The sequence below is a fragment of the Podarcis cretensis genome, assembly GCF_951804945.1.
Source record: "Podarcis cretensis genome assembly, chromosome: 11".
Lineage (NCBI taxonomy): Eukaryota > Metazoa > Chordata > Lepidosauria > Squamata > Lacertidae > Podarcis > Podarcis cretensis.
In genome coordinates this window covers 23928540-24000628 of record NC_137180.1, presented here as the reverse complement: position 1 = coordinate 24000628, position 72089 = coordinate 23928540, and the positions used below count along the sequence as shown (strand labels likewise).

Here is a 72089-nt window from a genome sequence, read left to right as displayed (position 1 = left end):
GCGGGTTTGAAACAAGCAGTGCTGCAAATGCCTCACTCCATGTCACCCGGTGAGTGTTTAGGTGACAGATGGGCCTTGTGTCTACCCAGAAAGACTTTGGCCTCACCATTCCCCATCTCATCTCAATTTGCTTTTCATGCTCCCCCAATTTTAGGAAGCAGCTGTTAGGTGGTTGAAGTTGAAAGGCCCTTTGGGGTAGGCCAGGTGAGCCAATGTTCCCATCTGAAGCTTTATTTCATGCAAAAGGCAGCTTCCCATATTTCTCTGATCATTTGGGTTTGGACTAACGTTCACGGATTACTGTGCTGCGGTGGCCTGTAGCCACTGCGCTCTCCCCTCGACTGGCTTCTGAACCTCAGTGCCGGATGCCTGCCTGCTGCTTTGCCCAGTTTGGCTGGAGGCTTTTGCTGGTTTCTCAGAGAACTTGGCTTTGCCCTTGCTCTGCAGCACCAGCTCACAGCAGATTGTGGGTCTGATCGGGCAAGTGCTGTAGTGCCATTATGTTGCATATGCCTGATGCTTGGCACGCTCTGGGTGTTTTCGTTACTTTGTCCAAACATACAGTTGTGTTTTGTGCTGCCTCCTGACACATCCATTACAGAGAGAAGTGTGGACTGGCTCGAAGCTGAGGCAGGCCAGGGAATTTATTCAAGGTTCAGTTTCACAGAGTTGTCAGACATGTCATCGGAGGCAAGCATGCTGCTGCTTGCCAAATGGTGACTAATTCCAGCTTCCCTTGGAAGCTCTATCTGGGGCTGGTTTCATGCTGCACAGAAGATACTGAGCCCACTTATCGGGATGATTTAGAGGGGAGCGGGGGAAGAAGCAACCAGGTAAGCAGATGCCAGGCCTGTCATGAGGATGCGTATGTGCCCATCTCATTACTCATGGAGCCTAAGGGCTGAGAAGCTGCTTAAGACCACCCAGCAATTTTTACAACTGAACTGAGAACAGAACCAGGACCTTCTAGTCCATAGATCATGCCTTTAACTAAATGTGTTGCACCAGATAATCATTTTTCCTCCAGAGCCAATAACACAGTGGTGGAGAACATTTTTGGACCAGCAGGTTAGAGCTGTATCTTCCCCCATCCCGTGGGCCAGGGAATGCGCAAACATACTAGTGAATCAGCACCAAACAAGACTGAAGTCTCAGTTCAGCTGCTGTTGAACAAAGGGTTCAATCATGCTCTTTTCAGGGATTTGCTTTGCCAGCACGTTCCCCAGAAGGAATGGCCTTGGTGAAGGGTTGAAATCCTGTCCATCAACTGACATCACTTAGTGTCTCCAGCTGATTGACAGGTGGGTGTGGCCTGTGGGGAAAGGCCCATAGCCTAGAGAGATCCCCCCAGAGTCTCTAAGGCATCATCAAATTGTTTGTGCAGAAGTTTAGGCTGGAGAAATGACATGGCAGCCATTTCAAACAGAATTACAGGAAGGCCAAAAATACCTTGTGGCTGGGAATCTCCACTCTGAGATTTGGTTCTGGTCCTAGCAGCAGTTCCACTGTGTCCAGGGCATCTCCAGCTCAGGAGGACAAAAACAGAAATAGAAAGATGCTGTGGGAGGTTTGGGGGAGTAGCCATCATGTTGTTCCATTCTTCTCACATTGGAGTTGATCTGAATCAGGACCCTGGTCCCCGATTGCAGACTGGTGGAGGTGGTTCATCACATAACTGGCGTGGAGGGCCATTGCCAGGTGTGAAGTTAGGAGAACACGAGCCAGAACTGGTCTCTGCATTAGTCTAGCTTATGCTGGGAGCTGAAAAGACACAGATGGACTGTCTTGCTCTTGAATACAAGGCTGTAGCTTTGAGGATGCCCCCCCCAAAAAAAACTAATGAAGAGGCAAATTCTGTGGGAGTGTTAATTCTATGAACCTTTCCGTGGTGTCCTCAGATTGTATATATAAATATATATATCCTAATGGCTGGGGGAACACAGCCAGATAGGTGGGATATAGTAATAGTAATAGTAATAGTAATAGTAATAGTAATAATTAATGACACCACAGTCTCCATTGACTTTTATTCCAAGGAGCCTGAACCCTGGATAAGTACTGGAATCCCTGGAGTCTCTTGCTGCTTGGAAATTGTGGTGTGCACAACAATATAGATCATCTACAGAACACCTGAGAAAGCAATTAACATGAGTGCAAGCTGGGTCAAGCTCAAATTTGCTAAGGAAGGTCTTTGGACCTGAAGACTTTAGCTAATTAGTACAGAAATTAGTGCTGCCTTTTCATGCAACCCCTGTGTTTTGAACATTTGTGTTGTCTTACTTATTATAGCTTCAACATTTATAATAGGCTATATCCTGCAGCCCAACAGAAGAGTCCAGATACTCATTTTTAAATTACTTGAGCACGTTGAAGATAATACCAATTTTTATGTTTAAATGCAACTGTAAATCCACCTTCCAGCCGGACATACTCATGGGTACAAAGTGTTCTTAACTTCATTTACAGAAATGCTCCTGTTATGTTTTAGTTCTATAGTCGACAACTTTTTATGAGTACCTTAGATGTCAGACCATAGTCTGCTCCGTCACACCTATCTTGTAGCATTCCTATTGTGCAGTTGTTTCGACGTGTCGCAACCTTTTGGTTCACTCCATAATATATTATTGGAAGGGACCCAGAAATTCTGAGCTGTGAAGATCCAGTTCATATGAATCTGCCCTGTAGATTAGGGAGAGGATCTTCCTTGGTGAGTTTTCTGGGTGATGCTGAACCAGCCCTGCTATTACTTCTATATTCCTCCTCTCCATTTTTGGATGCTTTCCATACAGTTGCATCAAACTAGTTTTAACAAATTAAAGCATATCAACAGCATTTGTTCTAGCAAGCTTGACAAGGGAACATGTTTAAGTGAATGCACCATCTGTTTCTCCTGCCTTGCCATCTTAATGTTGTCATTTCTCTGTTCTCTTATACGTTACCTACATGCATGGCTGCACATTGTACATTAACAGGCAGCAATGTGAGCAGATGCTGTAATGTCGACGGCACGTATCAAAACGCAGCAGATCCGAGCCCGTTGTTCTGAGATTCCGATGTTCTTCGAACTATCATTATAGAATTATTCTGATAGATGATGTCATGTTTTGACTTAACTCCCATGTCACCTGGCATAATATAATAAGATCATAATATAAAGTGAAGATGAAAACAGCTCTGCTGGCAATGTAACAACAATAGCTGTTCCAAAATCAATTGTGACAATGAATGTTTTCAATAGTGCAATTGCAAAATTACAAAGCGGTACTGTTGGAGCTCATGGGCCGATAAAAAGGAGGAAGATGCAAAAAGGATTGTATTAACTGGATACATAATCTTACAGTTCTGTGGTTGCTAAATGCCTGGGTTCACTGGGATTTAATTAGAACTTATATGTTAAAACAGGATGTCAGACTTGTTTGTTCTAAGATACAGTATGTGTTAGACTCATGTATATTAGGCCAAACACCATGTGTATTTAAGCTGTGTGCTAGACCTTTCTAATCCTTTAATTGAGCCAAGTGTAAAAGCTAATTAACTCAGGCAATTTCCTTTTGAGGTGTTAGCCTGAGGATCAGGCCATCTTCAGGAGCTTGTAATAGTTGTGTTTTTAACAAACATATGGAGGACTTCCGGGTTAGCGCCTCCGGCAATGGAGGAATTCCTCTGATCGGGAGGAATTTGCTCTGTGGAATTCAGGGTCTGGCTGCCACGGCGAAGGCGGAGACCCACTAAAAATTGCAGGCGGGAGAAGCCTGTGAATGTGGGATTCGGCTGGCACTTTTTGCGCCTCCCCTACTCGTGGGGAGACCCGGTTTCGGGGATCCGGAGTGATGTGGGGTGAGCGGCGCGGTGCTTCGAATTGACTGCTTCTTTCACGGAGTGAAGCCGTATTGCTGTTGCCGGAGAGCGCTGACTTTTTCCTGTGGACAATTTGATTCTAAACAACTACCCGTGAGTAGAACGGAAAATTGGATTTTTAAACGTCTTAATTTGGCACCGAAACGGGGAGATTTCAAACAGGAAGTCCACCTTCCCCTTTTGTAAATAGATTGAAGCAAAGAATTTGCAAGCTAAAGTCTTGGAAAGTCCTATGTAAAGGATTAAACTTCCATCGGCTAAAATCATTAAACCCCCCTTGGAGGCAGGAGAAGAGGAGGAAAATTTTGGATTGTGTAAGCCTGCAGGAGAGAGTGAAGAAAGTTGGATCACCACCGCTCTGAACCTGGAAATGGACTGCTAAGGAAGCCTTTGAAACTGTTACAAGAGTTGGGCTGGTGGAATCTCCAGCTGCAAGAGAAAACCGTGAGATTGACCTTGGATTGCTTGAGAATGTCGACAGACGAAGCCTTAGTGATTGCACTATGCAAGATAAGTGAGTCATTGCAACAGCTCCACAAGAAGACGGATGTGATGAATATTAAAATTGATATTTTGGGACAAAAAGTGACTAATTTGGGACAAAAAGTGAACATCTACACAGAAACTATTCAGGAACCAATACAGGAATCTACTTTGACATGCCAAATGGTGGAGAAAGCGAGGGAGAAAGTTGTGGTTGTTGAACCTAAAGTAATACAAGTGGAGAGGGAGAGAGCCCCAGCCTTACAGAGGCAATTTGATGATTACAAGTTGTTGCCCTCTATGATTGAATTCAGAGAAAGTCAGATTGGAACCCTGCTTGGACTGGAGAAGGAAAGTTGGATAGATCACCTCATGCAGGGATTTACTGACCTTTGGGATCTGGACCTGGGTCAGGAGGAAATTGGAGTTGTGGGGACCTGCAGATTTGGAGGGACTTTGAAACACGTGCTAAAATATCTTTTGGATTTTAGTTTTAATCACGGAGATGTGGATGCCATGTCGAGAAGGAATAAAAACATTGTTAGGTTGGAGCTCCCCCGAGACCTACTCTTCAGCATCAAAGAAAGGAAATTAAGAACAAGATCAGCAGATGATAAAGTAAAGTGTATGTATAAATACGAAGGAGATTTGCAGAAGGGACCTGGAAAAGAGTTAAGAGCCTCGGACAGAAGATCACCAGGTTGATGGACTATATGGAATTGACAGAAATGACTGGCAGAATCCGAGACCAGGGAGAAGAGACGTGGAAGAAGATTGGAAAAAGTTTAAAGTTTATTTATAGAAATAGGGTAAAATTAATGAGTGTTAGAAAAATGTTGGAATGAAATTATATGGCCTTAGCAGAAGTGTTATAAGGAGTTAAGCATAAATAAGTATTATAGTATTAATGGAAATAAGGTTAAAATAAGTTAAGATATTTATATGACAGAAAATAGTGAAAGATGGAAAGGATCTGCTGAAACAATTAATAGAAGTGGAATACAAAAAGGGAGGTGAGAGGAAGTCGATGAAACAAGGGAATGAAAGATAAGGCATTGAAATGGTATGATGTATGTTTTTAAATTGTTTTTGTTTTGTTTTGTTTAGGTTAATGCGTTAATGTTGTGTGGTGTATTGTTTATGTATTGTATTGTATTGTTTTTTCTTTCTTTTGGTTTTTTTTTTCTTTTTTTCTCCTTTTCTTTTTCTTCTTGTTTGTAAGGTTTAAAAGTAATAAATATTTTTTTTTTAAAAAAAAAAAACCAAACACATATGGATTGAGCATAGGTTGCGACACAACTCCACATTCCTAGCCAGGTTTTGTCATAGTGATTTCGACTCTTGGCGACTTCTCACCCAGCAGGTATGGAAAGATGGCGAATGGGTCGATGGATTTGGCAGCCGTGGAGCCAAGGTCTTGCAGGTGGGCCCTGCTGTGAGAAATCAGGTAAGAAGCCTTTCTTATCAAGCAGACAAACATACACACTTCAGACCCCACCCACTTCTTCCTTCTCTTTCATATCATTCTGTAATTCTGTGGCATCTTGTTGCTGCTTCAGGCAGCCCTGCTGCCTGTTATTATTTCTGCTATAATTATGCAGTCTGCTCTGTCTTTACCTGACATTGCCTTGCCCGCCCGCCCCTATGCAATTCTCAAACTGACACTGGTGGAGGTGCAATAATAGATCCACCAGACAAGGGTCTGGTGTGTGAAGAATTGGATGCACCTAGCCTACGGATGGCATTCATCTCCAAATCCCCAAGGTTTTTAAATTGGTCTCGCCAACATTTAAAAGAGAGGAGTGGCATTGAGCCCTCTGGCATGCTAAAGATACTGAGGAGTTAATTGGTGACGACTGGTGGCAGGATTTGGCAAGCATTCTTGTACCTTGCAAGAAAATTTCAGAGGGTGGTGATGGGTGGTAAGGTAAAGGTAAGGGTAACGGACCCCTGGATGGTTAAGTCCAGTCAAAGGCTGTGTTTGTGGTGCTCATCTCGCTTTCAGGCCAAGGGAGCCAGCATTTGTCCACAGACAGCTTTCCGGGTCATGTGGCTAGCATGACTAAACCGCTTCTGGTGCAATGGGACACAGAGCACATGGAAATGCCATTTACCTTCCTGCCACAGTGGTACCTATTTATCTACTTGCACTGGTGTGCTTTCAAACTCCTAGGTTAGCAGGAGCTGGGACAGAACAATGGAAGCTCACTCCTTCATGGGGATTCGGACCGCCGACCTTCTGATTGGCAACGATACGGTACGATAAGGTTAAGATCAATAAGGTCTTCAAGAACCATATTGTCAGGAAAGCAGTTTTTAAAGTCTGGACAAAATACAAAGACTTATTGGAAAACAAAACTCCGAGGTGGCTTTCACCTCTGGAAGCTAAGGCCCGAAAAAGACCCAATATGGAGGCCAAATGGCCAAAATATTGGGAAATATTAGAAAAAGATGGAGACAATTGGAAATTGCAGAGTTTGGAGAAAATGAAGGATAAAGTGCGAGACTGGTTACACTACGCTCAGATTAAAGAAGTTTTTAAAAATGATAAAAAGCTAGGGTTCCAGGTGGAGAAATCGAAGTTGGAAACAGAACTGTTAGAGCCTAAGACTAAGGTATTATCAAGAATGTATAACTTGCTGCTGAAATGGAATACACAAGACGAAATGGTTAAATCGGTTATGATAAAGTGGGCTCAGGATATTGGGCATAATATTATGTTTGAGGACTGGGAAAGGTTGTGGACCACTGGGATGAACTTCACTGCATGTAATGCTCTGAAGGAAAATGTAATGAAAATGATATATAGATGGTACATGACCCCAGTTAAACTTGCCAAAATATACCATTTGTCTGATAATAAATGTTGGAAATGTAAAGAACATGAAGGAACATTCTTTCACCTCTGGTGGACTTGCCCTAGAGTGAAGGCCTTTTGGGAAATGATATATAATGAGTTGAAAAAGGTATTTAAGTATACCTTCACTAAGAAACCAGAGGCCTTCCTTCTGGGCATTGTCGGCCAGAAGGTGTTAAAGAAGGACCGAACATTTTTTATGTATGCAACAACGGCAGCAAGGATACTCATCGCCAAGAGCTGGAAAACTCAAGATCTACCTACACTGGAAGAGTGGCAGATGCAGCTGATGGACTATATGCAACTGGCCGAGATGACTGGCAGAATCCGAGACCTGGGAGAAGAGAGGGTTGAAGAAGACTGGAAGAAATTCAAGATTTATCTACAAAAGTATTGTAATTTGGTTGAAGGCTAAGAAGGATGCTAGATCATAAATAATTGCCTACCACTGAATTAGATTTGAAATTGACGATAAGTGAGATTGAGGGAAATATAAAATTTGTGGAGAATAGATCAAACTAATTGAACAAATTTAAGAATATAAACAAGATGATAAATTGCTGGGAAAAATTTATAACGATGTAAGTGGGAGTGGGAGACGTGAGGGAGTCCAAAGAAGTTCTGGAAAATGTGTTATGATTCATGTTATATTGTTTATTATTTTTGCATTTTGTATTTAAAAAAAAAATCTTAATAAATATTTATTAAAAAAAAAAAATGATTGGCAAGCCCAAGAGGCTCAGTGGTTTAGACCACAGTGCCACCTGCCTGGTGGGTGGTAACCCATAAACAGGGAGCAACAAGGTGTATTGATGGTCACTGACTTAATAGAATCGTAGAGTCTGAAGGGGCCACAAGAACTTTCCCAGGCATCCGAAGAATGGTGCCCAACTCTCATGGAGCTGGTGTACTTGGTGATGGCTTTGGTGCCCTTGGAGATGGCATGCTTGGCCCAACTCCCCGGGCAGCAGGAGGAGCACGACGATCTGGATCTCACAGGAGGTGATGATTGAGCGCTTGTCTTTAAAAGGGAGTGAGGCAAATTCATAGAGGATAAATCTAGGAATAGCTGCTAGTCATGATGACTGTGTCCTAACCCCAGTGTGGGAGTGGTTTGCCTCTGAATACCAGTTTCTGGGATGTGCAAGCAGAGAGAGTGCTGTCTTGCTCATGTCCTGTTTGTATTTTCACTATGTTATAGGAATTCTAAGGCCTCCAGTATAGAATAAATGTTGATAATTGCACAAGGTAAACACACGTAAGTATATAAACCTCATGTCTAAAATAGTACAGGAGAGCAATGCAAAAGCCATCTTGGCTCTCCGAAAGACTATAAATATTTCCTCTGCTTCCATAATCCCCCTTGCCTCAGAACATCAGGAGAAGTTCCTGAAGGGATTCCTTTCCTATATCTATGAAACTCCTTTGTTATTCTCATTGTCTGCCCAGATGCTCTGCATTGAGGGATGTCTGCTGGCATCCTAATTGCCTTATCAGATGCTAATGTTTTCTGTAAACTGTGTCTGGAACTATGTAAAACTTGCTGAATCCTCAGGAACATCACACTTTGGCCTGCCTGAGTCACAATAACCCCGCCTTATGTGCGATGTAATTTCTGACTGTTTGCAGAGGGGATGTCCTCCTTCCAAAATGCAAACCCTTAAAAGAGATGTTTCTTCTTGGTTCTGGATCTCTCTTGCCTTTTTGCTAGGAGGGGAGGGAACTCTGTTGCAACAGAAAAATAAAGATCACTTCATCCTGCCCTCCATCCATTCATCTCTGACCGATCATGGACTTGGGAAACTCAGTCCCTTGGGGAGTTGGGCAGCAAAAGCCAACCGCCCCCATTTTTTTCTATATCAGAGAACAGAATGCCAGATGAGATGGGCCTTTGGTCTCATCCAGCAGGTCGGTTCTTAACAGTATCAAGGGCCGTTCAAAGATCCAATAAAACGCACAGACTCAAATCTCCCCTGTTGATTTTCTAGAGTATTTTGTTTTCCATGGCTGCACACAGGGGCTCAGAAATATATTCAGGTGTGTCTAAAGCTGAGCAGCAGCTAACTGCTGTCTATTCTAAGGGATCATTAGAATCGAATTAGAAAAATTGAATTAGAATTAGAAAATGGGATGAGAAATGGCTGGTGAATCAACAAGAAGTTAGTTTATTGATCAAGCTCTTGACAACAGTACATTTTGAGTATAAATGATTGCCACTAGAAGGAATAGAGTAAATGGGGTAATGCCAAATACAATTGTAAAGCAGTTATTAAATGGCTGAGTTTTTAAAATTAAATTATGCTAATATGAGGAGCATGGAACAATACCCTTTTAGAAAAATATTTCTTATAATCTTCACTTCATTGCAATCAATGGATGTTTTGCTTGAATGAACACCAACTCATTCTATTTAGTTTTTCAAACATTGGCTAGTTGCCACTGCACCATTTTTTTAGTGAGCTTGCCAGCCTTTTGTACTATATTTAAACTCCGTAGTGGTAACAGTGCATAGAGATAAATATGTTTGGCATAATGTGCCAGTGTATACATCAGCCACTAGTTTTGGAAATTGCTAAACTCAGAATATGCTTGCGTGGAATATAATATATTCATACTCGTTCACGCAATCACACAACCCCATTTGCTGAGTAAGGAATTGCCAAAACTGCCAGATTTATGAAGTAAAATCTTTAACATTAATGCCTTCAGAATATTGTGGTTTTTTTAAAAAAAAAAATTACAGTGGTATCTTGGGTTACATACGCTGCAGGTTACATATGCTTCAGGTTACAGACTCCACTAACCCAGAAATATTACCTAGGGTTAAGAACTTTGCTTCAGGATGAGAACAGAAATCATGCAGCAGCGGCGCAACAGCAGCAGGAGGCCCCATTAGCTAAAGTGGTGCTTCAGGTTAAGAACAGTTTCAGGTTAAGAACGGACCTCCGGAACGAATTAAGTACTTAACCTGAGGTACCACTGTATAAGATTTATGCAATGTCCTTCCTCACAAATGATCTCAGGGCAGATCACATTCAAACAAAATATGAATCAAGGAATGCAATATAATCAATCAATCAATCAAAGTCATTTCAAATTGATTTTCTTCCTATGAAAATAGGAAGACTCCTATGCTTTAATTTTTATTTCTTTTGTAAATCACTTAGATATTTTATTACAATCAAATAGCATATAAATGCTGTGGCAGAAAATGAATGAATGAATGAATGAATGAATGTTTGATTTGGTGTTTTTTTTAATCAATATCTCAACCTTGTTTACCATCAAATGTCCGGAGAAGAGATGGGCTCTCAGCTGGTGTTGGTCTACCATGCCCAGCAAAAGTTATTGCTCGATATCAGCCTTTTAGGGCCCTTTCGATAGTTTTTAGGGCCCTTAATCTGTTAAGCCTATTGTGTAGTGCAGGCATAGGCAAACTCCGGCCCTCCAGATGTTTGGGCCTACAATTCCCATCATCCCTGACCACTGGTCCTGTTAGCTAGGGATGATGGGGATTGTAGTCCCAAACATCTGGAGGACCGGAGTTTGTCTATGCTGGTATAGTGCATACAATATTTGCAGAGGTCTGGATCTCCTCACAGAAGGACATGTGGGAAAGGTTTCCCTCTCAGAAAAAGAGCAGGTCCTCTGAGGTGTACATGCAGAACCTTTATTATTCTCTCTCTCTTTCCTGTTGGTGTGGTGGCAGTGATGGTGGAAGGAATGTCCTTCTGCCAAAATGGCTTCTACCTTCTAGAGGAGTCTCCAGTCAGTTCAAGCTGCAAATCTGTAGTTTCCCTAGTAAATGAGACACTTGCCTATTTTGACAAGGCTATTAAGGCAGTTTCCAATAGTACTGCCTGTTTAAACTTCCTGTCATACAATAATATAATTGGGGAGGGGGACACAGGTGGTTCTGTGATCTAAACCACTGAGTCTCTTGGGCTTGCCGATCAGAAGCTTGGTGGTTCAAATCCCCACGATGGGGTGCAAAGCACACCAGTGCGAGTAGATAAATAGGTACCACTGTGGTGGGAAAGTAAACGGCGTTTCTATGCACTCTGGTTTCTGTCACGGTGTTCTGTTGCACCAGAAGCAGTTTAGTCATGCTGGCCACATGACCCGGAAAGCTGTCTGTGGACAAATGCCGACTCCCTTGGCCTGAAGCGAGATGAACGCCGCACCCCATAGTCACCTTTGACTGGACTTAGCCGTCCAGGGGTCCTTTACCTTTTTACCTAATATAATACATGTCAGACTTCTAGAACCTGGTGCCCTCCAGATGTTCTTGAACTCCCCCCAACTCCAGCTAGTATGGCCAGTGCTCAGAGATATTGCTGGTTGTACTCTGGCAGCATCTGAATGGCAACAGATTGGGAGCAGACTGATCTTTGAGCTGAAAAGCCAATTTAAAATAACAACATTCATATAGAACTTCATACCATCTCCCCTTCTTAGCTCAGTCTTAGTGTAAACGTGACCTAATTCCACCACGGAACAGAATAAGGTAAATTATTGTTTCGAAGTTATGGTTATTAATTAAGTTTTCTGATAATGAACATTTGTCAGCTGTCAAGCTGGAACATTTGCAAGCTTTCTTTTGGAATTAAGGTCAGGAGGTACTTTTTCCTTAATGAGAGTTGTCACTACTCTTTAATATAGATGGCATAAATGAAGTAACGATCTTGAGGCAGAATGATAGTTTGACAGAAATGTGTGCAGGATATCCTTGTCATAAATGGATACTATTTTGCATTGATTTTCAGCCATTCAAAAGATTTTTATTTTTAGTTTTTGCTTTGCTTTGTGCCAAGAGCTTTTGGTATTCTTCAGATATATATTTTTTAATCTCCTGAATGTCAACACTGCATTTGGGGAGGACACTAAACATGGACATGCCTCGTTCTCTGTCCAAGACTGGTGGGCAGTTATTCAGGAGATCTGGGATCTCCCAGTCTTTTTATTTTGACATTAAATACAGCTGTGGAGAGCTCTGAATTTTAACAGCAGGGCTCTTATTATGCTCTTACAGTCACAGAAGCCTCCACTGGATCAGAGAGCCTTCAATGAACAGCAGGACACCACTGAAGTCAGTTCATAATCCAGTATTTTAAAGCAAACAACACTAAAATGTTCAAACTGCAAATAATTTAACACACAGTTTGAAAGAGTGAGATTCTTAAAGACAGGAATAGCGAAACTAACCACCAGTGTGTACCATGAATAATAATTTCAGTTGTTTCAACCTTTTTTTAACGGCTAGGGTGGCCATTTGTCCTATTTACAGATGTCAGTCCTCTGCTTGAAAGGATGTCACTGGGCAGTCCTTTGTTTGGAGGAATCCTCTATTCCAGTGGTGGCCAAACTTGGCCCTCCAGCTGTTTTGGGACTACAATTCCCATCACCCCTGGCCACTGGTCCTGTTAGCTAGGGATGATGGGAGTTGTAGTCCAAAAACAGCTGGAGGGCCAAGTTTGGCCACCACTGCTCTGTTCAAAAGGCTGTCTGGTGCAAGTGTGGTTTAAAGGTAAAAGAGCTGTAGGAAGAGAGAACAGGTGCCCTGAATTGGAGCATCAGTAGTTAGCATCTGGGCAGTTGACTGAGCAGGTGCACAGCTCACTTCGTCACAGTTTTCTCCAGTATTGTGAGTTGCATTGTATTTTTGTTTATATTATAGTACTGAGTTCTAAACATGCGTCCATACATGCACATCAGCATATGCACATTTCACACATTTCTCATGTCCTTTCTTTATTAGTGGCATAACTACTCTGGACTATGAAAGAACTACTCAGGCTCGCATAGATCAAACTCATGCGCTTAAGGGAGATGTTAAAAAATAATAATAGCAAAAACTTTCCAGTTACTCTGTATGCAAATCTTATCCTATATAAGGAAATACTAAGGGCTGAGCTGCACATAGCAACTTACCTAGTGTGTCATAGAACTGTCTTTTACCTCTTTGGAAAGCTGTAAAACCTTCAGGTCTTTGCTCCCTAACTTCACAGAATGTGTTATTTAAGTGGGGTAATCACTTCCTAGGGAAAAAAATCTCAATTTACATATAGACCACAACTATCCCTCCAACAAGCATCAACCGATAGACACCTTGTACCAAGTACATATCAGAAAAGGTACCAGTCAAGTGGTCTCACACTTAAGGATAACACTAGCAGTAACACAGTGCCCACATATATAACTTACCTGGTGGTATGTGTGTGCTTTGAATGTATGGTGTCTACAAAGACTCAGACTATCCGCATCCACCAGCAGGTCTCTCAGGGGTGCAGAGACTTTCAACTTCATAGAAACAATTCGCATTATTCCAGTATGCTACAGCTGCCGCTAGATTATTAATTGCCCAAAATTGGAAAAATCAAAACACCCCAGCAATTAGAGATTGGCAAATAACGTTATTTGAATTTGTAGAACTTGCAAAAATGACACAAAAAATTAGAAACCAAAAGAATACAAAGTTTATTAGCGACTGGAATAAATTTATGACATACATTGAAGGGAATTATAAAAACCTAAAAACTATAGCAGGTTTGATATAGATCTTACGATGAGTAAATCATTAACAATTACCAGCTGCAGGAGAAATAAACTACTCATATTAAGAAGCCTGAAATCAGGAGGGATGGAGGTCAATAGGTGTGTAGAGGAATGATTTAAACATTCAAAGATATAAAGATACAAGTGTGAAGACAAAGAACTGTAACGGAAACTAATGTTATTTTTATGTTATGTTCAGATACTTATTTATTTATTTTTTCTTGTTTTTTGTAACTGTTGATTTGCTTTCCCTTTTGGTTATTTAAGTGAAACTTAATAAAAAGAAATTAAAAAAGAAAAAAAAGAAACAATTCGCATAACCACAGTGCTGTGGTTAAAATTACAGACTTCGCCTAGTGTTTTACATCTTTGATGACTGCTTTATGAAGGCTACTTGGGGACATGATTTGGTTTAGGATTGTGGAATTCTCTCCTGCTGGAGATACAATTGCCCCCCTTGGTATTGGCATGCTGTTTAAGGTGGTGGTTGTTCTTGTTGTTGTTGTTGTTGTTATACTTAGGGAAACTGAGGCACAAGGGCTGAACATATTTTGAGTCTTTGAGATGCTCACAGTTAGTTTATTTCAACATTAGGTTTTTTTATGACACTGTGGATCTATTGCATGATTTTATATTATATTACTGTGTACCATCCTGCAACCTTCAGATAAAGGGTGGTAATAATAATAATAATTATTATTATTATTATTATTATTATTAATAGTAGTAGTTTATTGATGGGAGAGTCAGGGGTTGGGTATTTAAAAGCTGCCTCCCCTTTCCTCCATAAATCAAGCACTGGTTAACAAACTGGCAACTAAGGGCAAGAATTGACTAATTTTGCATTTTCTTGATTACTGCCATTTAGACTGCCTTAATTTTAGCCTCGATACTGCTCGTAATGGACTTCCTGCCATTAAAAGCATCCTAAAATGGCATTGGATTTTTTTTGTGCTACAGCATCACAGTGTTGACTTGTGCTCCTAGTCTCTTATCGCTCAAACATTTCCCCCTTGACAACATTCCTTTTGATTTGCGCTGTGCATGGTACTACAAATTACATCTAACTAGTGCTGAATGGTCCTGGCTGCAAGGACTATTTAATTCCAGGTACTGAAACTACCATTTTTTAAAAAAAGAATGGATGTTTTAAATAAGGGTGCTAATCCAGTAAAGCTGTTCAATTAATTAACTGTCTTGCTTTTAACTGATTAACAGACACATGGTAGAAGAGGCAAAGGAAGCTGGAAAAACAAAGTCAGAGGGTCTAAGGGCTGCATCCTTGGCTGACCCCTGGGGTGCAGGGGGGTGGGGAGAAGGGTAAAAAACTGGGTAGGGGAAGGAGCTGAAACCAATTGGGCAATAGAAGGAGGAAGTAGGAAGAAAACCCTCCCTGAGAAATCTGCCCCTTCCCCAACCAGGGTGATGGACAGGAGAGAAGGTGGTGTCAAGATGAGAAAAACAGGTAGACAGTCCACTGCTGGCTTTGGCTGGCTCACTGCCAGCGTGTGACCACAGACAGATAACCTCCAAGGGAATTTGGTCCTCAACAGGAAAAAAAAAGAGAGAAAAGAATAAAGGTTCTGCATGTACACCTCAGAGGTCCTGTTCTTTTTCTGAGAGGGACATCCATTCCACATGTCCTCTTCCTCAATCTGTTGGGAGGAGATGCTCCAGAAGCAAACACTCAGAGCGACCAATGAGTGGACAAAGAGACTGTCCCCCTGAAGTTTAATGGATATAACTTTGTTTTCCTTTCCCCAAGCCATCAAGTTTAAAGATCCTGGCAGAAGGAAGGTGGCTGGAAGGCCATCAACTTTGGGGTAGCAGTGGTGGGATAATTTCTCAAGCCCTTGTGCTGCCTGTCAGATCTCCTGGCCAGTCACTGTCCACTGTTACCTACCCCTCTGGAAAGGAGGGTGGATACGGCTAACACATGAATTGACTGCCTGGTTCTACATATTTCACATCCTAATACCACATCCTGTCAACAGTTCTCTCCATCTGTGATCTAGCCCATAAGAAGAGGTTGTAGCTCTCTGGTGCAGCTCTCCTAAAGAATCGCTTAATGTTTGCACTGGAGAAGAAGAGGCTCAAGAGCTCTTTGCTTATGTCTCCATTTTGGAGAAAACGGTTGAGGGACATGGTGGCGCATGTAGAATGGAGGGGCTGGAACTCCTTGAGATCAGGGGTTATGTTGGGGCCCAAATGGGAAGACCTGGGGTATGGCTTCGTGCATTGAAGGAATTTCTTGCAACATACATTGTACTTTAATTTTCAAGTTTTGCTCCATCCAGTCATGCAGGTCTTGAGAACGGTAACGGCACATCCTGAATTTTGAATATATTAGTAGAAAAATTCTACTCCTGTGCAGTGAAGCTTATCTTCACTTTTACAGAGATCATCTCTACATTAACAGGTCACAGTTGACTACTGTTCTTCAATTTACAAGACAAAATGCTCAAGCACTGGGGTATTTAAAAAAAACCCCACAAAAAACCTCAGCAGGTTTTCCAATTTCAGAACCATCAAGCAGTTACCAACTTTCAGGCATTATTAATCATGGTTGTCACTGTAAGACACTATGAACTCCATCTATTTTCTTTTAATAAAGCACTTGGTGCTAAACATGTAACCTTAAGCAAATGGAAAGAACAAAATCAAGTTAAAGCATGATTTTCAACTATGGATTCAAATAATATTTCAGAGGTCCCAAGAGCTGTACTGTATTCAGAAGTCAGAGCAAAAAGCGTTCCCAAACGGACACTTGAGCAAGCGTGGTGTAGTGGTTAAGAGCGGTAGTCTTGTAATCTAGTGAACCGGGTTCGCTTCCCCGCTCCTCCACATGCATCTGCTGGGTGACCTTGGGCCAGTCACACTTCTCTGATGTCTCTCAGCCTCACTCACCTCACAGTGTTTGTTGTGGGGGAGGAAGGGAAAGGAGAATGTTAGCCGCTTTGAGACTCCTTAAGGGGAGTGAAAGGTGGGATATCAAGTCCAAACTCCTCCTCTTCTTCTTTGCATCTGCGCAGCCAATTTCCTCTTACATCACTGTATCATTTTGCAGTACAAAGTTCTACGGCCGAGGTGCAGAATCAGAAGCCCAAATGCAATTATCTCTGTCCCTCAAGATTGTTTCTAGGTCTTGCCCTCCCCAGGGATGCTCACTCTTCCTGCCCTCTCCTGAAATGCTTCTGCTTGGACTGACACATGTCCTTGAATTGGAGGTGTGAACCCAGAAGCTGCTCACCCAAATGCACTGGCTAGCTTCCTGGCAGCTGTGTCACTTTTGCTCACTGGAAGAGGGGAAGGGATGGAGAGGCAGCCCTGGGAGCCCTGCCCCAATGCCCACCAGTGAGCTTTTCATCTCAACTAATTTCAAGAGTCGGAGGAGAGTAGGTAGGAGTGGGTGGGTCTGTTTTATGGGGCAATCCAGTTTTCTCCCTGAAGAATTCTGCAAGTGGGGGCCTCCAAAAACTGAAAGTGAAATCTTCCTCTTAGTGCAAAAAAGGGGAAAGATTTCAAATAACTATTGTGATATGTGTAAATCAGTGGCTGGCTGTCGGCATACATCTGTCTCTAGAGACAATGGAGTGCGCTTCCGCAGGTGCAGTCAAACTGCTTGTGTTAGCAGCGCCTTTCTGGAGTGCAAGCCTGGGCAGCGTGTCTGGAGGTCTTAGACTGCCCAAACAAGACTTTCTTGGCTTCCCTGATGTGGTCCAAAGGGAAGCAGAGCAGCGTTGGTCATATAGTGGTGAGCATAGCTGCCTTCCAAAGGGAAGCAGAGCAATCCAGTTGGCACCAGCTGGGCTGCAGGAGCTGTAGGTGCCATCTAACTGCATTAGGGACTCCACTCTGGATTGCTGTAGGGTTTACTCCTTAGGCTGCCTGGGGGGTTTGGCGTTTTTGAGGAGGGGAGTCAGCTCCTCCCTGCTCCTCTCCCCCCCCCCAACACCTTGGCCAAGGGTTGCACACTGAGCTCCTGCAGGAACACAATGGCCTCAGAAAAATCTTCCCTCTGGTGGAGTCGGTTTGAAGTAAAAGGGGCAAATTGATGGAGACTGATACAACATGTTTATCTACCTATAGATCTTGTAATGGAAAATATATGGTAATTACGTTATGGAACTGCCAGCTAGAAATGTCAGGGGTGAATGGAGGTGGGGAATGAGAAGAGTAATTTGGTTATTATGGTATGAAGGTATTAGGTATGAAGAAGCACATACACACCCCAAAAGGGTCATTTTTTTAATATATCAAAGAGAAGGATTTTTAGCAAGCCCATTGATTTTGCTCCTCCACCTCCCCTGAAATGGTACCCCTAAGAAAGAAAATGGTAGGCGACAGGAACATAGGAGGCTGTGTTATTCTGAGTCTGGCTGTTGGCCCACCTAGCTCAGTTTGGCCTGCACTGACTGTCCATGTCTCTCCATGTTTTCAGAGAGGGGACTTTTCCAGCACTACTTGAAGATGCCCGTAGAAGATGACCTTCTGCATGCAAAGTGGGTGGTCTACAGCCTGTTTTCCTCTCTTTTAAAGGTACGTATAAAATTTCCAGACATCTGCTCTGCTATGAAAAACTGGCACTGTGGCAATTTTTGAACTATTATCTTGTTTTTTCCAGAGTCCTAAGCTGATAGCCTATTTTAAAGTTTTTATGAGCCCCGTGTGGATGATGATGAGCGCTCAGTAGGAGCACATAGCACAAGATTTGATTGGGACCCCAGTCTGGAAAACAGACCACTTTGACCCAAGGCACTTTGTAGGATGTTCGATTCAGCTTGGGTCTGCTTCATCCCCTCCCCCTTTACTATAGGGAAATTTAAGAATGGCTGCTGTAACTTTACCCCCTTCTGAAAGAAGCACTGCAAGTCCATACACATGCAATGCTTTTACGCCAGCACAGCTGCTGCCTGGCATACACAAAAGTAGTGTGGCAATGCTGGTTCAGGGTAAGAGAGAGTTTTAAGTATTATGTACTGTATGTGGGGGTGCCAATATGAGATTGTTGCATTTTCTTGACGGTTCACGTACAAAAGGTCAGGTGAAGCGTGACATTCACACTCTGCTGTTCCTATGTTGGGACAGTGCTTTGAATGTTTAAATGTAACAGCCATCATGACCATTGGATGTGCTGATGAGGGAAAAACAAATACAAGGCCTCAACAGCAGGATTCATAATCCAAAAGAATTTGAGAATCGAAGCTCACCAGCCTACCTTTTAATTAGGATACATGAGTTTGAAAACCGTGCCAACAAAGACTACAAATTTGGGTTAAGAAGTCATTGCCTTTCGACAGTTTTTCCTTTGTGCCAGCTGCTGAGAGGGGGTTGGGGAGCCAAGAGATGAGGCCAGTAACAGATGGTGGGGAAATAACCATCTCCAGCTCTGTTCTTTTTTTATTTCCAGTTTATACAAACAACTGGTGGAAAGTTTCTAACAGTGCGATCTACTCAGAAGCCCCATTGAGCCCAGTGAAGTTTACTCCCCAGGTTATAGGATTGAAGGCAACATACGGAAAACTTGGCAGAGCAACTTGAAAACTGCTCTGTGGGTGGGGGGAATAAGGTTCTCTTGTAACACTGTGGTCAGCTAGCGCGCAAGAGAGAGAAACAGATTGCCTGCTTAAAGTTCTGTCTGCATGAAATCCAATTCCAATGTGCAGAAAAATCTATTTATTGGAAGCCCCCTACAGGTATTCAAAGGACAATATTAGGCTCTCGGTTTATGTGGAGAGGATTATGTATTTTCACTTTTGCTTACCATTGAGTGCAATGCTGCTTTTAAAGTTCTATTCAATTGTTATAACTGAATATTGAATATTTGCAGTAAGGTGAATAAGATCATATATATATATATATATATATATATATATATATATTAAAAAGCTTTAAAGATTTGAGATTGTATCCTGCAAAAGCATTCAGCAAATATAGGTTGCTACAAGACCTTTGACAGTTAATTTACAACTCGTACTTTGTGGCATTGCAGTTGATCCTAATACAGTGGTACCTTGGGATGCGAACAGGATCCGTTCCAAAGCCCCGTTTGCATCCTGAATAGAATGTAAGACGCGACGGCATGTCTGCGCGTGCCGCATTTCGCTGCTTCTGTGCATACGCGACGACATTTTGAGTGTCTGCGCATGCGCAAGCGGCGAAACCCGGAAGTAACCCGGAAGTAACCCGAAAGCGCTCAACCTGAAGCACATTCAACCTGAGGTATGACTGTAAAGATATTGCCCTACTGTGGCTTTTGGACCAGCATGGTTCTTTTTATATGCTACCCATGTGTCTAGTGGCACAGAACCAACCACCAAATTGTCCCCGTACGTAAGATCTGAAGAGGCTCTTGCAAACTTGTCCCATTAACAAGACACATCATTGTTCGTTTTGTTTTTTTACTCATTTCTTCACATGCCCAAACAAAATGGATATTTAAAAGCACTTTATGGATTAACTGGATCATTCCTGACCACATTTTGCCTCCGAGACATAACACTTGGGAGATTTCACTGAAATAAATACATGACGTCATTGTAATGGGATATGTCATTCATACAGATTGTTTGACAAGAACCCCTGGATCTTGGATTCCTGCCCAGAGCACTAATCTTGAAGAGGTGGCTGGCAAGATGCAATGAAAACTGAAACAGGCCTCAAGTCTAACTCAAATCTCCTTGCCTTCCGAAATGTAAAGAGGTATGCAATGGTTACATTTGAAATAAGCGTTCTAAGTTCACTATATGGGTCTAGATTGGGCAAAAAACTTACTCTGATTTAGCTTGTAGCTGGGAATCAGGCCTAGAACCTATTGCAAGGTATGACTAGAAATTCATCTTTGGGAACAGAATCCAGGAAATGCCATCTTTATCTCACCAGGATGAAAGGAAAAGTATCTTAGCTTGTGCCCATTTTATGCTCCCTATTGTTAGCTTTGCAGTTAACAAGAGTTATGACTTATTATTTATTATTATTATTTATTGAATTTATATACCGCCCTATACCCAGAGGTCTCAGGGCGGTTCATATACTTAACAAGGTAGACATTTACTAGCTGTCTTGCTTTCCAACGAGGCTTGCTTTCAAATAGGTGTGCCCAGGATTGCAGTGATATTCTGCTGTATTATTAATAATAATAATTAGATTTATATACCACCCTTCATCATAAGATCTCAGGGCGGTTCACAGAATAAAGTACAGGATAAAAACAAGTAAATAAGTAAAACAAAACAGCAAAACAATAACCCCAACTCCCCACAGACACATTTAAAAGGCTGTAGAGTATTAATTAGCCAAAGACCTGGTTGAAGAGGAACGTTTTCTCCTGGTGCCTAAAAATGTATGATGAAGGTGCCAGTCAAACCTCTCTGGGGAGAGCATTCCACAAACGGGAAGCCACTAACAGAGAAGGCTGTTTCTTGTGTATCCTTGCACGGGTTGAGAGTGCTAAACAGAAAAAAGTCTCACGTCTCGATACAGTTTTGCAGTGCAGAAGCTTTGTGAGAAGAATGGCCAAAAGTTCTGGATTATGCTCAGTTAAATTATGCTCAATTAAAGTATGCATCTCTCCCCCCATAATATTTATTATGTTTCATACAAATACAACACATACTATAAAACCAATGAAACAAAAATAAAAGAGAAAAAAGAAATCAAACAAATATAACGAATAGTAACAAAAGATATAACAACAAACACATAGACAATAAAAATTAATTAATTAAACTTCCAACCTCATAAACATATTGCTTGACTTCCTCTAATCTCTTCCATCTGAATTTCCTTGTAACTAAATGTAGCAGTTTTCCAATATCATTATTCAGAAAACAATCTTCCGATTATAATCAAATTTCTTAACTTTTCTTAACATTCTATATCTCATTTATTTATTTAAATCCTAACTTAAACCTAGACCTATTTAGTACTTTCAAGTAACTTCTAATCTTTAATATTACAATATTTATTCAAATAGTCTTTAAATTTATTCCAATCTTCTTGGTATTCCTCTTCTTTCTGGTCACGGATTCTCCCAGTGAGATCGGCTAGCTCCATAAAGTCCATCATCTTCATTTGCCATTCTTCCACAGTTGGTAATTCTTGAGTTTTCCACTTTTTGGCTATTAAAATTCGAGCAGCAGTTGTGGCATACAAAAATACCTTTACATCTTTCTTGGGCAGTTCAGAACCTAATATTCCAAGGAGGAAGGCCTCTGGTTTCTTAAAGTATGCATCTTTTTTCAGGAAACATGTATTTCAGCATGAAAAATTTGATTTAAGATGTTATTTAAATTGGACTATTGGGCACCAAAAGCGTTCTTTATAATGAAGGTGATGAAGAGGAATGCTCAATTTGCCAAGGCAGATTGATTTAGATCCTTGGGGGGGGGGGGACAATCCACCCTGGAAAAAATGGGCATTCCCCTCATGTACCAGAGTGATAATGATGTTTCTTCTTGCCAAAGCCTCAGCCCAGGCATTTTTACCTAGTTTTGTAGAAGGGAGGAATGAAAGCATCTGTCTATTGCTAGGTGACTTGAGAACATAATTTCCTGTTCTTTAAACCTGACAAACTGGCTAGGTTGCATACAGCTTCAGCAATGTGGCGTGGGGGAGAGGAAGAGAGCAACAGTGCAAGGATGCTATGGGAGCTTAAATAATTAGTCCTACACCCTTTCCACACAGAGTCCAGCTGTTATTTCCCTTCTGTTCTAGAAACTGTGAGCTGACATTCTTTGTGGGTGAAGTGTGGAATTATTCTCTCCCCCCCATCCCTGCTATTTCTTACAGTGCTAAAGCACTGCTGCAAAATCTGTTCTTACAGGACAAGTGAAGAATATACTCTGACAACTGTTAAAAAAAATGTAGCTGTTAACAGATCATTCATGTATAAGCGCAAAATCTTTTTTCATATTATGGTAAATTAAATAAGAGCTGGGTAGAAGAACCCCGGGATCCGTCTGTTTCACAGTCTTTTACAGTAAAATAATACATCTGCAGACACTTCAGTGTTGGAGACTTGCATAATTTCCCCAGCCATCAATATCATGGGTTTTGGCTGTATTGTACAATGTATAAAGAGAACAGTTAGTGAGTGGATAGTGTGTAACCTGGCAGCTCACCCTAGTGCATACACAATTTTAAAATAATAAAAATATTAATAATGAAGTCAGCAGAAAATTTTGAAGACCAATGCATTGTACTGTAAGATAACCTTTAGCTTTGCAGGCAGTATGACCCCTTTATAACCTCGCAACCTGGCCACTAAAATTTGCCTATCTAAATTCCAACAACTGATATAAGGAAAGCACCCAGCTCCCACAGGTTTTCTATAGTCTGGATGATGTGCCCTCAGTTTCTACCACAGGCATGTCAAGTTGTGTCGGATTATGAACTCCATAAAGCTGCCCAACTATCAGTTATGGGTACTGGTTAGAGAAATGCTCACAAGCAATTATGAAATCACAGGGAAGTTGAGTTATTATGCTTTTTTATTTCCAGTGAAACCAAAGAATACTACTGCTGTGATCACAGAACGTCTTCACATTTGATGCAAATATGAAAGAGCTATGTACAAAGTAATCAAGTGGCACTATTTTTCAACAAAAAGATACAACCCAAGCCTCAATTTATATATAATGTAAAACAGGTTATATGCATAACATCTGTAAGCTCCAACTGCACTGCAGTTGCATTACCTTGAACACAAGTGCCACATTAATAATGATCATTCCTTAAGACAAATTTAATATAAGCATTAGACATTAGTTAACAGCGACATGTTTTACTGAGGAAAACTAGTGCAAGCTTTTAATCCTTTTAGTCTGATAATTCTAGCTCTAAACGGTTTCTAAACCATTTAGAAAGGTCATACATTCTCTTTCTAAACTAGTATACTTTAAAGTGTTTTTAATATATATTTATATTTATATATATATACTTACATATAAACCAATTTCACATTGTAATTAAACAGGAGAAATTTACAGTAAAATTTGATGGTTCAAACTCTCTTTTCAGATGTTGGTTTTATTGTGTTCCTGATGTACTGTGGACTGAAGGAGTAGAATCATGATCAGGCAGGAAGGTAACTGTGGGAATAGATGGCTCTGGAAGCAGAGGCGCCAGCACATGGCGGCATACAGGACACGTTCCGGACTAGATGAAAGAAAAGGCCATCGATCAGTTGCAAGGCAGCTACAAGAAGGCCAGGTACGCAAGAAGGCCAAAATACAATACCTCAAATAAACATAGATTTGCGGGTGTTAACCCTGAGTGAGCGAAGCAGCCAGTTTGCTAACCTAAGACCAGTCTTTGTGTACCTGGTTCTTAGGTGTCATGCCAATTTCAGAGGGATTTCTCTGGAATAAGCAAATTGGGAGACTGCCTTTGGTAGAGGTAGTGAAACATCAAACATAAAATGACGAAATGTGGTCTTACTTGTGTTCAATATTTTAATAAGGTTCCTATCACTAGATTTTTTTTTTGTTTAAAGTTCACTACTATGTGAAATAGGCAAAATTCATTTCAGAAAGCTAAATTCTAATAGTTTTTTGGCAGAAAGCCAATCTATATGCAACACTGCACTCACTACCCTCCCCTCTCCCCAGACTAGTGTCCTGATGAGGGCAGGTTAAGTTAACACTTGTTGCCCCAGCAAACGTTGAAATCTCAGGCATTTGTTAGGGTCAAACCACAAATATAATGTAGTCAAATTTTCCAATATAAAAGGCCTAAAACATTACTAAAACATTATCTCTAACTTGTGTTTCACTGTAATCAAACTTTATAGTAAAGCTGTGAAATTTGCAAATATTCCAGAAACTTTGGGGGTGATAGTCTGGGATCTACTCGTAGGTCTCTGAGTACAGTGGTGCCCCGCAAGACAAATGCCTCACAAGACGGAAAACTCGCTAGATGAAAGGGTTTTCCGTTTTGGAGGTGCTTCGCAAGACGAATTTCCCTATGGGCTTGCTTTGCAAGACGAAAATGTCTTGCGAGTTCCTGCAGGTGATTTTCCCTCCCCCCCCTTTTTCTAAGCCGCTAAGCCGCTTATCTGCTTAACCGCTAAGCCGCTAAAAGCTGCTAATAGCGCTAATCCGCTAAACCGTCAATGGGCTTGCTTCGCAAGACGAAGAGACTCGCGGAACGGATTCTTTTCGTCTTGCGAGGCACCACTGTAACTTGCTGTAGACCAGCAAGGACTGCTGATTCCCAACTGTTTAACAATAGCAAACACACCCACACCCACACCCTACTTTCCCACCTTAATTAGGCTGCTGAAAGAAAGCTAACCAGGAGTGAACTTGTGTGTGGAAGCACTGTTACTTAGGTTCAGTTCAGCTACTGAAAACAAATGCCTAGGATCGAATTGAACTGATCTTTATATTCTTTCAATACTAAGTTGTGGGATCAATCACCACCAGCAGAGCTTTTCTGCCTTTAAACACAAGAACAATTGGATCTCTAGTCAATGAAGCATTTAAAAAATAATTAACATGGCACTGAACATATTCATGTAAATAGACTGGATAAAACAATGCACTTGTAGTTAGACATTTAAATCTAACTTAAAAAAAGAGCATTATTATGACTGTATGTTTGTTTGGCATCTTCACAAAGTACAACTGAAAGCAAGTAGGAAAAAAGACATGTCCACCGAGTGTAGTCAATGTTTCACAGAAATTGCGAGTTTTAAAGGAATTTGTTACATTTCAATGCAAATACACACCTTTTGCAACCAAAGTGTTATGCAGGGCTTATGAAAGAAGTGATGACATGGAAGTTCTGTTACAATTTCTTCTTTGATATACTCACTGCAGCAGATAGCACAGCACTGCTCCTGACCTACAGCTTAGGGAAACAAAGTACATATCAGCCTGCACTTTCAAAACCTAGGAGATCTCAAAGATTAAGGTGGCACAATTAGAAATATAAGCCTTCTAAGCATAAAGCTTTTGAAACTGGCCTCTAGTTCTAATTGCAGGTCAGATACTGCCATGCTAAAGCTTGCAAAAGAAAAAAGAAAAAAACCACAGGCCACCATTATTTTAATCACAATTTGACCCGAGTTGTCTCATTTATGCTTACCATTGTGATCTTCTGTTATAATAATCTGTGGCAGACAGTCTATGCTCTCCTTACTAGCTGGTGGATGGGCCTGCTCAACATCAATTGCGAGGGACTCTAAATGTGCCAGAGCGGTCTAAAAAGATGCATAAGAAGCCATTTCTGTTATGCATAAGACAGATATAATTTATTCCTTAAAAAAAATCCATTTAAAAGGGTTGCATGAAGCTCAACAACTGTAGAAAAGGATGGGTACAAATTGACATGCTTCTACATTTCCCCTCAGAAATGCTAAATTGATATAATACGTATGAGAGATCTGGTTGTAAACATTAATCTCTAAGAATTAATTAAAGAATAAAATTTACTCCTTAATGAACATGAATCTATATTACTAAAGTGGATGAACCATCTGTCATCTTTACTTCAGCAGGGGAGAGCGGTCCATGCTTGATTGCCTTAGTAACAGCAGGGCCCTATCATGGATTAGTCTCTCATTTCAACCAATCACAGTTCTTAACAGTTCAATTTTCAGTTACAACAGTGGCTTGCATAGCTTAATGCTGCTATGGAGCAGGTTATTAAGTCATGCTTCTAAAACATACACTTCCCTCTTTGTGCCTTGCCCTAGGCAGCTACATCTTCCTTTGCCACAACTTTGCTATGCTGTCCTTCTCCCCAAAATGGACTGTCCATGGTGCTCAGGGGGGAAGCAGTGGTTACATGCAGTATAATCTCTTAGGAAAATGGAAACCAGATGCCATGTTCTGGTTTGCACATACATAATGAGCTGCAGATAGGTGATCAGGTGGTTCGATTAGGCTGCAGAATTAGGAACTTGCCTGTGGCGCCATATACTTTGAAGATGCCTTTGTTCAATATTACATCAAGATATTGTCTAAAAATTGAGAAACTCACCCACACAAGGGCTATTATTATTTAAACAAGATTTTGTATGTAAACCTCATTGGGTATGTGGCCAAGATAACCAAAACCCTTTTCCATAACCACAAGAATGCAGTACATTTTTGCTCTGGGGTCTAACTGCTTAGACTACATCCATATTTCCAATTAAGTTCTGATTGATTATGCATGGTCATTTTGGTGAACAGATGCCAAATTTCACCTTCAACACTGCGTCACAGTGCTTAGTGAAAAGGTCCATAAATTTACATTACTTCCCCAGAAAAATACTAGAATGCCATTATTATTCATCATTTACAAAGAACTTTGCAGTTCTTCAATAAAAAATACATCACAGGAATATCTAAATCTATGTATTCTTTTAATACATTAATATTTATTCCATTAGACTACTTGCTGTTGTTTTAACTTAATATATTTTAAAAGGGAAACTGTTAGAAATGTTCACTTACTCAGGAAATCAAAACAAATAGTACTTTGAATTTATATTGTGCATTTTGAGTGCTCAAAATGCTCCACATACATGTCTTCTGCACTCCCCACAACAGCTATGTAGGGCAGGCCAAGCTCTTTATATTGTAGATATGGGGCTGAGAGGATAGTGTGTGGCCCACAGCTTCTTAGTGAGTTAAAGGCCAACCAAATAAGCTTTTGGAGCAACACCTCTAGTGTTATGTTAAGCATACAACTCTAGTATTCAGATTTGTGCCAAACATGGTTTGGTTATTTGTTCTCAGGAAGATTAACAACTGCAGCAATGGACCTATGTTGTGCTTTCATAAACCTGTTGGCCACTTAAGGTAAGCTGTACTAAAAACTGCTTGATACAGGTTTTAAGAAGCTTTAAACACTTCTCTTGATGAAATTTTTCCGCAAAACACATTTGCAACCACATTCATTTGTGCATCTGCCTTTTTGCTTTTGGGTGTTTCTATGGCTGCTATTGACCCCCCCCCCTTTGCATTATTGAATGGGTATCACCGAGTTTGGTGCACAAGTGTCGTGAATCACAAGTGTTTCTGAAACCTAGGGCAGCTGACAATTGCGTCCTAGAAGAGAACAAGTAATTGAGACAAATTCTGCTGTTGTAGCAAAACTACTATTCTGCTTGTAGTTGTGCAAATATCTGATAGAACTTCATACCATTAATCCACCAGGCAATACAAATATTTCTCAGTAACATCATTCTCTACCTACTTTTCTTACTATTAATTATTATTATTATTAGCAGCTGCCTCTGCTTGTAGCAGAGTTCAGAATTTTCAAAATTGAAAAGGTTGTCAAAATATGAGAATTATGAACTATTCTAACTAATTTAACCTTAGAGAAGAGCCTGTCTGTTATATTTCCTCTGATTTCATGTTTATCTTTTCTAACTCCAACTTCACTGCACAAAATTCCACTGTTTTCAAAGAATGCGCAAAAGATGTAATGAGATGTTGTGACCTTCCACCTTGACCTACAGGGGATGTTCTCCCCCAGCCTTTCCACTAGCAAGCCAACACAGAAAGGTTATTCACAATGAGAATAACGTATTGCAAACAGTAAAAAAAATGCAGATCCAGCTGCTTGGAGATAATCTTTGCAGTAAGGCTGCCATCTTAAAGAAGGAATAAAACAATTCAATGTTAAGTTATAATAAACATTTGCTTACTTTTCTCTTTATGGTTGCCATCAATTTTGATTTTAATTCATTTTTATAATGTTTTATAATGTCATACTGTTTTAATGTTGTTAGCCGCCCTGAGCCCGGCTTCGGCTGGGGAGGGCGGGATATAAATAAAATTTATTATTTATTATTATTATTATTATTATTATTATTATTATTATTATTATTATTTATAACTGCTTTGCAACACAATTTCAGTATTTAGTTTAAGTCAGTGGTTCCCCAACTTTTTTCCCTATGGACCACTTGAAAATTGCTGAAGTTCTTGACAGACCACTTAAATCATTTTTCTGTCCATTGTAGCAACTGTAATTCCACAGAATTCAAATCATAATACAATAAAATAAAATGAAATGAAATGAATGAATGAATGAATGAATGAATGAATGAATGCACAATACAAATCAATACAAATATTCAGTGTGATGGATGTGACGTCTCCCATCTTCAACCACAGATTCATATATTTGCCACAGACTATCTGAATGAAGTTTGTGATCTCCTGATATAGGACATGCATCACACACTTTCAACATAAAACACATCAGCAGGGCACCAGAACTATATTTAACTTAGATAAAAGTTCTGTTGATGAGGGTAGAATACACCCAATACCATTTCTAGATAACATAGGAATGTAAGAAGTATTCAAAAGTATTCAAAGAAGCTAAATAAATATAAGTAAATAAATAAATCCACAGCCAAAACTGCCACAAAATGACAAGTACCAATTATGGTATGGCATCAACATTTTACATTGTGCCTTTTCCAGGAAATTAGACTACCTGCGACTCCAAATCTTACATGCAAAGGCTCTTGTGCACTGTAATGTTCTTGGAAAGGTCACTGAATCTTACAGGAAGGCAATGACTCACTGAATCAGAAGAAAATAGAAAATAAAAATGCTGGCGCTCTGCCATATTAAGTACATCATCTACATAGATGGAATGGAGGCAATCAGAAATTACAAGTACCTGTGGACACTGGTAAGTCATTTATATGAACATGCTTGTTATTTGAATAGATTCACATTCCCCCACCCCGCACCTTGGATAAAAAGCCCGCAGGAGCCGCGCATCCTTTAAAGAGCGTGCCGCTCTTGGGGGCTTTTCCCCGAGGAGGGAGAGGGGACTGACTGGCAGCGTCAGTCCCTTCTCCCTCCTTGTAGAAAACCCTGCAGGAGCTGCGCGCTCCTTAAAGGGTGTGCGGCATCTGTGGGCTTTGGCGGGAGGTGGGGAATGCTCCCAGAGCTTGTCGGGGCTGACGGGGGAAGGCCGGGCTTTCCCCTCCAGCTCCAAGAAGCTCTGGGAGAAGCGGACAGGCTGTGTGCAGCCTGTCTGCTTCTCTTTGGGGCTGGAGGGGGAAACTCGGGCTTCCTCCGCCAGCCCCGACAAGCTCCTGAGCAGCTCTGGGGTAGCCAGATGAAGGCTCCCTGCTGCCCTGAGGAGGCTTCGCGGGCTACCCCAGAAGCCAGAACAGCTAGAGAGAGTGAGGCGCAGCGCTCCCTCTAGCTGTTTTAGCTTCTGCCTTGCCCTGCGGAGGCTTCACGCGACTATCCCTGGCTTTTGCCCGTCAGTGATGGGCTGCCCTCCTCCCTCCTCAGGAAAAAGCCCCCAAGAGCCACACACACACTCCACACAGCTTGCGAAAGGGAGCGCTGAGCAGAGCCTGGGATGCATACAAGCTCTGCTCAGCACTCCCTTTAAATAATATTTTTTTTCTTGAATTCCCCCTCTAAAAACTAGATGGGCCTTATGGAGCGAAAAATACGGTAGTTTAGTGATGAAGAGGAGTAAAGCATTTTTTTAAAATGTGTACCCCCAAACTAAGGTAGCTAAGGAGTGAAATTTCAAAACATTTCAGTTCCTATGTAAACGAATGGCTGTTTCTGGTGCAGTTATTTTAGCTATAATGTTAAATTCTTACACAGCTCCTCTCTGATAAAGAAATACTAAGCATGTTATTTAAATGCAGCACATAGAAAAGGAATCTTTGTTTAAAGGTGTTGAAATAAATATATTAACAAAGGAATAAAACATTCAACTGAAACAGTTGACTAGTATATTTTTGCCACTTGAAAACAACTTCTCCAAGCTACTCAAGAGTACAGTGTTTTAAAGGAATTCACCTAAATGTTGATAACACAATGCTCAAAGTCAGTTCTGAATTTCCCTCTTAGAACAAAGTTCAAGAAACTGAACTATCTTCTAAAAAGAGTTGTTAGAATCACAAACTTTTCTCTTTTTATAGGATATGAAATAAGACATTGAAAGAAATACACAGAAGTCTCTGGTAAAAGGACAAATGGCTTGTTTTTAAATCAAATAAAATGGAGAACTCATTTATTAATAAGGAATCACACAACTTATTTTTATACACATGAAATCCTGTGAGACCAAAGCAAGACAGAACACATGCATATACTACCCACACACATACATAGGCACACAATCTCTCTTTTTTTCTGTGTAAAAAGTTACTGACGTGTACTTTGAAATGTATAATTTATTCAACTGAAGTTGGGAATGCAACTTTCATTTATGATACTGTAATAACAATTACATATTAAAATATCACTATCCTATTTTTAAAGAATATTAAGTATATTTATTTAAAACTATTGTTGATTTCTGCGGTCCCTCAACATGTAATAAAGATTGTATGTGTAAACAAAAAAAGGTTTGCCATTATTCTATGAAAGAAAATATCAAAAATGTCTAAGGAAATGAGTACCAGCATGTGATACCTTAGGGCAACTGCCAGGGTCCACCACAACTGCTGCCAAGTTCTTGCTACCAATGCTACCAATAAGCCTGTCCCAGGTAGCATGCTGGTAGCAACACCAACAAGGGACTTGTCATACTTCCCTGAGCTTACTGGTGCCCTGATGTTTAGGAAAGCTAGTGCAGTACAGTGGTTAGTATTAGAGACAAAGTTCAAATCCATAAATAAATATTTTCTGTAATCTACGGGTGTGGCTGTCTCTCATCCCTCAATGTAAGTTATGCTTCAAAAAGTTCGTAGAAACTGAAGGTCTTAACTCCAAGAAATTAGTTTTCTCCTAGCCAGTATTATATATAACTGGCTGAAGTTCATCCCATTTTACTAAATGGAAAACCTACATCTCGACAGCTTTTCCAATTATGCATTCAGAAGTCAAAGTGCTTGCCCCCCACTTCAGACATTAGCCAGAAAAATGTGTTTTCCATTTATTCATGAACTCAACAGGGAAAGCACAGAACTATCTAGCATCTTGGGGCAGGAGAAGAAAAGGTGGGGAAAGCAGGGGGGAAAAGGATGTACAGGATAATTTCAGCAGTGACAGGCACAATGATTTATTTATTTGAATATTCAGCAGACCTGAGCCAAAAAGCTCAGGACTGGTCCATATGCAACCTTGATACTCTTTGCTCTACCCTCTACCATTTCATTTCTCCAGTAGTTGACCACATGTCCAAATTCTGAATCTACATTTTTGGAAACCTCAATCTGCATTATTCATTTAGACCACTAAACACTGCTATTTTAATAACACAACAACATACAACTCAGGCAATTCCTAATTTAATTTTACTGAGAGAATCCAAAAGGCAACTGACAAAAATGTCAATAAAGTGGCATTAATAGCAGAGCATGCAGACCTAATTGCAGGAAATCCAGGAAACATGTGACTATATTACAGATTAGTATTATATGCATTACAATTATATGTATTATATGCTCCCTATGCTGTTCAAGGGGTTGTGACAGAATTCTCTAGTTCATACATATCCAAAATACTTTCCCAGGCTATAATGGAAAAGATCCAAGAAACTATCAGGTTCACAATTGTTACAACAGGTGGCTGAAATATTGTTAGCCCAAATAAATAGAACTGGGTTTAGTTTTGGGAGGAGGACTTTTCAACCTTACTTGTTCACTAAAAAGCAGAGGTTCATTACGTTAAAATTCCAAGTGTTCAATGACCTCTATGATCTCTAAGCTTGGATCTAAATTACTTGTGATCATATGGCCTGTTTCGGTACTTATCCCAATAATATATAGTTATTTCAAAAACTAACTTAGGAAATAGCTGAATTTACCCACATACGAAAGCCTGAAACTGATCTCCTACATAATACTGAACTTAAATACAGAACAAACTAGAGAAACTGTTATACTGAAGAGCAGGTGGCAAAAATTGATACCAAGGGCTATCTCTGTATACTCTGACAATACTTTGGTAATATATCTACACTCCACCCCAAGGCCACCAACCCTTCCCCTTCCCCTACAACAGGTGAGGCAGGGACCTTGTGACATGATGCTGACCTCCAGAGGTGTCCCGAATGCTTGCAAAGCACAATGCAACTGCATGGAAATCTTTCACCTTCCTTTCCAGCTCCTAAATCAGGGAGAGCCCTTGCCCTTCTCTATGTTCTATAGAAGAACTACACCTCTTTCCAAAGTAGCAATAACAAACAGCTTGGACCAGCTTGGCTTTAAAAGCATACAAACAAACAAAAACTTAACTTAAAGCAGAAACCAATGAGTGGTTTGGATCAGATGTCACAGTACTGCTGAACCTGGGGGAGGTGGCCAGTCCCTTAAATGGGAGACTAATGGCAGCCATGTGTAAGATGCTATACAATATATTTTTTTAAAAAAAAAACCTTGGCTGGATCTAGACACGTCAAAGAAGTGATTCAGTTAAACACATCGTAAACTCATACAGGGAAATCTGGTAGGGAAAGACAGGACTCCACGGCACCATCTGGTGCCAAAGTGTTATATTGCATATACAACACATATAAAATGCTTTTTCTTTACCAACCTAGCTGAGTCCCTTGACTTAAACCAGGGGGCGTATATAAACACATTCCCATGCTACAAGGATGAATGAACAAAACTGAAATAACTGAGACATCCATCCAGCAACATATACATTATAAATAGAAATATTGCCAATGTTTTAACATTGCATTTAAGACAATGCAGTACGCTCAATGCTCATATAGCACACATTGAACAGCAAAATCCTGTTTTAATCAGAGCAAAATCGAAGGGCAGAATAAAGCTTATGCAGATATCTTTATACTCCCTTTCCTCAATTCCTTACACCATTTGCAGCCCACCTCCTGAGGGCTGAGCCTTTTTGCCCCCCCCCATTTTTGGGGGGGTAGGGGCTGGGCCCCTCCAATGTTCAAAAAACTATGTTCGGCCTCCACTGTCAGACCCACTGTGCCTAGGAATACCAATTGCTTGGAGTCCCTGTGGGGACAGTGCTACTGCACTCAGGTGCTTCTTATGGGCTTCCTCACAGATGCGATAAATATGAAAAAGTCTAATCCACAGTGGATGTTCACGCTAATACAAATGTAGCTGAGCTATGTTTTCCCTCAGTTTAACTAATCTTAAAATGAAAACTTAGAAAAGTATTGAATTACCTCCATGGCCTGTGCCAGTCGTTCTTCCAGGGCCATATATGTAAGGAACTGGGGATCCACATACGAAATGGCTTGAGCAACACCCAAGCCATCACCAAATTCATCAAGCAGCCTAGGGGAAAAGCAGGATTTATGTTCTCAATTGCAATTAGATACCATATTCCCCCCGGCCCCTCAAAAAATTAGGCTGTTACAAGGGGCTGCATACATGTGCTTCTCATGTTCCAGAACTTCAGATAGTAAGTTATCAGTCTAAAAAACGAGCCACACAAAGAAACCTGCTGCTGCTGCTGCCAAGATATACAACCATTCAACAGGCTTGGCCTGGTGATCTCAGAAGATGCATGCAACACAAAATCAACCTGATTAGCAGTACTTTCAATACGGTACCTTAATAGCCAAAATTTCTTTTCTTTGAGTCAAAAAGTGTTGGCTCTTTTAGGGTGACTATAGTTCCTCTGGGAGGAATAAGTGAAAATGTAGTCTCCAGGGCTGAGCTTTAAGAGGTTTTTCTTGGATTTTTCTTTTAAGTTGTGCTAATGAACACTTAGGTGGGAAGTAGAGCTGAGCAGTCATGCAGAAAGTAAATACAAAAATATCTTTTTTAAAAATAAAATAAAAATTGTCCAGTAGCACCTTATAGACCAACTAAGTTTGTTCTGGGTATAAGCTTTTGTGTGCATAAGCATGCACACTTCAGAGTTGGTCTCTAAGGTGCTACTGGACAACTTTTAATCCCCCCCCCCGACTGCATCAGACCAACATGATTACCTACCTGAAACAAAAATATCTGCAGCTACAGGATTTTTACTATGGTAATCCATTAGTGAGTGGCAGACCAAATATTCCCCCTTTGCACAATTGGCCTTGCCAGTAAGTCCCCCATGTATGCCAAGGAAACAGGTGGCATGTGAGGTCAATCCTTAGCAATTGCCCAACATGCTAACAGGCCTTCCTTTTTGACATGGACATACAGTGTGTAAGCATGACTTGCCTCATTATATATACCGGTATATCTAAATTTTATTACGGTCTCAGACCAGTTTTACATCCCATACTAAATGAGCACATGGGTTGTCAGCACCCGGGGCAAGGCAAGTAATTTGCGCCCCCTAACCCGTGGATTTGCGCCCCCTAACCCCCAGATGTTGCGCCCGGTGCGGCCGGGCCCCCCTGTCCCCCCCACGCTACGCCACCGAATGAGCATAAAACACAGTAGAATTAAGTTTGGATTAACCCTCCCCTCCCTTCATCATGCAACTCTCCAAACTCCCTCCCTCAACCCCACACATTTTAATTTGCACAGAGGAAGGAGGGAAATCGCAGTGCTAGATAGCAATTGGGGAGCTAGCAGAACCTCTCTCTATGTTGAATTTATATAAAAAAACAAAACAAATTAGCCTTGAATTTGATTCAGAGACCCACCAGATGCTGAGACCCAATGTTCATAATACATTTCAGTAGTTAAGTTAACCTGTTACAGCAGCACGGAACGCTTACTATGCCATTTCTCAGTTGATTTTAATGCAGGCAACATGTGAGTGGCGAATGTCTCAAATAAGCATCAGCACATAGTAAAGTACCTCCATTCCACGTCTAGATCTTCACTCATACTGGAATCATCTTCCAGATTGTTGTTTCCATCCAACATGAAAAAGCCAGGATGCACAAAATGGCTCACTTGGTCATTTTCCTCATCGCTGCTGCTTTCAATTTCTTCATGATACTGCAACCAAGGAATTTCGCCGTCCTCTAGGGTAGTCTGTTCCCTTTATACAAAAATGAGAAAAGCTATACAAAATGAAAGTAAAACTACATGTAAGCAAGTGTACAGAGTGTGCTCTTCATTGGTGAATGCTCATATTATTTCCAGCTGCTAGCAAACAAAACCTGGCAGCCGTTTTCCATAGAAAGCAGCACATCCTATTAAGTAACGATTCAACAGCAATAGCTAAAATACCATTATTTCTATTTTTAAAATTGAGAGGGAGTAAGTATATACATATGAATAATAAACATCTAATGTCTGCATAAACTGCTCTGGTGATGTGAGCCAAAGTCCTAGCACATTGTGCAGGGAAAATATCACCCTACTACTCTCTTTGTCAAGTCCATTCATGAATCTATAGTTGAATTTTGTATTCTCCTACTGCTATAGCACAACGATGACAATTTAACATGTTTTTAGAAGTTTTTTTTATTAAAAAAATACTTTTAAATGTTTTTACTTCGTTTTTAATTGTTTTATTACTTTGGTGGTTGCTGTCCAGGGCTCTCATGGGAGGAAGGGCAGAATATAAATTTACTAAATGAATATTTTTTTAAAAAAACCTTCACTGTGTTTATTTAACGTTCATCCTTGCATAATTATTGACTGATACTGTTTCCCCCATTTTATAAACAGAATACAAGACAAAGGTTTTATTGTAACTGAAAATTAGCGATCTTGCTCTGGAGAGGAATAAATCTGCCATCTTCACAAATTGCAAATCATGAAGGTAGGCTGTAATTGGATCATTTGGAAGGCAGCTAGAGAAGTGAGTAGGACAAGTTAAAGCAGCTGGCTAATAACAAGAGCAGAGAAATTTCTTAATCAGAGCTGTAATTTCTAGCTATATTAAATTTATTTTTCATAAATATTGATAGTAGTCAGAAAATATCCCTTTTGGAATTGAGCCTGGAAAGTTCAGCTGGTTGGAGCGTGGTGCTGATAATGCCCAGGTTTCAGGTTAGATCCCCGTATTGGACAGCTCCATATTGGACAGCATTGCAGGGGGTTGGACTAGATGATCCTCAGGGTCCCCCCAACTCTACAAATCTATGCTTCTATGAATTGTGGAAGTGGAAACATCCACTAAGAACATTATTATAGTAAAAAGCAAATTATATAGTACAAAAGGAGCGAACCTGCACAAAGTAATGCACTTATGATTAGGACACTAAATGGGTACAGCTTTTTTCACCTTTTCTACCGACCTACTGCACAAGGAATGAGCCTCAGACTCCTGAGAATCTGGCACCGTGTGTTAGAATGAGGAGGCAGACTCAATCAGCACTACACAAGTGGCTACACAACTCTACTACTTGTACTGAGTGACTGTGGAGGGCCTTGGTAGAACTATTACCTGCTCTTTGTAGAGTTCCTGCTCTTGATCCTTCTGTGTGAAAAGACAATGACACATTGTGGGCTTATACAACCCTGCATCTAATAGTGTGCCTTCACTGATGAAAAACTCTTTGATTCAGCACAGGCTTCCATTAGCGAAAGAGAGGGGAGAGCATTTTCACATATTCTTCCTTCCCTCTGCAGCAACCTGCACACACTCAAGGGACTGTAGGAGAAAGCAGGAGTTTGTGAAAATCACTTTCCTCTCACCTTTTAACTCACAGAAGTCTCCACTGGATCAAAAAGTCTTCTGTCAGCAAAGAAATACAATTAGATATAACCCTTTCCTTCCCCATCTGTCTTAACACAAAACAAAACAACCCAAGCTGTGTGTGTGTTTCTCTTAGCTTGAAATGTGAAGCTTGAGTAATTCTCTTCTTGACGATAAAAAAAAGGCTAAATAAAGGAGAGTTTATATACCTACATGAGACTAATTCGGGCTAAATTAGCTGCAGCTGAAATTTATCTTGCTTACTGATCACAGTCTGCTGTCTTTATATAAAGGTCAACAATATCAAATGATTTACAAGACCTTCATATTTTTGTGTGTGAAAATAGGGAGAGGGAATAATTTAAAGTTAGCTGCTATTTAAAAACTGTCAGCACTATGTATTCAAGAATACACGTACCTCTTATCTAAATCACTCTGTAAGAGTCACGATTTGTTATATTGTAGTCAGGTGACATGAAAAAGGTCATTAGCATTCAAGTAAAACAATTTCCTTTTCAATTGCTTTATTGTGTAGGTGGACAAAATTATGGTCTTAACTATATTTTTCTTTCCATTTACAAAAAAACCAAAAAACCTCAACCCAATGTTTTAGAATGAATCACACGATTCTTCACTACTTATTTGCAACAAGACATTCCTACTGCTCTAGTCCAGTTCCCAAAAAGTGACTGACTTAAAGGAAAGGTCATTAGAATCCCTGCTAATGAATTCTCAAGCTCTGTGCAACTGGTTGTACACAAGCATGACAAACTGGCAGAGCTCTAAGAAAACGTGACAATTTTATCAGAGCAAGAATTCTACATGCTCTTGAATCTAACCAGAAAGGAAATCATAAACCAAAGTATTTAATATATGTTCTGTCTAGCAGAACTGAAGAACTGGAGTAGTCTAAGCAGCTTTATTGCAGCAACAAAAGCCCACTTTGAGGCTTTCAAGTATTTTATATAACAAATTTACACCTTTCTCCCAATGTTGGTATTGAATATGTAATGCAGCACCTGCACCTGCGAAAATTACATAATCAATGACGCTTCTCTTAACATAACCTTTCTGCTATGGCCAAACTGTAACCCAGCAAAGTAACAACCATGGAAAAAACCCATTTCACCATATATAATTTTTCTTACAATTTGATATCACAGACTTTTTGTTTGAGACTCCCTTTTAATTTCCTCAGTGAAAAATGCAGAAAAAAGTCAACGTAGGGCAAAAGATAGTTTTAGTATGATTCACGGTTGTCCTAAAAAGATTTAAATTCCTGAACGGCCCTTTAAACTGTGCTTTCACAATGAAACTACTGAATTAGATAAATTTATCTTACATCCATCATTACTGGCTTTCTTGAGAATAAACAAGTTTAATAAGGTTAAGATAACACAAAGATTTTAGTGATACCATACTAAATTAGGAGCAGAATGAGGCCACATTAATGTTTTAGCTGTGGATGTATCAGTGGATATACCAATGTTATTTATTAGCACTATAACTACTCTTATTGCCTGCAGCCCTTATTGCTCTAATCTTACCAGCTCACCTTGCAGCTGGGTGATAAAAATAAATAAATATGCGAGACAAAAAGCTATGTGGCACAGCTTTATTGAGACTGTAACACTTCAGAATGCAGATAGAGGAAATGTATGTTGGAATGGTCCTCTCTGCACCAAAACAGAAACAACTGGTTTCTCTCTTATGTGATCATTTTCTAAGTGCTCTCTTGCTTACAAAAATTCCGAGTTACTTGTTGTTACCTTGACATTTTTGACAGTTCATAAATTATAAAGCAAGCAAAATGGAGAGAACAGCCACTTCAACAGTGATATATAAAGCTGACTGCATCCTGGAGTAGGCCCTGTACTTGTAAGTTACTGAGGCACAGAGCAAGAACAGTATCTGTAAATGCATAAAAAGGATTTAGCACACAAAGAGAACACTCTGTGACAGTGACATCATTGTGTACCATCCCATACCCTTCAACTGGTGTCCAGTAAACTTGGCGCATTCCATATAATGATTACATTAGTAACAAAATGCAGCGTTCAAGTCACCATCCACGCACTTGAATAGAACTAAACCAAAGCTGAATTTGCTGCTTAACAATCACACCCCACCAACCCCCAGGAGATGTCACTATCTGGAGTCTTCATTACCCGTAACACTTCAACTTGACAAAATCATGGAAGATTGGACTGGGCACACTTGGCATGTCTACAAAAATAAACTACGCCAGAGTAAGCAGATGCTGCTTTTCATGGTAAGGGAGAGTCATAGTGTATTGAAGCTATAGATACAGGCAATCCTTGCTTTGCATGGGAGTTATGCTCCAGATGCGCATGCACATCGGTGGGGCCTGCGTAAAGCGTTCCGCCCCGACCCCGTTCTGCCCTTTTAGAGACATTTTGGTGATATTTTCAGGTCACTTCCAGATTCAGTGCTGTGTACGAACACACATCAAATGCACATAAATTGGTTGTTGCCTGCACACTATATGTCACATATTCAATGTGCTGAAAGGCTGTATGTAGGCTTATTGGTTCTGCTTCTCTATCTCAGCTAAACTTTATTGATCACAAAATAGGATATCAGTGACCCCCAAAGCTGTTGATAATGCAGAGTATAGCAGAGCTAATGAAGACTGCACAACTTTTTTGGGGGAAGGGAATAAAGGAACAGGAGACTGAAGTCAACATCTACTTGGAAAACCTTACCTGATGTTACATACGGAAACCTATCCAAAATGGGGCTCCCAAAAGCTAATTATATACTTCCTGCTGGAATTATTTCAGCCAATGATCACGATGTTGGTTTCTGCTCTCTTCACTGTGCAGCGAAAGGCTTGTCACAAGACAATGTTTACATTCCACAGACAGCATTGCTGTTATGTTTCCCACGGGAAAGGGGAAGCTGGATGTGACGTACACTGGTTTCCTGTTTTTCACTGTTCTCTCTCACAGTGTGATTCTCTCTGTGCTTCAGAGGAGAGAGGATGCCTTTTTCTGCTCCGGCAGAGTAAAGATGGTTTACTGTAATCTACCAGCTTTCAAATGTAAATAAAGCAATATAGAGCATGTTGGCACGTATTCCTCATCATTCCGCTGTGCACTTGGACACTGCTACAAATTAACATTTTGGTTATGGGCCCAGAAGACGCAGTCTTCGGTATGCCGGCAAAAGGATCGGAATGCAAAGGGACGGATCGGACGGTATCTGCGCGTCAAGATGATTGATGAGGTATGTGCTACTGCTCCGGGCAGCCTGCCAGCTTCTAATTAATGGCTTTATGGCTGGACTTTGAACTTTTAAAGTCCGTTTGCCGGGAACAGGCAGCGGCTATGCCTATGCTGGGGAAATCGAAAGTAACTTTTAAAAGGGCTGAAGCAGCTGCAGAAGTGACGCAGCATGATTTAGGGCAGAGAGAAAGCTGTTTTGAACTTGCCTTTGGAATGAGGCTTGAAGCAGCAGAGACGCAGCTTGTATAAAGCAGCTTGTTTAAAGCAGCAGAGATGATGAAGAAGGCTAATGCCAGAGTCATGATGGCCCTTCAGGATGCTTGTGGGATTCCCAAGCTCAATAAGAAAAATTATACGGACTGGGTTATCTATGCAGAGGCTATTCTGCGGAAAGAGGGTCTGTTTGAAATTATTACAGACACCCCCCCAGCTCCAGTTACAGATGCATGGAAAGCTAAAGATTCCAAAGCAAGGGGAACTCTTACATTGATAGTATCCCCAGAAGAGCTCTGTCTATTGCGTGATAAGACCTCAGCCAGAGAAATTTGGGGCACTTTGAGAGAGGCACACTTGAGGACAGAAGCTGGATCTACCATGTTTTATTTTAACAAGCTGCATAATATGGCTCTTGCTGAAGGTGGAGATGTGCGTACACATCTGATGGAGATGCAGAATCTGAGACATGAGCTGCAACAGAGAGGACTCAACTTTCCAGAGGCTGTGTATTCCTTCATGATACTACAATCTTTGGGTTCAGGTTGGGAGTCTGTTGCGACTCAGATTGCTGTACAGCCTACCGCTCAGCTGACAGTGGATTATGTTACTGCCGTGATTCAAAATGAAGCAGATCGCCGGGGTGCTAGCTGCATGGGTAAGGGGGAGACTTCACAGTCATCATCCCAGAGTGCAGTGGAACCACCAGATGGCGCCAAAGCTTTGAAGGCAGTGAAATGCTACTCGTGTGGACGTCTAGGCCATGTGAAGAGGGAATGCAGATATCCCAGGGCCAAGACAGAGCAGCGCAGCGAAAGCTCATCGCGTGGAAAAGGCCAAAGCAAAGGCAAAGGTCCGGTGTCCAGGACAACGCAGCCCAAGGCAATGGTCTCACGCTTCACTCCAAAAGTTGCAGAGGTCCAGAAGACGTTTAGATCTTTCTTCGTTGTTGATTCAGCGGCAACCCACCACATGTGCAACGATAAGCGACTGTTCGTGTCTTTTACACCGCAGGAAGGTGCAATTCACCAGGCGGATGACCACACAATTCCCAGTAAAGGCTACGGAACTGTTGTTCTTCACAGTTTGGACTTATCGATACAGAATGTACTTTATGTTCCAGATGCCAAACATAATCTGCTCAGCGTTGGACAGCTGAATGAGCGGAACATTGACGTTTCCTTTAAGAACAAAAGGTGCATCATCTCAAAGAAAAATGATTATGTATTGTATGCTGAATATGTTGATCGTTTATATGTTTTGTATTATGATGATGTTGTGCAGGATGACACTTGTTGCATTGCAGGTTCTAACAAATGTTTGCATGCAGAATGTATTCATGATTTTCATCGAAAATTTGGTCATTTGGGTTTTGAGGCAGTATCTAAAATGCCTGCCTTGGTTGAAGGTATGACTATTAAACCCTGCAGGTACCACATGAAGTGCAAGGCATGCGCAGCAAACAAGGTGAAAATGGCTGCGAAAGGTAAGGTGTCTAGTAGGCAAGCTACAGAACCATACCAAATTGTTCATGCTGATTTGGTTGGACCACTAGCGCCTTCTTTGGGTGGAAATAGGTACTTCATGGTTCTCATTGATGCATTTTCCAGGTATATTTATGTGTACAATCTCAAGCAGAAATCAGAGGCTTTTCCTAGGTTCAAGGAATTCTGTGCTTGGTTGGAAAATGTGCATGGTAAGAAGATAAAAATTCTTTTCACAGATCGCGGAGGGGAATTCACTTCTCAGCAGTTTGAAGCTTTTCTGTCTGAGAAAGGAATTCAACACGATTTGTCTAGTCCTCGCTCGCCATGGCAGAATGGACTTGCGGAACGGGCAAATCAAACATTGCTTCAAGGGTTAAAAACCTTGCTGCATGATGCCAATCTTCCAGAGAGTTATTGGGCCGAAGCTCTCTCATGTTTCACTTACAGTTATAATCGCAGGTTATCTTCAGCGATTGGTTGTACCCCCTATGAGAAGATGTTTGGCAAGAAGCCATACATCAAACACATGAGAATTTTTGGTTCTGACATGTGGGTTCACTCACCACAAAACTCCAAGTTAGACAAGCGTGGTTATGAGAAAGGTTCTTACAGAATAAGGATGACTGACTCTAAGACCATTAAGCTCACAAGAAGTGTTGAGTACAATGCCAAGTGGGGGGAGAATGTGGGAATTTTCCAATGTTACCCTGATGACAGTGATGAGACTGAGGATAGTCAAAAGCAACCACAACCACCCACACCCACTGATGAAAGTTCTGATTCTGAGTCTGAAACTGAATCAGGTGATTCAGAGGATTTCAAGAGTGCGAAAGCCTCTATGCGACCCTCTGAAAGCTCTGATCAAGAATTGGAGGAACCATTGTTCACAATAGGTCGCTTTTCTCCTAAGAAGGAAGAGGAGAGTGTTGAAGACCTAAGGCTAATTCGCAGGTCACAGAGAGCCACAAAAGGCAGACCTCCAAAGAGATTTGCTGATGAGTTTGCTAAGATAGCAGTAACAGCTGTTAAAAGCTCCAAGAAGGTATTTGAACTTTCAAGTTTCCAAGAAATCCAGGATTTGGATTCAAAGGAAGCTGAGCCATGGTTAAATGCCATGAAGGCTGAGCTTGATTCCTTGGAAAGGAACAAAACATGGGAACTTGTTCCAGTAGTTCCAGGAATGAAACTGCTTGGAAGCAAATGGGTCTTCAAAGCGAAGACTGATCAAAATGGCAAGATAGTCAGACACAAAGCCAGATTGGTAGCCAGAGGTTTTGCACAGGTACCAGGTGAAGACTATCACGAGACCTACTCACCCACAGTGAGGTATGAGAGCATTAGGCTTATGCTCAAGCTAGCTGCAGAGGAGAATTTACACATTAGTCACCACGATGTGAATACAGCTTTTCTGTACGGATCTCTAGATGAATCACTTTATATGCTTCCACCTGATGGCGTACAGGTAAAACAGGGATTTGTTTGTGCTCTGAAGAAGTCCCTTTATGGTCTCAAACAAAGTGCACGGTGTTGGCACACAAAACTCACTGAAGTATTGTTTTCTCTAGGTTTTAAGCAAGGGAAAGCTGATCCATGTGTATTTGTCAAAGAGGAGGGGCAAAAGAAACTGTATTGCTTGTTTTATGTTGATGATCTGTTATTCTTTTGGAAAGATGTCACAATGTACAATAACGCCCTAGCTCAACTGAAAGAACACTTTGACATGAAAGATCTTGGTGAGGTAAACAACTACCTATCTCTGGAAATAGAGAGAGATCAAGATGGTAACATTCTAGTACACCAGTCACGGAAAATTGCTGATGTGTTAGGCAAACTAAACCTGATGGATGCTAACCCTGTAGACACACCGATGACAACAGGTTATCAGGTAGATGACACTGAAGAAGCATTTTCTGACACTACACTGTACAGAAGTGTGCTAGGCAAGCTAAACTTCATTGCCAGATGTTCAAGACCAGACATTGCTGTTAGCTGTAATTTGCTAAGCAGACAAGTCAACAATCCTACTGTTAAGGATTGGAAAGCTCTGAAACGCATAGCACGGTATTTGAAAGGCACTATGCATTACAGACTGAGATTTAACAATCAGAAGTCTGGTGGTCTTGAGATATTTGCAGATGCAAGTTTTGGAAGTGACACTACAGACAGGAAAAGTACGTCTGGAGTTTGCTATATGTACAATCAGGGTCTATTTGATTGGTCATGCAAAAAGCAAACAACAGTTAGCTTAAGTACTTGTGAAGCTGAACTGAATGCACTGTCTTATTCACTTAAAGATTGTGAATGGTTGTTACAATTGTGCAAAGACATGAAAATTCCTGTCAAATGTCCAATCCAGGTTTACCAGGACAACAAAGCATGTTTGGCTTTGCTGAATTCTGAAGGTTGTAAGCAAAGCACGAAGCACTTGCAATTGAAGGTGCAACATGCTAGGGAACGTATTCAGAAGGGACTCGTAACGGTGTCCTATATGCCGGGTAATGAAATTCCTGCTGATGTATTGTCCAAGATTGTATCAAAGGATCAACACTGTACCTATGTACAGAAGTTGGGTTTGTACTGATATTGTACGAACACGCTGCCCAGTGGTGTTCACAGAAAGGGGGAGGATGTTGGTTTCTGCTCTCTTCACTGTGCAGCGAAAGGCTTGTCACAAGACAATGTTTACATTCCACAGACAGCATTGCTGTTATGTTTCCCACGGGAAAGGGGAAGCTGGATGTGACGTACACTGGTTTCCTGTTTTTCACTGTTCTCTCTCACAGTGTGATTCTCTCTGTGCTTCAGAGGAGAGAGGATGCCTTTTTCTGCTCCGGCAGAGTAAAGATGGTTTACTGTAATCTACCAGCTTTCAAATGTAAATAAAGCAATATAGAGCATGTTGGCACGTATTCCTCATCATTCCGCTGTGCACTTGGACACTGCTACAAATTAACACACATATGGTACATAATCATTAGTTTTCTTTTAGCAGCAACTATCACAGTAAAGTGTACATCAATAATTCTTACTGAGTAGTACACTTTATTCTATAAGACAACATACCCTGCTTGGAAACCAAACTCATTATGTTCCTCTTCCACTCCACTGCTGTCACTCTGCAATTCAGGTTCCTGCTCCTCTTTTCCTGGGAGAGTCTCCCAGCTCTCATCGCTGGAGGACTGATCTTTCACTGTCACAGCAAAATAGGAGGGCAGAGATGCAGACCATTCACCATCACTGCATTCAGAGCTGCAACAGAAGACATTCCATTTGCATTTACAATGCTGGTTGACTTTTATGTAGAAGTTAACATGCTGACTGTGATCTAGCCAAGCTAAGTATATTTCTGTCCCAAAAACTATAATGAGAGAAATTTAAGCACAAGCTTAACTCTCCCATTGAAATCAGTGAGATTTGATCATGCTTAAAGTTTGAATGGATTGTTTGCCCATTGTATTTACAGTGGTACCTTGTGTTACAGACGTTTCAGGTTACAGACTCCGCTAACCCAGAAATTATACCTCGGGTTAAGAACTTTGCTTCAGGATGAGAACAGAAATCGCGCGGCGGCAGTGGGAGGCCCCATTAGCTAAAGTGGTACCTCAGGTTAAGAACAGTTTCAGGTTAAGAATGGACCTCTGGAACGAATTAAGTTCTTAACCCGAGGTACCACTGTACTGTTTCTCTATGCATTATGTCAGTACACAATACATTGCCGAAAACAAAATAAAAATAAAAATGCATATCTTCCTTTTGGAGGACAAACTAAAAGCTGCCAATTCTTTTACTGAGTCTGGTCAACAAAATTTTCCTTTCCAAATCCAAGTGTTTTCAAGCCTCTAAATCATGGACATCTAAAGAGATCTCTGCTAATTGGAAACTGGGGGTTAGTCTCACTATTTGGAGCTGGTTTAAACAGAAAATGGGAAATAGCTCTTTCAGAACACTTTACATACCATAGCAAAGTAGTAGCAAAGTAGTTAAAGAGCAATCTAAACCGTAACTTGCCTGTATAATTGCATCGTTGTACTTCATAATTGTTTGTTGTTGTTATTAAAGCCAATAAAATGCATATTTCAAAAAAATAAAACAAGAAACTGAAGGCATTTATGCCCTGGCATGCTTTCAGTATGTAATTGTAAATCTTGCTGTTGCATGATTTAACTGCTTTGATATTGTTGGTTTTGGTTAACTGCTTGTTTGTGCTGTATTTTATCACAGTTTTTTAACCTATTATAAGTAAATAACAATAAATTACCCTTGAGAAATATACACTTGAGATGTTTAATATTTTAGTACCTGGTCAATTTTCAATAACTGGGAGTAGGGAAACATTTGTCAAATAACAAGTCTGATCCATGATTTTCAAACAAAATGAAATCAAACGAACAAAATTTATGTCAGAAAGGGTGGATTCAATGAACAGTACTATATACAGTTTCATCCAAAGTCATGACACATTTGTATAAGTATTGTGGCAATAAAGCTCCATGTGTAATATTTTAGACTACAAATACTACCAGAAGCTGTCAGCTTGGTCTGCTTCTCAGTTAAATAAAATAAATAAATAAGTTGCTTTTAAAAGTTTAGATGAAGGTTCTATCTAAAAGCAATTAACCAAAATAGCTGGTTAGAATGTTGTAACAATCAAAGTAGGGGCTACTCAGCTTCCCATTACTTATTCCCAGCATAGAAATGTATTTTAATAGCTGTAAAATGTTTCTAGTATTTCCCGCAAAACACTTACATGGTCATTCATATACTACTTTGCATTTTTCTTAACCAGACCTGATTTACACATTTAAAAATTCTAAGAAATGAAGCAGTTCTAACCTAATTGGCTGTAGACATATTTAAGACCCAGAACGAAAAGTTATCTTAAGACAATTACGCTGTATTTTTCTGACCAAGTTATGGGACAATGTGCAAATGTGATTTTTCCTCTGCCATATGTTCATGGCTTTGTTGAAAATAATTTAAACTAAGAAGTAATATGCTGCATTCCAATAGATTTTCCAAGATTGTACGGCATTCAGTTGCTCCAACAGCGCAGAAGTTAAATATGATGAAATACTTCCATCTGTTCATTATTCCCACTTGCAGAGGAGCACATGCTCATGACATGAGAGTAGTTCAATTAAAACAAAATACCCAGAAGAATGAACAGCTAGGGAGTTGGTGCCTTGATGGAATGAACTAGTAGATGCTGAACATAATTTTCATTCTCAGAAATACCGAAGTGGTTTGGGCACCTCTTATTTTAAGATACAAACCCAAAAGTGTGCATAGTAGCTCCTAAACAGTTTATTGCTTTAACAGTTTTTCAAAACTCACCCTTCTGTATCACCCTTCCAATTATTCCTTTTCTTTTCCCAGTTGTTGAGCAATTTAGAAACAGGCCACCATTGTAAAATTCCAGCACATTTTAATTACATTTAAAATCCAAGTCTTCCTAATTACACTGCGCAACAATACCCAGTTAGCACTGAGGGAATGATTAAAAGTGAAACTGGAATGCAGCCAAATTAGAGAATCATTGTGGATACATCTATTATTTCTTCTTTTACTTGGGTGTTTGAACAAATTAACTTTGTATCACAAAGTAGATTTAACATGGCAGAAACACATTTGCGCTTTTAATGAAGAGGTGCGTTTATATAGAGGAGAGCTCAGCACATGGAAATTTCATAGCTACTTTTCATTCAGGTCCAAGTTCCATGGAAAATGCCTTAAATATGCTAAAAAATTTAAAGTACTTCCATTCATTAAAACATTCAAAGAAAGGATAATGCAAAGGATATCCTACAGATACAGCTCTGAAACAGTTATTTTCTTTATTTGAAGGTGCAGAGAGCTTATTAGTTTCAACTATGGGAAATTAAAAATCTACTTAACTATCTAAAATTACTATAAAGTGTACAACAACCAAATGAAGGTAGCCAGGCAGCTGAGGAGGTTGGGGAGAAGGCTGGGAGAAATGCATTGATGTAATGGCTCCCTGAACTTTTCTTTTGAAGCTAGTTTCAGTGGCAAGAAGAGCTGAAATTAATTAGCCCCCTCACCTTCCAAAGCTAGATTTGGAGTGTGTATCTTTGGGGCTGCATCTTTTTAGGGGGAGGCATGGCCTCCACTAGAAAGTGGGCATTAATGCTGTGCTGTGGAAGACTCTTCCAGCAGATTCAGCAAACACCCTCAATTCAGCAGACACCCTTGCTTTTATTTCTTGGCACCTCTTAAAGACCTTTTTATGTAGACAAGCCTATGCACCTGCTTAAATTTATGGATGAGCCAGTCATTTTAATCATTCTCAACTGTTTTTATGGTGTTTTGTTGTATGTGCTGCTGTACAGTACCATGTTGTACTGTTTGAATTGGCAGTATATACTTTTATTAATATGAGGTGGGAGTTTGTGCACACAAGGATGAGTACAATGAGAAGGTGTAGAGTCCGACATCTCACCCCACCCATGCTGAAAACATCTTGCCCTACTCTACTTGATAGAACAATTTCCAAAAGCATTAAAGATGCTTGAAGCGGCATATTCCTGTGGCCTAACCCCAATTTTTATACCCATGAAGCATATATAGAATAATGAATCTGCTCAATTCCAGTAGGTACATTGACACTATATTTGCACACTGCTGGGCAAACTCGGGACAAGATATAGATGTGTTCATTTGTTTGTGGTGCATTTGAAGAGGCTGCTAGCGATAAAGATTTTACTTCCACTTCACCTTCATTCCTAAATTTGTTTGTGTGGCTTCTTTTATGACTTCATTCTCTTTCTGTCATGTGGAGGTAATGACTTAAAAAGTTGTAAAGTGCTTCTGAAATATTAAGACAGCATTAACAGCAGTGAATATACCACTAAAGAAAAAGAAAAATGCAGCTTTGCTTTTAGCAGATGATGCTAACAGTCCAAAAGTCTACGTCAAAATACTTATGTCACAAGATATAAAAAAGTCTGGCTATCAAGAAATCTTACAAAAATTAAGTTATTTCCAAAACTGCTGGTCTTATGAGTAACTGCTAAGGCTCTTAGGGCTGGCAGCTCCACCAAAAAACAAACAAAACAAAAAACTCACCACTTTTTGGCACCAATAATTATGTCATAAAGTACATAGTGAAAAATATAAACATCAGATGGTATAGTCTGGAATTTTCTGTCTTGGGGCCCACTCTCTTTGGCAAAGATCTGAATGGGGGAAATTGAGACCATTAATTACATCATAAGGAATATGGGGAGCTGGTACCATTTGGCAGATATCACCGTACTGCACCTTACATGGGGTCGGTCCTACGAGACCATTTAATATTGTCCTAACCATAGTGATTTTCATTGTACAGGTATTCAGACATGTAAAAAAATTGAATTAAACTTTGCAGAAACTCTTACCTGTCTTCATCTTTGTTGGAGCTTGATAGATTTCTACCAGAGTCTTCAAATTCATCCCAGAAAGCACTATCGTCCACTTTGCTTTTTTCTTGAAGTGTTATATTTTGCTTCCTTAGTTCACTTTTTATTTTCTTTTGAGCTCCTCCATAGTCTCTTGGATCAAAAAACATACTAGAATTGCTTTTCTCTTTGCTGTGTTTCAGGACACATTCTGTGTTACAGTGCTGGACATCCACATTCTCACTCCACCTTCTACTGCTGGTCTTTTCTTCCTCTTCATTCGAAAAAGACTGCTTCCTATCCAACTGGCTCACAGGATTTTGTTTTCTAACTTTGGGTCTTACGACCAGTTCTGATGAATTCTCTTGGTCTGTCTTCACAGTACTCAGTTCGTTACAAATTCCTATTTGTGTCCTAATTGTAGGAACAGCCATATTTTTTTGCTGCTCCATATCAGAAGAAACACTAATGTTATTTTTTACTAGACGCTCGTCTTCACTAGTTGTTTTTACAAGTGTCTTATTTTGGTGAGCAGTATCCAATTCTAGGCTAGAATGTCTCTTGAAAGGCACTGGTCTTATGTCTTCAAAACTTTTGCTGGAAGCATTATGATTGAAATTAGACAGATGTGACTGCAGATCACTAAAGGAGTCCACTCCTTTCTCCAATTCAGAAAGCATACTATCCAGTGTCTCTTGAAATATTCCCGCTTCTTCTTTAGCTAATGAAAGATCATTTTGGTCATTCTCTTCCTCTCCATCACTGCTATCTGGCTCATAAGAGTCAATGTTTACAAAAGCAATTCCATTCTGACCATTAAGGTTATTGTGCTCTCCACAAGGATCAGAATTCATATTGTTACTCCCAGTTTGTCCGTCTCCCCAATTGTAACATGCTGGAGAAAATGAAGAAGCATCTGTGTTGACTGCTTGGTTCAGTTCAGCTTGACCAACAGGATTTTCTGAAGCAACCTTCGCTAACAATGGTACATCTGCCAAAGGAGAACATACTTGGGCAAGTGGACTGGAACCTTTATATAAAAATGTAAAGAAAGCATATGTTGGAATGATAAGACCAATCAAAGTTTTTTTATCAACATACATAATAAAAATGGCATTTGTTGATGATGCTCAACTGTGGCTGTTCTTCATTAGAATGTTAAAAAAGCGAGTTGTAATATGTATGAGAGACATATTATGATGATTTCATGGATGTTCATTGCTAGAATTAAAATATATTTAAGGTAATGCTCAAAAATCATGCTGTATCGCGTATCAGAATAAGAAAGCCAGCATCTTGCAGTTCTGTTAACCATACCCTGACATTTTTTATAGCTGCTGATATGCCACATATTAAGAACTTAGGGGACAACACAGAATACTTGACCAGGCTGCAGAATTACTATGTATTACTTCCGAGTCAACAAACAGTATTAAATTACAGAAATTTTAAAGAATATCCCTGCACTAGAAACTGTATCAAACCTCCTAACATGGCCAGTTAAAGGAAATTCTTGTTCTACAACATCTTAAGAAGAGGAATGCAGTATTTTCTATCAATAGCTATTATTAAGATTAAACAAGCGTATATTTATTGTGTATGTCAATGCCATTCCTGATGATACAATCCCCCAAGTCAAAGCCAAGTGCTTCATGGAACAATTTAATTAGGTTCTGGAATGTCCTTCCTCTGTCTCTCCATCAGTATTTCTGTGATTTTGATGAAAGAATCTGAAAACATGGAAGGGCAGATATTCTGCTAGCTTTAATAGGATGCTGTTTCACTTTATGTTGCCAAAGTTATTATTTTATTTTCATTTAAATGGTTTTATTGTGATTTATATTTAATATGTTGTAAGCAGCAGCATGAACATTTGGCTAAGAGGTTAGATGTAAATGTGTTAACTGATGATTTGGCATCTCCTACAACATTGGCAAAAAATACAGTACTGTAATTAATGGGTTTCAATATAGTAGGGTAGTTGATGAGCATCTGCCTTGCATGCAGATTGTTCCAGGTTCAATCCCCGGCATCTCCAGGTAGGGCTGGTAAAGACTCCCTGGCTGCAATCGCGAAGAGTCGCTGCCAGTCATCACTGAGAATACTAGCTAGATGGATCAATAGTCTCATTCAGTACTAGCCAGCTTCCCCTGTTCCTATGGGTCTTACTTTGAGAAAATTGGATTCGAGTTTATTCTTACATTTTTAGAACAGTTAAAATACTGCTAAGATTGGGGGGGGGGAGAGTTCTTCAAAATAGCAACAACCAACAACATTAAGGTAATGAAGCTAGAAGATGATTGTGCAGAAACTAACTGGATGCAACAAATAAAGCAAAGCTGGAGAGAGAAATGAAAAGAAGGCCACTTACATACTACCCAACACTACACTACAGTGGTGCCCCACAAGACGAACGCCTCGCAAGACGGAAAACCCGCTAGACGAAAGGGTTTTCCGTTTTGGAGGCGCTTCGCAAAACGAATTTCCCTATGGGCTTGCTTCGCAAGACGAAAATGTCTTGCGAGTTCCTGCGGGGTTTTTTTCCCTCCCCCCCTTTTTCTAAGCTGCTAAGCCGCTTATCAGCTGATCCGCTAAGCCGCTAAAAGCCGCTAAGCCGCTAATAGCGCTAATCCGCTAAGCCGTCAATGGGCTTGCTTCACAAGACGAAAAAACCGCTAGACGAAGAGAATCGCGGAACGGATTCTTTTCGTCTTGCGAGACACCACTGTACAAAGTATGGTATATAATTGCCTATATCCATGGATAATAAACACCTGAAACATGCCCATTTCTGTGCATTCTACTGTTTGCATACATAATAAAACTAAAATTCCAATAATGATTTATCTATGAACCACTGTCATACAAACCACTTTTAGTATTTCCCTCAATAGAGAATTATGCAAATTTGGGGCCATGGCTAAGGTTTTGGCCGCAGTTTAATAATTTCCTATTGTTCTGATGAGCTTCAAATACACTTGTAAGAAAAAAGTTGTATCAATATTGCCAATTTCACTATTGCCTAGCCTTCTGTTCAACTGACTTGTACCAACAGCTTGTTATTATTCAAATGCTTTCACTAAAGAAGAAAAATATTTTCAGGTTGTAATTATTTGACACGCACACAAATAATTTTCTTTTTGAACATCATCTAGTTCTAATCCTTCACATTCTCCATCGTGTTGGCTCGAATTTCTCTCTTGGTTCGTCAGAGATGGTCTAAAATTGACATAGGCATGCCTTCTTCCGTATCTTCTGCCTGTAATAGTCTGATACCCTCCTGCTGGTTTTGGCCATGTGGGCTTTCCAGCTTCCTGACCCATTTCTGCAAGAGAAAGAGGGGAGGAGGGAAGCAATTCTAAACACATTAGAAAATATTTTTTAATTAAAAACTCATTTTTTAATCATGGTATAAACAAATGCTACATGCAAAACTACAGTTTAGGTCTCATGCTGCTAGCAATACAGGTATGTACTGTATGTCAATTATCATGTTACTTTTCAAAATATTGCATAAAACCTAAAAATAGGACAGCGGCATAAGCACAAAAAACAAACTAGCATGCTTTTTTGTCTAATAGCTTCCAATTTAGAAAACAGCTGGCATGTTAGCCCAGCTGAATCGATGCACTTGACTCTCTTAAACTTTTAGCAGCATCCCCTAATAAATCACATTTCTCTAGCATTTTTTAACATTAGGAAATATCACACAAACAATCCAACCCATTCCACAACTGTTCCTTATATCTCCCTTTTAGTTTTGTCTTCAGTTTCACAGCCTGTTTTATGCCGCTGCTTCTCTCACTGGGATTCAAACAGTATCTCAGAGTTTCTCAACTTGTTGGAAGAAACCTACAAATAGGTGCCAACATGTAAGGGACTATTCAAATTTCCAGAGCCTTTCTTTACTTTAACTGGGCTAACCACATACAGCTACTTCTGAATGGCCACCTTTAATACACAGGTTGCTCACTACATCCCTTGTTGTATTTTATGCTTAAATTCTATTTAAATATATAATCCTTCATATTATCATTAAATATGGGGGCATTCAGTTGCTGAATACAATGTGCTTGCATTTTTCTGTTGTAGAGGACAAAATTAGGGCTCAAAAGGCGATTCCAAATAATTGACTCTATCCCTTCTCCTTACAGTCACAACTATGATCTAGTCTGCTCCACTTCTGGTTTATTACTACCTTATAGGCACTGAAACTACAAAGCACTGCAATCTCTGATTTTTATACAAGAGAAGCAAAAGAGGATGAGTGAGGCAGGTGAGGGTTCCACAAGAAGAAATAATGGAACTAGGGCAAGCAGCATGCACAAACATTGCTTGTTCAACCTGATGGCAGGAGAGTGCAAAATTACAAGATGGATTACATGAACTCACATTATAATTGGGAAACTCACGTTATAATAGAAACAAATTAACGTCTGTTGCAGGGCTGGCAGATTCTGATGTTCTGTCTGTTCTTTATTGAAGTTCAGATAGGAGGCAATGGCAGTCAAGCAGATTTTAAAGCGTGGATCACACAAAGAATGGACACGCAAACTGCCTTGCACAATCAAATCAAAGACCAAAGAGTCCAACATTGTGCATCCAACAGAGGCTGCACTGTTTCTGGAAGCTGATGGTGATAGCCATTCTATTTCTCTTTCAGTAACTGATACTCAGAGGTACACTGCCCCGGGCACAGAGATTTCAATAAGCTAATAGCTGCTGACATACCTGTGCCTCATGAATTTGAGTCTTTAACTCATTTAAGCTAGTGGCCCTCTATATACTTTATACCAATGAACATCACAAGATAAAGATGTACTGAAGAAAAATCACTGTGCCTATGGTACATTTGCCTTGTATCTTAATATTTATAATTTGTTAAGCTCCAAAAATGCAATTAAGTGCTGTATAGTTTTGTTTATAAAAAGCTTAAAATAAGGTCCTGTCTTAATGCTTATGGATCTTCTGCTGCTTCTCTCAGTATGTCTGTATAAAATAATAGTTCTTTTCCTTTTTTATCTGCATTCACTAGACTATGCTGCAGTAAAGTTATCCCTTGCATTCTGTATCCATCTGTCGCCTTCTAAGATGAAGTAAAAATAACAGTAATAATTTTAGAATAGTTGCTTTAAAAGCAAACAAGAATAACCAACATCAAGCAGGCAAGGAAGGAAACAGAGATACTACATGAACTACTTGCAAGTCATGCACCCTGATTGGAAGTAATTCTATTAATATAAATCTTTAATTAGAGTTGGAGAAATGAGTTCTAATCATTTATTCAGATGAGCAATGGAAGTTTGCCTTCAAACTAGTATAAGAAACAACAGTCTGAAGTGGGTTTGTGAATTCTGGTTTGTAGGCAAACTTTCGTTGGCAATAATAATGGCTTTCCTGATTCAGAACTCGTGTGGCAAGCTGTAGTTACCTACAAAACACGATGCGGAGGAAAAAATGTCACGATGAGAGGAAGGAGTGTGCAAGGCCACAAAGTAACTGTTTTTGACACTGAAACTCGTCTTTGTTTATGGAAACTCATTTTTAAAACAAATTAAAACTTCATTTTCTCTGCTCTTCCAGACCTATTCTAGTAGATATCTACTTCCAACAATTGTAATACCTACTGCAATTCAGCAGGGTCTTGTTAGAAAAGACTTCAATATGATCCATATTCTCCCAGTAGTTTTCTTCCTGCCATCTCCTCAGTCCATCAGATCTATCATTTTATTTGTCCATGAAACCTGTGTGATACCAATCACATGATTTTAATTGGTATCTTTTAAACAAAGGCCAAGTTTGTCTATAATAGTTATGCTCAGTAAAAAAGCTGTATGTGTTCTGTCATTAGGTTTGCACATTTATTTCATTTACAGCTATAGATTTCCCAAGAGATCTAAAGAAGGTAATTCAAGAACATTATCTTACAAAAACACTTTTTCAAAGTCTGTTTTGATGTCCCTACAAGCAATCTTTTATATTTATAAAAGTATTAACTCTCTGTGCATGAACTACATCACTTTTAAAGAATGCAGTAACTTCTGTTGCAAAAACAATTTTAGTGTGCAAGGTCCTTTTACAAGGCAGAGTATAACTTATAAATGCTAGAGAGAAACTTTATGGTACCAATGAAACAAGCATGTTTCAAAATGCTTCCTCTAATGCATCTTCCTATTCTGCTTTGGATTATATGCAGTTCATCATCAAGGAATGACTCAAACAATTCAGGTATTCACATTATTATTCAAGCAATATTGAGCAATAAAATAGAATTAAAAACAAAACAGTAAAGCCCTAGTTTAGGTCATCAAAAACTACTGCTTGCTGGGCAGCAAGTATTTAAGAGGACAAAAACACGGCAGACACTTTGCTTTCCTAGAGATAACTTTTCAGGACATACAGATTGAAGCAGCTGTGATCTATAAAGATGTATTTGCCTATAACACAATAAAATCATGCAATATAGCCAAAGCAGAATGAATTCCTTATTTTGATGGTCTGAGTTAGAATGGAGATTCTGCTGTCATCTAACCATCCTACATACATTATTTCCTGGTCAAAATGGTTGTGGAGTTCTTACTCTGAATAATTTGGCATATGTGCATCAAAGGCCAGGATAACAGGTTCAGGATTTCCTATCTTTAACAATCTGGGATCTATCCAAAATGCTTAGCTGATAAATAGTAGGTCATATACTATATTTCATATATTTTCCTGGCTCAGAAATACATCCTCCAGGGAATGGAAATGAGATTGCTGTTATTACAGTTTGGCCACTGCCTTTTAAATGATCTTTGTCACTGCTATAGCATAGTTTGCTAAGGAAATGGTCTTCTGTGTGGACAATCTGTCTATTCTACATAGAAATTGTTCTGACAAATTCAGGCTCTCTTTGCCTGAAAATTGAGGAACTGCTCATTTTCTTGCCAATGATACACCAGCTGCTTTGCATACAAAATTGCTTAGGATTCAGTTCCCTTGGAAGTTGCTAGTGTTAGTCAGCATTCCAGATAGGGCCTGTTATGGCTTCAACTGGATAGAGGACTGCATGTTGAGATTCCTGCACTGCAGGGGGTTGAACTAGATGATCCTTGGGGTCCCTTTCCAACTCTACAATTCTATGATTGGAAGCAACCACTGACACACTAGATGCAGAATTTCTAGTGAATGCTCAGCAGTCTCTGCACTTTGTTATTGCTTCATTCATGGAATGCAGTGAACAAGTTGCCCTCCTATCTGCAGTACTCTAGATCCACTAGACCAGTGTTTCTCAAACTGATGTGGTGAACCAGCAATTCTCCCCCCACCCAACTGGGCCAGCGCCCAAAGCATATATGGTCCCGAAAGCATCCCGCCCAACCTAGGCTGTGGTAGAATTGCTGCGGACCAGCAGCCAATGACTTATGGACCAGCACCAGTGGACCACCAGTTTTGAGTAGCAAGGCTCTAAACTAGCTGTTGTTGATTTCCATCTTCTTCTTCTGTAAAAAAAATACTGTAATAACCGTCCTTCCATTTTGGGCACATCTAGATGCAAGCATTTTTAACCACTATCTATTTGGCATTCATAGCAGATATCACAAAGAGATAGCACTTGCGATCTTGGTTGCTTTATCTGCCTTGAAAATGGGCAAAGAAAATCACACCCAAGAGATCCTCTTGGATCTTTCAATGGCTTTCAATATTGCTGATCATGACATGTTGGTGACATTGCTTCAGATGCATTCTGGGCAGGGAGGTTCTGGAACAGGAGAAAGGGTAGCTAATCAGCTTTCCAATACATCTAAGAGGCTACTGACAGAGATCATAGGAAGGCACGGGGCTTGATGCCATCCTATGCTGATGGTACACTGTGCTCATACTTTCCTTATGGCTGAGGTCTTTAGTACTGGTATTCATGTGGTACCTCTGTTCATAATAAGAGACTGAATGCAGCAGAGCCACTAAAGAATGACACAAAGAATTCTGGTCTACTTCTTAGTCAACCATTTTAACAGCCAGTTGAGATGTGAGGAGTTTTGGAGATGAGTATCTGTAGCAACCCCCAACCTTCAATCAATGACACTGAATCCCAACACAGTGCACAGCAGAGCACCATGTCAAGAGTTACTTTGCCTTTTGTGCCAGCAGCCTTTTCAAAGCCCATTTATCCCTATGGAGGATATACTACGGGCTTTCATCAACAGTCTCTGGAAATCTATATATATATATGAATGCCACTAGCAACAGATTTGTGGACCTTTAGTGAAGCCAAATTCAAACAAAACTGAAATAACAGGCCACCAGGACTTGTGATCTAAGGCAGACTGAATATCATTAACATGTTTTTGGCCACAAACATTTAAACCTTTGGGTGCTCAGATATTCATTACTGCTGAACCCCTTTGGTGGTGCATGTAAACTAACTGTAGAATCAGTGTATTCAACTATCAAAGAAAATCCATCAGACTGAAAGAGATTATCTTTTCCTGCAGTTTCCTATTCCAATGGGAGTCTGCAGTAGAGATTCTGACAACACAAAATATCAGCTGCCCTATGATGCTTTAGGGGATTATCCCTGCAATGAAAGTGCTTTCTCTGAGGTATCTGTCATACAATCCTTCTCTAATGCCAAGTGGAAAACACTGCGATGAAAATATTTCCCACAAATCTCAAGTCCAGTGCCCCTTCCAACCCTTAACAGAAGTCTTTCTACAAGGTTCTCTGTTTCTCAGAGCCTATTGAGCAGGAATGCAGTTGAGCCGGTATAACTTGTTCTTCATGTGTTATCTGTTACAAAGACAGGTAGTCTGTGGTCCACTGGATACTGGAACACAGACCAATATTTAATGAACATTTGGAATCTCGTGATCAGTAATGTGGGTTTTCTGGAAAATTTTGAATCAGAAAACTTATCAGAAAGTTTGGAAAGGACTCCTCTTTGAATCTGGAGAGTTGCTGCCAAATAGCATAGATAGCATTGAGCTAGATGGACCAAAGGTCTGCCTTCCTAGAAGCAAACTATGTTCCTATTAGGAAAAGGATTGTAGGTTTGTTTGTTTTTTAGGTTTTTTTTTAAGTAGATCTCAGAAGACTGGAACAGCCCATTTTTGCTTTATTAAACCGATAACCATTTAGTAATATTTTCTTTTTCCATTTTTTCCTCCGAGCTTGTCTCCTTCTCTTTTTTTTAAATAGGCAGTTAGGTCCTTCTTCATCCACTGCTTCAATCCTCAATTAACCATATCCTTGACTTCCTCTAGTTCTGCACCACTGCTGAGACAGTTACTGCTTGTGGCAGCCATTTTCCTCCTTCCTACCCTTCCTCTGACACACCATTCCTTCTAGAGGTAGTCCTCTAGGAAAACTGCAGAATGTTGGAAATGGCAGACTCAATGGTTCTATCACTCTCAAAGCACTGGCAGCGGCCAAAACCGTTTTTTCCTATCAGTGGCTACTAACTTTTTTGGGGGGGGTCATACTCAGATCTAGCAGTCTTCATTCATGCCTTAGCGTACACTACTGCACTACATATCCTAGGCCACTGGTCAAAGCTTCAGCTAGTGCAAATGTTAGGCAGTCTTATGTTCCTACTGGCCCCCGCATACTGTATTACACAAGTACTACACAGGTGGCACTACTGACCCCGAGCACAATGGAAGGTGCTAATATTTATCCACAGAACCTTACACTGAGTGATCTTAGTCTGACCAAGAATGTCCTCAACAATATAATGTGCATGTCATGTTCAGGCATCAATAATATAGAAGTATTCTCAGTGGTAACTATGGAATTCTTTTCCTAGAATTTGCCAAATTCCAAGCAGCTTTCAAAAATACTGCAAGATCTTTCTGAGTTGGTCTGTAGGTTAATGGCATTTGGGAAGGTGTAGCAGAAGATGTGGAGACTATTATTGAACAAGTCACCATGAACTGCAAGTTTAAAAAAAAAAAAACAGAATAGTACATGAACATATTTTTTATTAGAGCAATTTCACCCCCAAAGTCAGTTTCCCCTTATTCTTCTGAAATCATCTACCTCAGCTTCTCCACAACTATCTCTATAACCTATTTACAGAAATAACAGAATAAGTTATCCATGCACAGCAGTCCAAAATTTATTATTATGATTGGCTTAGAAAGTCTCACAACAAACTTGTGATTCAGTTCCTATTTTACTTCATTTTAAACTAACTAAACATGCAGAATAAATACGGAGCCATTTCATAATTCATAGTTGCCAGGTGAAAAGTGAAATGCTGCAGAAAGCATACACTTTACAAATACTCCAACATTTTTTGGACTAGTGGCACTACTGAGATATTCAGATTCCAGGAGTTTGGGATTTAGAACTACAACACTTCAACTTTTTATGTAATATTAAAGAAATCATCTTCAAACAGACAATAAACATTTTAAATTCATGCCAGCGGCACTTTGCAGCTAAATAAAAAATAGTGGTGTTGTGTGCAGTGATATAACTTAAGTAATTATCTCTAAAGTGTACACTTGATGTATCACAGTTTAGGATTACAACAAAAATGATAGGAACAGAAGCACCCAAAGTATATTCAAAGGTCTTACATGGTTAGTTTTCTTATCCTTACACTACAACATGTTTTATTTATAGGTTGTGTTGTAAAGCCTGGAACAAGCAACATGTTCCACATCTCTAAGCCAGGCTGCTCTCCCTTGTCTCCTCTCCTATGGAAATTATTCCATTTCCACTTTTGTTAATGCCTCAGTTAAATTTAATCAGGGTATGCAAACATGCATACCTGGAGGCAAACTTTGATTTGACACTAACCACACAATGTGTTAACATGGGTGCAGATATAATAATTATCTCCAAAAAGGGGAGGAGGAAATTAAACCAGGGGTTTCTAAATATGGTGGCTAACCTGTGACCCTCCAGATGTTGCTCCTATACATCCTTAACCATGCTATCCCTTAACCACGCACGTTAGCTATCCCTGCTCTAAACTGTGATCCTGATTTTACATCTGCATCAGGCCTTGGTTATAAACAAATTATCAAGGCCAGCACAAGTGAGTCCTAGCTTTCAAAGAATACTCATGAAAGCCAAATGCACTAGCTCTGTAAGAACCTTGAGTTCACACATGAATTCTCCTTTAACTGTTACAATGGAGGCACAAGTCACTTACCCATCTGTTTTTCAGCAGTTCATACAATGCAAAAAGAGATAAATTTGAAGCTAGGATTAAAGATTTCCAGGTCATGCTTTGTGCCCATCTCCAATAGATTAAAGTAGCTTGTCATGCACATTAGCTCAGATATGGATAAAATCTTCCAAAAACACCCAAGTCAGAAAAGAATAGGATTCAATGTTTATTACAACTGCATTAAGTGTGACACGGAGTATATGTTAACAATTTTCACATGACGAACCAGATCAAAATTTCTTAATTGGAAAGTCTTACCAAGCACATTTTTTGAACTTATATTTTCTGAAATCAATTAATCTTACTACCAATCAACTGGATTGCAATCTTTTACCATTGGAGTATTCTAAGCTGAGCAGCATCTACTAAATCAGGAATAGGGAACGTGCACTCCTTAGTCCAAATATGACCCAAAAAACCTCTCTATCCAGCCTTCAGGATTCTTCCTCCTCCCCCATCCACGTCTCTAACCAACCCTGCTCTATGCATTTGTCAAGTGACCCCTTGAAGGCTGCCCATCAGACAATGCTTTGGGACCACATTGATGATGAAAAGGAGTCAATTTTTTTTATAAATAAATGAAAATGCAGACCTTAAAATTAAAGTTTCTCCACCTGTGCATTACCAAATCAAACAGTTAAGAAATTAAATGTACACTGGATAATTTAAGAGTTAAAAGCACTGCATTTAGAAGTTTTCCTGCTCCTTTTTATATAGTTTTTTTTGTTTGTGTTAAATCTACATGTAACATCTTGAAAAGTAGGTTTAAGCTTGCATTTCCCCCTCTCTTTTTATTTAACAGAGGAAAGGGGCATAAAACTAATTATCTGAGTTAGAAATATAAAGATCTAAATAGCCTCAGTGTCTCTTTCAGTGATACATCTTTTTTCCATGCATTTTATATGAAAAAAACTTCTCTCTTTGAAACATACTGGATTATGTAGCCTGGTGAGAAGAAAGAGAACAAAGTGTCTGCCCTTGGAGCAGGGGCTGAACTGAACAGGCTTTTGAGCCTTTCCAAACTTGATTCTGTGAGCAACCAATCATAAGTTTTAACCCTTTCTTCAGAAAGCATACTGAGGCCCAATATACCACAATAGCTTTTATGTTAAGACTACTTTTTCAAATGTGATGCCTTTATTTCCAGCTTGATCGATACTGCAAAAACAAATAAAAAGGTGGGTTTATTTGCTTAAACCCTGTGTGTTTTAATAAAAAGATAATTTGAAATTGGAGTAATTCTATGTGCACCCAACTGTCCAAGTTCCTTGGAAGTAGGAAAGAATACAAAACAGATAAATAATGTTTAGCATGCAAACACAGTATGGTAACTGCAGACAGACTGAAGAAGGAAACAACATGGGAATGAAGAATGAAATCTCAAAGGTGTACTAAATGCTCGCTATTTTGAGTTGTAGGGCTCTTCTGGGGGACCCAGAAGACCAAACAAAATGCAAGACAAATGTATATACAACTTCTTTAGGAGCAATTGAACCAGTCGTATCAACCATCAGCTAAAACAATATTACATGCTATCCGCTCAAGCATGCTATTTTACTGACCCCCCCCCCCCAGCATTCTGTTGCTTTTAATAATTTTTGCTTGTTTGTTTATGGCCAGCTCACTTCTGGTGTTGGAAAACTGCTTAAAGCAGCAAAGTGCTTTAGGGGCAGATGTGGTTGCTCCCCTACTCCTTTTTATATAATCAGTATATGCTTGCAAACTCCCCCCCTCTCACATGATTTATATAGGGCAGAGGCATAAAGACCATTCCATCTGGTTTGCTTCTCCATTGCCTCCAAATTAGAATCCTATGTAAAAATGCACTGGCCCTCTTAGGTAGTACTTCTGGAGACAACTCTTTGGGGGGGGGGCTCTCTCTCTCTTTTGTTTTTACATAAGCCCCAGGTGTGGAAGTGAGAGCTGGACCATAAAGAAGGCTGATCACCGAAGAATTGATGCTTTTTAATTATGGTGCTGGAGGAGATTCTTGAGAGACCCATGGACTGCAAGAAGATCAAACCTCTCCACTCTTAAGGAAATCAGCCCTGAATGCTCACTGGAAGGACAGATCCTGAAACTGAGGCTCCAACACTTTGGCCACCTCATGAGAAGAGAAGACTCCCTGGAAAAGATCCTGATGTTGGGAAAGATGGAGGGCACAAGGAGAAGGGAACGACAGAGGACGAGATGGTTGGACAGTGTTCTGGAAGCTACCAGCATGAGTTTGAAGAAACTGCAGTGGAAGACAGGAGTGCCTGGCGTGATCTGGTCCATGGGGTCACGAATCGGACACGACTAAACAGCAACAAGCCCCAGGTGTGCATACAATACGAAAACACGTGCAGAAGATGGCAAATTAAAAACCCCGCATTTTATATATCCGGGCCTCCGATGGAGAGCCGAAGAATTCATCTGGTTCCCAGCTCAAATCTCGGTGCAAGTCGTCTCTCTCTCTGCCCCATTCCCAAATCAAACCCACGTGGGGAGGAGGAACGTAGGCGGGGAAAGAAGCTTTGCATCACACGCCCGTGGCAAAAAGCACACGGGCCGAAACAAATGCAGGCCTGTCAAAAAGGGAGCCAACCCTCAGCCCCCTCGCTGCACCACTCTCGCGCGACCTACGCGCCTGCGCCCATCGCGCCCCCCCCGCGCTAAGAAGCATGCTCACACCTCACTGTATATACACACACACAAGAAGGGATACGTACCCATTCGCTATGCATATACACAGAAACACGTAACTCTGCGCATCACAAAGCTCCCCCCCCCCAAGAATTGGGCACCGCGCAACCTCCGAAGCCCCGTCGCAGCCCTGTCAGGCCCACTCCCACCCCACGGAGTAGCCGGCTACGGCGGTTCCCCCTGGAGAGCACCGTCCCCTCAGCCGGGTCACGGGAAGAACCAACCCCGGGCGGAGACCGGGGGGGGGGGGGAGAGGGAGGGGGAGGGGCGGCCGGCTCGGCCTCCTTCCCCTCCCCCACCCCAGGCCTCCGCTCTGAGGAGAACCGCGAGGGGGCGGGGAACCAGCCAAGCTCCCGCCTGCCTCTTCCTCCCGCCAAGGCCCGCAGTGGCGCGCCCCGGAGCCCACCCGGCCGCCGGCCCTCAAGAATCCGGACGCAAGAACTCACCGCCTCCCCTTAAGCCAAAGGGCAACAGGGCGGCGGCGGCGGCGGCGGCGGCAGTCGAGACGCACCACCTCGGGACGGAAAGCCGGCCCGGCCAATCCCGCCCGGCAAGCCTCGCCCGCGCCGGCCAATCCCGCCTCCCACCTCTCGGGAGGAAGCCAATCGGTGAGGGGAAATGAAGGAGGTGGTTTTTGGAAGGGCCCGCCCACCGCACTCCCTCGTTCCCTCTGAGGGCCGGAGTTTTGCGGGCGTCTGTCAGGAGCTCCCTCGCGCGCGTTTCGGCCGAGGAGGTTCCCAGGCAGGGGCTCCGCTACGGAGCTGTAGTAATAATCCCGCCTTGGCCCCTCAGTAAAGTTGTCCTTGCGGAGCTATGAGGGTATATAAGCTCCTGGCAGCGGGGCTTTTCTTAAGCAGCACACAAGTAACACGCAATGCATATCCCTACCCTTGAGTTCCCACAGTTGCTGGGAAACTCGAAATCAGCCACTGATTTGGTCAGGAAAGTACCTTGCTAATGTATGTGGTCTGATTTTATTGCAGGTGTTCGAGGGATAATAATTCACATGCACATTAAGTTATCAGCTGTCCATCCTGAGCCCTAGGTGAAACAAATGCAAGTCACAGAAGAAGAGTGGCCCTGCTAACATAAAATGGGCATTTTCTCTCTCTCTTCAGATTAGAAGTAACAGCCTGATCCTATCCACTGTCCAGCAATCCGATACACCAGACAAGCCTCGCGATGGACAAAGTGCTAGATTGGCCCGTGCAACAAGGCTCTCGAAAGGATAGAGGCACTTCCGGACTCCCTAATAACAGCAATAATGATAATAATGATTTTATTATTTGTACCCCACCCATCTGACTGGGTTGCAACAGGCACTCTGGACAGCTTCCAACATATATACCAACATTACTGGGCAGAGTAATGGGCTGGATGGGGTACTTCTACCCCCAGCATTGTCGATACATGCTTAGGATGTGCCTTGAAATATATTATTATTATATTTAACCTATCAATTAATTTAATCTATTATTTAATCTATTATTAATTAATTAATTTGCATACCACCCAAAGTTCTCACAGCATAAAATTACAAGAAATTATCCAGTTGGTACATCAGCCAGGACCATTCTTTGATGTGATAGTCTGGACAAAGGTATCCATGCTCTGGTGTCCCCATATGTAAGACTATTGCGAGGCATCGTGCATGAGGCTGCCTTCGAAACGTATCTAGAAGTGGCAGTTGATCTAAAAAGAGGTCTTCAAAATCTTAAATTGGGACCGGATGCTTTCATCTTATTGTTATTGATTTATCGGTGCTAGAATTTAACTTAAGGTTTAGGGGTGTCAAAGCTAATTTACCTGGAGTTAATAGCCAGACTCAGGTGTATTTACACTGTGTGATAACCCCAGTTAATCCTTTAATTAGCACAGGTGAAGGCTAATTAAGTCAGACCCTGTGTGCTGGACAGTGTGCCAGTCATCCTTAATCCTGTGAAATTAACATGGGTTCAAAGGTAATGGAGTCAACCTAATTTCCTTCAAGGTGAGAGCCTGGGGGTATTAGCACAACAAAGCATCAATCACCAGGTGTGAGGAAGCAGGTGAGTGGGGCCTCCCTTTGTGTTACAGAAGGCCAGGGCTTAGGTTAGCAAGGTTAGAACAGGTAAGAAATGTGATCCTTGGAGGAAGACTGCTAAGGGAGGGATGCTGCTGCCTTTGGAAGAAGCTGGTGCCGTTTGGGATGTGATGTTTGGAACTCCCTCCACAGCAAGCACAGTTTGTATACATGTGTAAATAAACCATATATCATAAAGATACCACAGACTCCACTGTGCCTCATTGGTCCAAAAGGAAACACAAACCCTGGGTTTAGAGCACCTGAGACCCTCACTGCTGTGGTGATTAGGGTGGTGTGCAACAATATAATGTTAGTGCCCAGGATCCATTTCCAAGGCAAGTTCAAAGTGCTGGTTTTAATTGCTAAAGGCCCTTAGTATCTTTGGACTATTGGATGCGGGTGGCGCTGTGGTCTAAACCACTGAGCCTCTTGGGCTTGCCAATCAGAAGGTCGGCGGTTCAAATTCCTGCAACGGGGGGAGTTCCCATTGCTCGGTCCCAGCTCCTGCCAACCCAGCAGTTCGAAAGCATGCCAAAAAATGCAAGTAGATAAACAGGTACCACTCCGGTGGGAGGGTAAACAGCATTTCCGTGGGCTGCTCTGGTGTCGGTGTTCTGTTGCGCCAGAAGCAGCTTAGTCATGCTGGCCACATGACCCGGAAAAATTGTCTGCAGACAACCGCTGGCTCCCTCAGCCTACAGAGCCTGATGAGCGCTGCAACTCCAGAGTCGTCTGTGACTGGACTTAATATTTAGGGGTCCTTTACCTTTTTATATCTTTGGACTAGGTTACCCAAGAAGTTAATTTCTTCCCAATATACATTCTCATTTGTCGCATTTTCTTCATGGCCATTTTGGCTCCAGGTAGATTTCTCTCTACCTGCCCCCCCCCCCATCTCTTTAAATAATGTGTGATCTTAATATCAGGGCTCTCAATGTCTCACCTGTGTGTTATTGTATATTTATGTTCCTAAACTAAATTTTGTCTCTTCCCTTGCAGGTAAATAAAATACTATGCTGCAGTTAATTTTATACGGTGGATTGATTGATTGATTTTATTTTATGTCTTTGTGTAAGTTTTGCAGCTAGGGTAAGAGACCAGACTTTGGACCACAATCCCTGCAATAAGAACTGCATGGAAATCTTCCAATGATGCGCTTTCTCTACTCTTAAGTAGCAGCAGCTTTCTGACAGAGGTCTTTCATATCACTACAATGGTACCTCGGGTTACATACGCTTCAGGTTACATATGCTTCAGGTTACAGACTCCGCTAACCCAGAAATAGTACCTTGGGTTAAGAACTTTGATTCAAGATGAGAACAGAAATTGTGCTCCGGCAGCACGGCAGCAGTGGGAGGCCCCATTAGCTAAAGGGGTGCTTCAGGTTAAGAACAGTTTCAGGTTAAGAACGGACCTCCAGAACGAATTAAGTACTTAACCTGAGGTACCACTGTATTTGCCTTTCCCCCCTACATATGCCTGGAATTGTATCTCAGATATTTCGCATGCCATACCATCTTCCTGCCTCCTTTGCATGCATAGCTCTAGTGATTTTTAACACTTGCGTAACTGGCAGAACAAAAAAATATTTACACAGGACAGTATTCAGATACTGTAGAATACCCCGGTCTGGCTGTTGTCTGGAAACCAGAATTAGGGAATATCTCACTTCCATTCATCTGCTGCAGTTGTACTGGCTGCTTATCAGCTTAAGGTCCCAAGTCAAATTGCCGCTTACCTGTAAAGCCATAGGGAGGCTGGGCTTGGCATACCTGAGCCTCTGCCTGATCATTGTGTGAGAGAGAAAGGAGGTGTGGTTTAAGGCTGCAATCCAAAGCACACTTACTTCTGAATAAACATTCTCTCTTAAGCACGTACAAGTCACCCATCCTCTTCAGCAATTGTGACATCGCTGGCTATTGCTTAGTGTTGTTATTGTATCATTGCTAAGGGACCTGTCTGTGAGCAATAGTGTGATTGGTAGACTAACTGTGCAGTTACGTTGGGCTTTGTGAGAATGGTTGTTACTGTGCTGGTTGTGCTTGTGATGTTTTCAGTGTGTGGTTCTTACTGAGCACAAGATTCCAGCTAAGTAAAAGCTCAGCAATAGCCATCTTACCTAGACCATAGAACTGAGCGACAGACTCAGTGTGCTTAGCAACTTAGTTCCAAAACTAATATAGGACCAGATCCTCCAAGTGCCCCTATTTTCCAGGGACGTCCCAAATTTACAGAATCCGTCCTTGTTTCTGATTTGATCCTAGAATGTCCACTTTTCCTTAGGACATCCTTATTTTCATCAGAGAAATGTTGGAGGTTATGGTAGGACGTCCCTATTTTATCAGAGAAATGTTTGAGGGTATGGAGTTATCCGACCCCTGAGACATCTGAAAGCAGGCCTGTATAGGGAAGTTTTTTTAAAAAATGTTTAATGTTTTTATATATGTTGGAAGTCACCCAGAGTGACAACCCAGTCAGATAGGTGGGTTATAAATAGTAAATTATTATTATTATTATTATTATTATTATTATTATTATTTAGGACGTCCCTATTTTCATCAGAGAAATGTTGGAGGGTATGTAGGAATAGAGTCTGGGATATGAATTTGTGACTAGGGTGGCCACTTATGCATTGCCAAAAAAATAAAAGGGCACATTCAAGCAGAGGATCGTCCTCTGTAAAGTAGGGCACATGGTCCCCCTACTCTTGACACATTAGCAGTGATAGCCAAACTTGGCCCTCCAGCTGTTTTGGGACTACAACTCCCATCATCCTTTCTTAACAGGACCAGTGGTCAGGGATGATGGGAACTGTAGTCCCAAAACAGCTGGAGGGCCAAGTTTGGCCATCACTGCATTAGAGTAAGAACTTTTGATGGCTGTGGACAGGATTCCTGCATTTCAGGGGATGGGACTACACAACCCTTAGGATTCCCTTCCAGCTCTATAGTTCTATGATTCTATGAAACTCCAAAGGCTTTATCAGGCTGGACAATTGTGGGGAGATAGATGGGGAAAGGATAGGCCAGTGGGAGCTCACTTGCAGGGAAGCAGCAAGAGGAAATGGAATGAACTGAACATGGATGGGGAAAGCACTTGGGAAGGAATAGGAATTGGCATAAAGAGACCAGGCTTACGGGTAAAAGGAATATCAGTGACCCGGGGATTCTGTGCCAAGAAGACTGGGAAATAATCATATTGGGGACAGCTGAGATTAATTGAATCATAGCCTTAAATAAATGGTGTTTCTAACCCATCTTTCTCTTAATCATGGTGGCTAACAATGCAAATAACAGACAGCAACACAATAAGCTAAAACTCTTTTAACTAACAAAAATAGCATCTGCATTTGCTCTTTAAAAACAAACAAACAAAAAAACCACTGTCATTCTATTTTACCTTGTAAACCACCTAGAAAAAATTTGGTGTAAAAATAGATATATAAGTATTTATATACTGTTTCATACCAAAAAATAAAATAAAAATCCCTCCGCACTGAGAAGTGGATTTCAGTGAAATATTCCAGCCTAGTTTTACCTGTAATATGCTTGCCTCTATATCTTCTTTTTGATGGGAAGTGTTTGGTTCAGCCATGGGAGTTCCCACTTGTAGTTTGAAGTGTACAATTTTGACACAGGTTTACCATTTCAAGTGAGAACTAGGCCCTTGCAGACAGTGCTGCATTTAGCTATGGCTTTCACGGGGCCCTTTTTCACCTGCCTTTTTTTTTTTAAAGGAACAATATATTATCACAATAAGGTATTGTAAGCAATACCTTTTAAAAGGTAGTCACAGAAGAGATGGCAAATTTGCAGAAAATATCACATATAGTTTCATCCTTTCTGTCAGAATTCACGTAAACAGCTTTCAAGCTAATATTGCTTATATAATACACAAATAAAAGAAAATGTGATACAACCCTATAGAGTGCCTCTTTGTATTTTCCTCGCTGGAATGTTTCCTTGTAACACAGCATCCATTTCTCATGGCAGTACATTATTTCTTCCCCCTCTCGTAGCGTTTAAGATGCTTTAGGTTTAGGACATGATTCTATGCTTCTGGTATGCCAGCTAGGGAGATAAAGACTTTTCAGAAGTCCCCTATACAGGTGTATTGTATTGTATTGTATACAGTGGTACCTTGGTTTTCAAACAGAATGCATTCTGGGAGTTGGTTTGACTCCCAGAATCATTCAAAAACCAAAGCACGGGCACAACCCCCTCTCAGGGGTTGACCAAACCATTGAGTCCCTGGATTCCTTTAACGAAATACCCTTCACATAGGGATGGCGAGAGCGTTCTCCCATCCCTATCACCTGAACCAGAGCCTATCCGCAACCTTACAAGTTGTGACGATTTGCTACGTGCCAGGCGAAACCCAAATGGCAACAGCCAATCCGCCAAGTGAGAAAATTCCTGCCGTGCCCCTGTACCAACGACAGACGACACACGATGGCATAGCAAGGTCAAGCGCACAAGCCCTAAAAATAGGGAGAGGTGGGCGGGTGTTCCAAATGCACGTGCCGAAAGAGGAAGCTCTGGGTTACATGCATGGGTATAAATAGGTCCCTTGATCCCTTTGGACTCTGCCCCATTGGCCCGATTAAATCCAGCATTGAGGGACCTCCAATCAGGTGTTGTGGCTGATCAATCAAACCCACCCACAACACAGGGTGTTGGTTTCCAGGTCTCACCGCAATATGTGCCCTCTTTAAGGGAGGACCCAATTTTTCTTATCTTTTTTGGAACCTCCTCAACAGCATATGGGGGAAAACTATGCCAAAAGGGGCAGCGGACTAAATCTGGCCTAGTCAGAATGACCTCCCCCCTGACAAATTGAGAGTGTTGAATTTTTTTACAAGATGATTATGCATGCACTTATAGCTCTTGGCAATTTATTGAGTGAAATTGACTTGCCTGGTCATCAAGAGAAAGCCTTTGCTTATTCTGATGTGTGAGTAAAAACGTATTGTTAGTGTTATTATTAGAGCCATAGTGGCAAAGCAGTGAATATAATAGATTTCATTCTCAGGAAAGTAGCTTATATTGATTTCTCAAGGCTTTTCCACAGATATGCTGTCAAATGAAGACTCTACAAAATAAAAAGAGACCAGCAGCATGACAGAAATGAAGACAGATTTGCATTAAGGACATGTCAAGATATACAGAAACACATCCGGGTGCATGTTGTTCTATTGAAAGAGCCTACTCCCAAAATATGTGCTGTTGAGAACAGATAGAGAAAAACATTTACTGTCAAATGCTTCTGCCTTTTCTTTCAAATTAATTGCTGTTCTCCCCCAAATATCAATTTACTAAGAAGAGTTTGCAAGGCGCCAGCTCACTGTGAAGTTATCTGCAATGCCAGTGGTCTTATTGACCATCTTGTTTTATGGAGCATGAAATAATAAGGTCAGGAAAACTTAGTGTTAGGAAAGAATTTCCCCAGTTTCTCTCCAAGTAATTGTGAAAATGAGACACAGTGGTGGAAAATGCCTTATTGGTCCCATAGAATAATGATGTTCCTGGGTTTGTTTGTTTAATATCAAGCCAATATCTGACTCCTTACTCTGAAGGGCTAAGGATGCTTTCAAAAAAACCAAGTCCCAGGTCAGATCATACTTGATCCACACTGCAACCCAGACACAACTTAGCATATAGAGAGAAGGAAGAAAAATTGCTTGCCATATAAAATATTGCACGAAGCAGGGGCAGATGACATAAGTAGCAAAACCACACTGAGTAAAACAGATTGAAGATATTCAGCAATGTTCACATGGCAATATACTGGCGCAAAGTAGCAGACCTGCATGTAAACATGGATCAACCACACATACACTCTTGATGTGCCCCTATATTTACCATTATGGAGCCCCAAAGGCTAGATGCACACAGCATTCTACAGAAAATGCACACATATAAGGTCCATATAGTTTGAGAGCTGGACCATAAAGAAGGCTGATCGCCAAAGAATTGGTGCTTTTGAATTATGGTGCTGGAGGAGACCTTGAGAGTCCCATGGACTGCAAGAAGATCAAACCTATCCATTCTGAAGGAAATCAGCCCTGAGTGCTCACTGGAAGGACAGATCCTGAAGCTGAGGCTCCAATATTTGGCTACCTCATGAGAAGAGAAGATTCCCTGGAAAAGACCCTGATGCTGGGAAAGATTGAGGGCACAAGGAGAAGGGGACGACAGAGGACGAGATGGTTGGACAGTGTTCTTGAAGCTACCAACATGAGTTTGATCAAACTGCAGGAGGCAGTGGAAGACAGGAGTGCCTGGCGTGCTCTGGTCCATGGGGTCACGAAGAGTCAGAAACAACTAAACAACAAGATATGCATCAGATTCTGGTGTGCTAATTCCAGTGTGTATGTTTTGTAATGCATGGTTTATTGCGGGGGGGGGGGGATAATTTTTTGTAACAATAAAAGTGACAAACATGAACAATACAGGTTTAAAAAACAGCAATTCATAATGCTATTAAGAAACACAGGCATATGCAGTGCTTTTTTTCCCTGTCGGAACGCAGGGGTACGCATACCCCTAAACATTCTGTGAATCTCAGTTTGGCCTCATTGAGGGGCAGTATTTCAATATGAGTAGGAAAATGAGA

At 40.7% G+C, this 72089-nt stretch overlaps 1 protein-coding gene and 2 long non-coding RNA genes across 8 annotated transcripts in view; 2 read left to right on the top strand and 1 right to left on the bottom strand.

Annotated features, from left to right (window-relative positions):
- LOC307226836 overlaps positions 1-20652 on the top strand; it is a 53786-nt gene extending 33134 nt beyond the window's left edge. The window contains exons 2-4 of the long non-coding RNA XR_013843569.1: positions 5702-5788; positions 18195-18292; positions 20318-20652. This is a non-coding gene — a long non-coding RNA (uncharacterized lncRNA). The remainder of the gene's footprint in view (positions 1-5701; positions 5789-18194; positions 18293-20317) is intronic.
- A 2574-nt stretch (positions 20653-23226) lies between these two features.
- Positions 23227-67367, bottom strand: PJA2 (praja ring finger ubiquitin ligase 2). 6 transcript variants are annotated; one of them, XM_079995490.1, is made up of 10 exons: positions 67213-67367; positions 55191-55307; positions 52688-52888; positions 49564-50593; positions 45230-45415; positions 35425-35610; positions 33842-33953; positions 25844-25958; positions 25485-25606; positions 23227-23911 (listed from the first exon to the last, which is right to left on the bottom strand). In XM_079995490.1, the coding sequence occupies exons 2-10, from the start codon at positions 55234-55236 to the stop codon at positions 23783-23785; spliced, it is 2127 nt and encodes a 708-aa protein (XP_079851616.1). In that variant the 5' UTR covers positions 55237-55307; positions 67213-67367; the 3' UTR covers positions 23227-23782. The 6 variants fall into 6 exon arrangements, with proteins under 6 accessions (XP_079851616.1, XP_079851618.1, XP_079851617.1 ...); XM_079995492.1 differs by having other exon boundaries at positions 67321-67342; XM_079995491.1 differs by lacking the exon at positions 67213-67367 and adding an exon at positions 63856-63949.
- On the top strand, positions 63927-66505 carry LOC307226905. The gene is made up of 2 exons (XR_013843680.1): positions 63927-64017; positions 64393-66505. It is a non-coding gene; the product is annotated as an uncharacterized lncRNA (long non-coding RNA).
- Positions 67368-72089: the final 4722 nt, after the last annotated feature.

Excerpts from the sequence above, each read along its gene's own strand:
- PJA2 (XM_079995490.1), bottom strand. The coding sequence starts at position 55,236 with ATGGATCATATTGAAGTCTTTTCTAACAAGACCCTGCTGAATTGCA. Across the intron at positions 52,889-55,190 it reads CAAGACCCTGCTGAATTGCA|AAATGGGTCAGGAAGCTGGA; the intron begins GTAGGTATTACA and ends TTTCTCTTGCAG. Across the intron at positions 35,611-45,229 it reads GAGTTTGGTTTCCAAGCAGG|GGAACAGACTACCCTAGAGG; the intron begins GTATGTTGTCTT and ends TTTTGTATAAAG.